At 40.7% G+C, this 62,023-nt stretch overlaps 1 protein-coding gene across 1 annotated transcript; it reads left to right on the forward strand.

Annotated features, from left to right (window-relative positions):
- Positions 1-24,084: 24,084 nt before the first annotated feature.
- On the forward strand, positions 24,085-49,142 carry RNF103 (ring finger protein 103). Its single transcript, XM_080686496.1, has 5 exons — positions 24,085-24,147; positions 24,811-25,232; positions 28,362-28,501; positions 40,335-40,450; positions 46,749-49,142. Exons 2-5 carry the CDS (start codon positions 25,007-25,009, stop codon positions 48,319-48,321), a joined length of 2,055 nt encoding a protein of 684 aa, XP_080542622.1. The 5' UTR covers positions 24,085-24,147; positions 24,811-25,006; the 3' UTR covers positions 48,322-49,142.
- The last annotated feature ends 12,881 nt before the right edge of the window (positions 49,143-62,023 follow it).

Below are 62,023 nucleotides of genomic sequence, written 5' to 3' on the forward strand. Positions count from 1 at the left end.
GTAGGCTTTTCCTTTCTTCTTCTATTTTTATACATTGCTTTGCATTTCAAGCTCCCACCTCTGGAGAAATCCACCTGCTGGTCCTGATTACCCTGAGTTGACTACCCTAATCCCAATTTAGATGTAGAAAGCAATTCTATTTGCATTGTATTTGACTACTCTCAGATAAAAAGAACATACATGAGTTTATTACAATCTTCTTTTATGGAGCTTGTCTTAAAGTAACAGTATGTGCACTGACGGGGGAGTCAGTACAACTTCTTTGAAGAGCAATTTGGAAAATGTGTAAAACATCTTTTACATGTTCACATCCTTTGACAAGGCAATTTCTCTTTTAGAGAATTTCTCTTAAGGAAATTATCAGTGATGATAATATGTAGAGTCGTGTGGTAGAATCAAAGATGGGCAACGAAGTCTTGTTTGGAATCTCAAACTTAGGGGGTTGATTACATTGATGATTATATATCTACTAGAGGCCCAGTGCATGAAATTCATGCAGGGGGGTGGGGTGTCCCTCAGCCCAGCCTGCACCTTCTCCAATCCAGGACTGCTGGCTCCCAACTGCTTGCCTGCCTGCCTTCCTGATTGCCCCTAACTGCTTCTGCCTGCCAGCCTGATCACCCCCTAACCACTCCCCTGCCAGCCTGATTGATGCCTAACTGCTCCCCTGCCAGCCTGCATCCCTCCCAACTGCCTTTCCCTGCAGGCCTGGTCGCCCCCAACTTCCCTCCTCTGCTGGCTTGGTCACCCCTAACTGCCCTCCCCTGCTGGCCTGATCACTCCCAACTGCCCTCCCTTGCAGGCCTGGTCCCTCCCAACTGCCCTCCCCTGCTGGCCTGATCGCCCACAACTGCCCTCCCTTGCAGGCCTGGTCCCTCCCAACTGCCCTCCCCTGCTGGACATCTTGTGGTGGCCATCTTGTGTCCACATGGGAGCAGCCATCTTTGACCACATGGGGGCAGCCATCTTGTGTGTTGGAGTGATGGTCAATCTGCATATTACTCTTTTATTAGATGGGATAGAGGCCTGGTGCACAGGTGGGGGCTGGCTGGTTTGCCCTGAAGGGTGTCCCAGATTAGGGTGGGGGTTCCCTTGTGGCATGGGGCAGCCTGGGCGAGGGGCCTGTGGTGGTTTGCAGGCCAGCCACGCCCCCTGGTGACCCAAGCGGAGGCCCTGGGATCTGGGGTTTATTTATCTTCTACAATTGAAACTTTGTAGCCTGGAGTGGAGCCAAGCCTTCTGCTTGCTCTGTGGGGGCAGCCATTTCTATTGGGATTTATGTATCTTCTATAATTGAAATTTTGTAGCCCTAAGCGGAGGCCTGGGCCGGCCAGGGTGTGTGGAAAGCTTGGCTTTCTCCATTGCCGGTGGCAACCCTAGCCTCCTGCTCTTTCCAGCTCCGTGGCGTGGCTGCCGCCATTTTTTTGGATTTATGTATCTTCTATCATTGAAACTTTGTAGCCTTGAGTGGAGGCCTAGGCCGGCAAGGGCAGGCGGAAAGCTTGGCTTCCTCCATTGCCGGAGAAACCCAAGCCTCCCTCCTGCTCTCTGTGGCCGTAGCCATCTTGGTTGGGTTTATTTGCATATTCGCTACTGATTGGCTTGTGGAAAAGGCTTGTGGGCGTGGCTTGTGGGTGGAGTGGAGTGATGGTTAATTTGCATATTATTCTTTTATTAGATAGGATACGAAGATTAATGATGTTGCAGAAATGCATCAACTAAAAATTTTTTTAAATATATTTTATTGATTTTTTACAGAGAGGAAGGAAGAGGGATAGAGAGCTAGAAACATCGATGAGAGAGAAACATCGATCAGCTGCCTCCTGCACACCTCCTACTGGGGATGTGCCCGCAACCAAGCCACGTGCCCTTGACCGGAATCGAACCCGGGACCCCCCAGTCCGCAGGCTGACGCTCCATCCACTGAGCCAAACCGGCCTTGGCAACTAAAAATTTTTTTTAAAAAATCAAAATACATCGCCAAGTGAAGAAAGCAATTTATTAAAAAATGTATATTGTGCTATTATCATACTTTTGTTTCTTTTAAAAATGTATAGAAGGAGTTCTGGAAAAGTTTCCACTAAGGTATTTATAGCTAGGTGAGATTATGAGGCTATAATTATGATATTCTTGTCTTGCTTGCTCATGTTTTTCTATTTTTCTCTAAAGAAAAATTACTAGTATGCAATCAAATGACAACAGTACACAAAATTTTGATTGCTAGAAGAATTAATGGCCCTGCCTAGTCTAATAAACCGTCACCAGCTTCTCTCAGGCCAGGTAAGTAAGAATGTTTCACTGTGGGTCCCTTGGGCAAAAGGACATATCACTTCAAAAACAGGTCTTCTCACTTTACACTGTGACCATCTCTGCTCAGACAACTGCAGAACAATCAGGAATTACAGGTTTCACTGCTTGACACTCTGATGCAGACAATTTGGCCCTCATTTCAACAGATTTATCTATTTGTTAAAGGAATGAAGCCTGTAAACCTCACTCATTGTCTGCAAAACTCAATAGTATTTTATTAAAATTTGATGTTTCCTTAAAAAAAAGGAGCTATGTTCATTTCTCTATAGAGATATGGCAAAATATGAGAGTTTTTATGTATTCTGGATTCAAGACTTCTATCAGATATATGATGTGAAAATATTTTCACATATTTTTGAATTATCATTCCCTACTCTCAAATAATTATCATCAGCAATCACATTATTGAATACATACAATATGCTAGGCATTACACTACGTATATTATATCTATTCTTGAATTTGAACTTTCCAACCCACTTTGAACTTTGAGGCAGATATAATATAATATAATATAATATAATATAATATAATATGATATGATATAATATAATATAATATAATATAATATAATATAATATAATATGTAATATGTAGTGTGTAATGTGTAATATGTAATATATATTTGAGGCAGGTTTTATTATTAGTCTCGGTGGTGAACAAGCATAAGTGACCAACTTAGTGCTTCACGTCCTCATTTCCTAAACAAATCCCTGGAAAATGGGGATAATGACAGTACACAACTCATAGGATGGCTGTGAGTTTTAGATAAGTGAATACATGACTATCACAAATAAAGCTGCTATACACGGTCATGTACAAGTCTTTGTATGGATATACGCTTTCTTTTCTCTTGGGAAAATAGCTAAGAGTGAAATGGCTGAGTCATACGATTGATAGATATTTAACTTTAAAAAAATCTGCCGAAGGGTTTTTCTAAAGTGGGCATAACATTTTACATTTTCATTAACAGTGTGAGAATTCTAATTTTTCTACATCATGCTAACACTTGGAATGGTAAGTTTTACATTTTAGCCATTCTAGTAAGTATATACTGGCACCTCATTGTGGTTTTAACTTTTACTCGTGGCCAATTATGTTGAGCACCTTTTCATATGTTTATTTTTTGAAATATACCTTCTTTAATTAATTCTTGATTTAAATCTTTTGCCAACTTTTGCATGGGTTGTTGGTTTGCTTATGATTGAGTTTTGAGAGTTTTTATGTATTCTGGATTCAAGACTTCTATCAGATATATGATGTGAAAATATTTCCTCTCAGTCTGTGGCTACACTTTTCAATCTTTTTATATTGTCCTTGGAAGAACAGATGTGCTTAATTTTGATTAAGTCTAATTTATTCATTTGTGTGGGGTTTTTTTAAAAAATAAATCTTTATTCAGATTATTACAATTGTTTCTCCTTTTTCCCCCCATAGCTCCCCTCACCCGGTTCCCACCCCACCTTCTGCCCTTACCTCCCTCCCCACTGTCCTCATCCATAGGTGTATGATTTTTGTCCAGTCTCTTCCTGAACCCCCCATACCCTTTCCCCCTGAGAATTATCAGTCTACTCCCTTTCTATGCCCTTGATTCTATTATATTCACCAGATTATTCTGTTCCTCAGGTTCTTAATTCACTTGATTTTTAGGTTCACTTGTTGATAGATATGTATTTGTTGTTCATAATTTTTATCTTTACTTTTTTCTTCTTCCTCTTCTTTAAGAATACCTTTCAGCATTTCATATAATACTGGTTTGGTGGTGATGAACTCTTTTAGCTTTTTCTTATCTGTGAAGCTCTTTATCTGCCCTTCCGTTCTGAATGATAGCTTTGCTGGGTAGAGTAATCTTGGTTGTAGGTTCTTGCTATTCATCACTTTGAAAATTTCTTGCCACTCCCGTCTGGCCTGCATAGTTTCTGTTGAGAAATCAGCTGACAATCCTATGGGTGCTCCCTTGTAGGTAATTAACTGTTTTTCTCTTGCTGCTTTTAATATTCTCTCTTTGTCTTTTGCTCTTGGCATTTTAATTATGATGTGTCTTGGTGTGGTCCTTTTTGGATTCCTTTTGTTTGGGGTTCTGTGTGCTTCCTGGACTTGTAAGTCTATTTCTTTCACCAGGTGGGGGAAGTTTTCGGTCATTATTTCTTCAAATAGTTTTTCAGTATCTTGCTCTCTCTCTTCTTCTGGCACCCCCATAATTCTGATGTTGGTACGCTTGAAGTTGTCCCAGAGTCTTCTTACACTATCTTCAACTTTTTGGATTTTTTTTTTTGCTTTTTGCTTTTTCGGTTGAGTGTTTTTTGCTTCTTTGTTTTTCAATTCTTTGACTTGATTCTTGTGTTCCTCTAGTCTGTCATTGGGTCTCTGTATAATATTTTTTATTTCAGTCAGTGTATGTTTAATTTCTAGTTGGTCCTTTTTCATATCTTCGAGGGTCTCGTTATATTTATCGGCCTTTTCTAGGATATTCTTGAAAAGCCTTATAACCGTGGTTTTGAATTCTATATCCAGTTGTTTGTTTTCCTCCATTTCTTTCGTTTGTGATCTGTTTCTTTGCCTCCACATTTTTGCTGCTTCCCTGAGTTGGTAGGGTAGCTTTGTGTGCTAGGTGTCCTATATGGCCCAGTGGGTCGGCCTCCCCAGTTAACCTGAGGTGGACACTCTTGGTGCACCCCTTTGTGGACTGTGTGTACAGCCTTGTTGTAGTTAAGTCTTGATTGTTGTTGGTATCACTGGGAGGAATTGACCTCCAGGCCAGTTGGCTGTAAGGATCAGCTGCGTCTATGCTGGGATATTTTCGGTGCTGGAGACAGCCTTATAGGATTAGACTTGCCAAATTGCAAAAGCCTCTGTGCTCAGCTTGGATGGGGTGGAGTCTCAGGGCGGAGCAGACAGTCTTGGCTTCCCATCAGCCTTGCCCTTGCGCGCACTCGTAGACCTCTGCCTTTCCCGGCTCCCGAGTCTCCGCCCGAGAGTCCAGACTACCCCCACAAGAGCGTGGGTCCCCAGGGGCTCGCCTGGAACTGGGGTTCAGTGCAGTCAGAACTGGGGCTCAGTGCAGTCAGGAGCCTCTGACTCCCTTCCACTAGGGAAAGCCTGTGGCAACTTCCGCAGCCTTTGTGCACACTGGCATGCATGCTTCTTCAGACCTCTGCCTTCCCCGGCTCCCGAGTCTCCGCCCGAGAGTCCAGACTCTCCCCGTAAGAGCGTGGGTCCCCAGAGGCTCGCCCGGAACTGGGGTTCAGTGCAGTCAGAACTGGGGTTCAGTGCGGTCGGGGGCTTCCTTCCCCCTTCCGCCAGAGAAAGTCAGCCAGGCTCTCAGCCGCCCTTCCTCTCTGCGTGCACAAAGACCCTTTGCAGTACCTCCAATTCTCTGTGAGCTTTTCTCTTTCCTTCTAGTTGTAGAATTTTCACTCAGCCAGCTTTCCTGTGGTTCTGGATGGTGTCCGTTCTGTCTTTTAGTTGTAGTTTTGAAATTGTTGTGTGAGGCAGCAGTTTAGGTGCTTACCTATGCCGCCATCTTGGTTTCTCCCTGTGTGGATTTTTTTTTAGCAGATTGTACTTTTGGTACATATCTAAGAAATCTTTAACTCAATTCACCAAGATTAATTTCTATCTTTTATTTTAAGAAGATTATAGTTTTAGATCTAAGAACTATTTTGAGAACATTTTATATATGGCATAAGTATGGGTTGAAATATAGTTTAGTGGTGGATTTTTACATATGGATATCCAGTGGTTTCAGCACCATGCAATGACAAAACTGTTCTTTTTCCATTAAATTACCTTGTATCTTTGAAAAAAATCAGTTGCCCATATATGTATGGGTTTATTGCTGGACTCTCTATTTTATTTCACTGATATATTTTTCTGATTTTGTGCCAATACAACGTTGTCTTCATTACTGAAGTTTTATAAAAATTTTAGAATTAGTGTTAATGCTCCAGCTTTGTTCTGCTTTTCAATGTTTTCACTTTTTTTAGGTCCTTTGCATTTCCATGAATTTTAGAAACAGCTTGTCAATTTCTACCATAGTAATTCCTGATGTGATTTTGGTTAAAATTGCATTAAACCTATAGATCAATTTTGGGAGAAATGACATCTTAATAGTATTAAGTCATCGGACCCATGAACATAGTATATCTCTCTCTTATTAATTTCTTTAATTTCTCTTAGATACATTTTATATCTTTTGTCAGATTTATCACTATTCAATTTTTTAATGCTATTATAAACGGTAATTTTTATTTCAACTTCCAATTGTTTGTTGCTAGTATGTAGGAAAACTGATGTTTGTCAGTTGATCTTGTATTTTACAGCCTAGCTGAACGTGCTTACTCTAAACCGACAACAGAATTGGGAGATTCCATTGGATGTCCTACATAGACTATCACATCATCTCAAATAAAGACAGTTTCACTTCTTCCTTTCCAATCTGGATGTCCTTTATTGCTTTTTCTTTTGTAATCCTCGCCTGAGGATATGTTTTTATTGATATTTTATTTTTTAGAGAAAGAGAGGAAGGGGGAGAGAGAGAGAGAGCAATATTGATGTGAGAGAAACATTGATCAGTTTCCTCCCATATGTGTTGGGGCCAGGGATCAAACCTGAAGGCTAGGTATGTGCCCTGACCAGGAATCAAACCTGCAACCTTTTGGTGTATGGGACAACGCTCCAACCACTGAGCAATACCAGCCAAGGCCATAGCAGGTATTGATGAGGATGGGAAGAACTGAAACCCTTGTGGACTTCTGGTGACAATGTCAATATTACAACCACTTTGGAAAACAATTTGGCAGTTTCTTAAGTTGAATATACAAGGAACATAGTATGATTCCCCTCAGTCCACTCCTAAGAATTTACTCAAAAGAAAAATAATTATTGACCATATAAAGACTTGTATACAAATGTTTACAGAAGTTTTATTTTTAGTAGAACCCAAGCTAGAAACAGCTCAACTGTCCATCAACAGGTGAATGGATAAACAAACTGGCATATTCATCAAATGAAATACCACTCAACAGTAAAAACTGAATGAACTATTGCTACATATAACAACATGGATGAATCTTAAAATTATCATGCTAAGTGAAACTAGCCAGCCAAAAAAGAATACATACTGTATGACTAAAGTGTAGAGAATTCAAAACTAATCTATAGTGATAGAAAGGAGATTGGTGGTTGCTTGGAAATAGGGGAAAGGGAGGTGGGAGAGGGAGGAATTACAAAAGTACAAGGGAAAACTTTTGGAGGTGACAGATATGTTCACTATCTTGATTGTAGTGATGATTTAATGGGTGTATACTCATATAAAATTGTACACTTTAAACACGTGCAGTTTATTATAAACTATATGTAAACTTTAGTAAAATGTATATGCATATAAACCTTGTGTATAAAATTATGCCTCTTTATTGAGGTGTCAATAGCATACAATAAACTACATATAAACCTTTTGTTTTAAAACTTGGTCCCAGAAGTGAAAATGTTCCTTCATGTCATGTTTCATTGGCCAGTGAAAGTCATTAAATGTTCACATCTCTTTGCAAGGGGCTAGAGAAGTGCATTCTTACCACATGCCTGCTAGTGTTGAATATCTGTGTTTGTGTACAGTCCCAATGACTCAGCAGTAAGCATGCTGTTGTTTTTTTTATAAATAGAACACTTGTCCTAGTTGTTATGTAATAGAATTCACATTTACTTGCAGAACCAACAAACAATAGTAGACTTAGCAGCCCTCACTCAAAAGTCCTGCAAAGGTTCAGTTGTTTTGCTTGTAATAGTGAGGAATGTGAGTTAAATCAAATAGTCCAAGTAAGCCAGGCCTCTCCCTACTAATTCTGAAATTAGTGCTTCTTATAATCTAAGAAAATAAACAGAACTAGGAGAAAATAGGAACAACCATTTGATCTAGTTCTGTCTCCTACATAATTAGATTTAATGTAAATCATAGAAGACAGATGGAGGGTCAGAGACTTTATAATGGCAAATTGTTTCCTAAGTTTATTCTCTTTATGGTCAAGAAATTGTTTCTCATGTCCAACTAAATTTTTTTTAATTTAAACTAATTTATTTTTGTTCTGTTCTTATCAGTCACTTTGTGAAAAATGTTTTTTTAATCCTCATCCAAGGATATGTTTTTACTGATTTGAGAGAGAGAGCAACATAGATGTGAGAGAGAAACATTGATATGTTGCCTCCAGTACATGCTCTGATGGGGGATCATACCCTCAACTTAGGTATGTTCCATCACCGGGTTTGGAACCTGCAACCTTTTGGTGTACTGGATGACGCTCCAACCAACCATGCCACTAGGCCAGGGCTCTTGTCAATCACTTTGATGAATTGGTCACAAATATTATAGCAAAAGCTCTGTGGCATAGGAAAAGGTTAACATCCTTATTGTACAAAAAAACTCTTGCACAACAGTAAGGAAAAAAGATAAACATTTTACTTCTTTTTCTAGCAACATGGCAAATTGTATTACTACAGACTCTAATTCACCCCTTCTTTCTGAAAAACACATAGAAATGCTGCATCTGCTCTATTATTTTCTGTACTTTTTTATATGTACTTTAAAACATTTCTAATATTTTGCCCTGGCCAGGTAGATCAGTTGGTTAGAGCGTGATCCCAATACACCAAGGTTTTGGGTTCAATCCCCAGTAAGGGCATGTACTAGAGTCAACCAATCAATGCATAAATAAGCAGAACAACAAATCTCTCTCTCTTTCTCTGTCCTTCCCCCTCTCTAAAATCAATAAATAAAATTTTTAAAAATAAAAATATCAATGAGATGCCATTTCATCTGTAAAATTAGCAAACATATGTTAAAAATAAAAATGCCTCAGTATTATCAAGGGTATCAAACCTATATTTACAGTAGGATATCAATTGGTACAAACTTTCTCATTGTGTGAGAATAATGGGACTGTGCATATTTTAATTGTTTTTTGCAAATATGTATTTTTTAAGTTTTCTATAATAAACTAGTACTATTATTGTAACAAAATATACACTTTTAACTGAAGGCAATATTGCTATTAAAGTTCTCTCTTACCCTTCTCCATGCTAATAAATTTTTTCTTCTTTCTTGACAAGGCCTTATTTTCACTCTGAAATCGTATTTTTTCAGAATTCTTTCATTTTCTTCATGTTCTCAATTCAGTCAAGTTTATGTTCTGAATTAGTCTACCATAACAGGTTTGAAATTTTGAAAAATGCTTTTCTGGTCTCTCTTTTCAATTGTAAAGTTATGGGAGAAACCAAGATGGCGGCATAGGTAAGCACCTAAACTGCTGCCTCACACAACAATTTCAAAACTACAACTAAAAGACAGAACGGACACCATCCAGAACCACAGGAAAGCTGGCTGAGTGAAAATTCTACAACTAGAAGGAAAGAGAAAAGCTCACAGAGAATTGGAGGTACGGCAAAGGGTCTTTGTGCGCGCAGAGAGGAAGGGCGGCTGAGAGCCTGGCTGACTTTCTCTGGCGGAAGGGGGAAGGAAGCCCCCGACCGCACTGAACCCCAGTTCTGACTGCACTGAACCCCAGTCCCGGGCGAAACCCCGTGGACCCAGGCTCATACAGGGGGAATCTGGACTATCAGGTAGAGAGAAAGGCACCTGGAGACTCAGAGACCCGGGGGAGACCCAGGGGAGCCCCGGCGGTCAGGGGTCTGGAGGCGCACGTACCTGTGTGCACAAAGGCTGCAGAGGTTGCCAGAGGCTTTCCCTAGCAGAAGGGAGTCGGAAGCTCCTGACTGCACTGAGCCCCAGTTCTGACTGCACTGAACCCCAGTTCCAGGCGAGCCCCTGGGGACCCACGCTCTTGTGGGGGTAGTCTGGACTCTCGGGCGGAGACTCGGGAGCTGGGGAAGGCAGAGGTCTACGAGTGCGCGCAAGGGCAAGGCTGATGGGAAGCCAAGACTGTCTGCTCCGCCCTGAGACTCCACCCCATCCAAGCTGAGCACAGAGGCTATTGCAATTTGGCAAGTCTAATCCTATACGGCTGTCTCCAGCACCGAAAATATCCCAGTGTAGACTCAACTGAAAAAGCAAAAAGAAAAAAAAATCCAAAAAGTTGAAGATAGTGTAAGAAGCCTCTGAGACAACTTCAAGCGTACCAACATCAGAATTATGGGGGTGCCAGAAGAAGAGAGAGAGCAAGATACTGAAAAACTATTCGAAGAAATAATGGCCGAAAACTTCCCCTACCTGGTGAAAGAAATAGACTTACAAGTCCAGGAAGCTCACAAAACCCCAAACAAGAGGAATCCAAAAAGGACCACACCAAGACACATCATAATTAAAATGCCAAGAGCAAAAGACAAAGAGAGAATCTTAAAAGCAGCAAGAGAAAAAGTTAATTACCTACAAGGGAGCACCCATACGATTGTCAGCTGATTTCTCAACAGAAACTATGCAGGCCAGACGGGAGTGGCAAGAAATTTTCAAAGTGATGAATAGCAAGAACCTACAACCAAGATTACTCTACCCAGCAAAGCTATCATTCAGAACGGAAGGGCAGATAAAGAGCTTCACAGATAAGAAAAAGCTAAAAGAGTTCATCACCACCAAACCAGTATTATATGAAATGCTGAAAGGTATTCTTAAAGAAGAGGAAGAAGAAAAAAGTAAAGATAAAAATTATGAACAACAAATACATATCTATCAACAAGTGAACCTAAAAATCAAGTGAATTAAGAACCTGAGGAACAGAATAATCTGGTGAATATAATAGAATCAGGGGCATTGAAAGGGAGTGGACTGATAATTCTCAGGGGGAAAGGGGTATGGGGGGTTCAGGAAGAGACTGGACAAAAATCACACACCTATGGATGAGGACAGTGGGGGGGAGGTAAGAGCAGAAGGTGGGGTGGGAACCGGGTGGAGGGGAGCTATGGGGGGAAAAAGGAGAAACAATTGTAATAATCTGAATAAAGATTTATTTTAAAAAAAATAATAAATTGTAAAGTTATATTTGCAAAGCATTTTGCCAAAAGCATCCATTAGCTAGATTGACATGTAAAAATAGGTTCTTACTAACTGTATTCTTTTGTCCAAAATTACTTATTATGTTCCCTTTAAGTACTCTGGTACTGTCCCTCTGTGTCCTAGCAGAGAAGCATGGGTATCATGTATGTGGGTAAATACTATATATGTGTATGTCCATTTGTATAAACCATATGCCAGTCATTAGACTTGGTGCCCTATAAGCTTTACTTCATTAAGTCCTCACAACAATCTTTTTTGTTTTAAATATATTTTTATTAATTTCAGAGAGGAAGGGAAAAGGAGAGAAAGCTAGAAACATCAATGATGAGCGAGAATCATGGATCGGCTGCTTCCTGAATGCCCCCGACTGGGGATTGAGCCTGCAACCCAGGCATGTGCCCTGGACCGGAATCAAACCCAGGACCCTTCAGTCTGCAGGCTGACGCTCTACTGAGCCCCACCAGCCAGGGCTTACAAAAATCTTATGAGATCATTGCATTATTTCTATTTCATGGATAACGTTTAGAGACGGGAAGTAAAATGCCAGAGAATAGTTGGTAAGAGCAGGAGCCAAGCCTTGCAGATGGCATCCAGGCAGGGAAGAAGGTAGAGAAATGAAACTGTGTATGAGGCCAGATGAAAAATGCCAGAAATGTGATAAAAAGCAAAGACATTTTGGACCCTCACTGATTTCAATGATTTTACCCCACATGGCAGGCTTCAAAGCGTGCGAACAGAGCAGTGGCATGGCACCCCACATTCAGACAGACCCTGCACTTGGTGTTTAATGCTATGCAGTTGCCACCTTGAAATTCTAAGTATTTTTCTTTAAATCTCTGTTTTGTAAATGAAGTCTGATGAACACTGGAAGCATGTGCCTTGGAGTCTTCAGCAGCCATGTGGTTTGCCTGCTGTCAGCTCCCCACCTTTTGGCAGCCGGCGCTCCATCACCTGGCACCTGGGGCCTTGCCAGGCCTCACCCCTCTCCATGTCTGCCCTCCCCACTGTGACCACTGCCACTTTCCACCCGGTGACAACCAGGTTGTATTCTGCTGTGAGGCTCATGTTCTGAGGCCCGTGTTCTGCTGTGACACTCTGCCCCCAGTGGGGCCCTGGGCTGAGGCCCAGGAAGGTTGGGGTGTGTCACACACACTCCGGGAATGCTTTTCAGCAAGGTGTGGGTGACAGCAGTCATCTCTGCCAGGGCACTATGACTGTTTGGGGGAGTAAAGGCGGGGAAACTAGCCAGGAAAAGGCCTCTTGCCCACCCTCCAGCCCAGGTACTGAGTACGTTCAGGCGCTGAGACTGCTGCAGGGTCCGCAGCTGGAGGGAGGGGGTCCAGCTGCCCCACAGGACCTTCACTTACCCTGCCAGTATCCCCTCCCCAAGGGAGTTACATTAAACAGCAAATTCAAAAACACCAAGGCAGATCAAGAGAGCAACTAGGAAAGAGAGGGAAAGCTTCATATAGTACCTTTTTTTAAAAAAAAATATATTTTATTGATATTTTACAGAGAGAGGAAGGGAGAGGGATAGAGAGCTAGAAACATCGATGAGAGAGAAACATCGATCAGCTGCCTCCTGCACACCTCCCACTGGGGATGTGCCCGCAACCAAGGTACATGCCCTTGACCAGAATCGAACCCGGGACCCTTCAGTCCGCAGGCCAATGCTCTATCCACTGAGCCAAACCGGTTTCGGCTTCATATAGTACCTTTAACAGTACATTGTTTTCCTGCTTTTTAAACAAGCGGAGTGTATCTTCATTTTGTACTGGGCAGGAAAATTATACAGCCAGCCCTGCTGTTCTATGGTCAGACCATGTGTCACCATAGCTGCCCATGACAGGGGAGGGGACAGTTTAGTCTAAGAGGAAAGGTGACTTATTTGATCACTCCACCTTTATTTACCTTTGTCTTCAAAGTGTTTATACTCAGTCCTACTGCTTGCTGTTCCTGGTGTTGGAAGGCCAAGGCGCTGGTCAGAAGAGAAGGGCTGTTTATTAGATGGACAGCAACGTTCAAAGCAGAGCTGCCCCAGGGTGCGCCCCTTTTAGCTCGACTGAAAGCCACTTTCTGCAGGGATCGCTCTGGCAAAAAGAGGTTCCCCCTTTTAAAGATGCCTGCTTGCATGCCAAACAGGTCTCTGAACACTGCTTCCTGGACATTGCTTATTCCTGCAGATAAGGGCCTTCATGCACTGGAAAAGCAACTTGGTTCCGATGCTGAGGTGGCAGTCAACAGGGACATCTCCACATAGAAAGAACAGGGCAGACAGTTCTCACAGTCACAGTAAGGCATGTCCCTAGAGAAGGCACTCTTGGCTAAATCTGGTTTTCTTACACAAACAATGTAGTTAGGGAGCTGCATGCCTAAGGGTTTCATCTGAACTCTTCTCTTTTAATGGCCATAAATGCCATATTCAAATCAGCTGTAAACCGTGTAATTGTATACTGTCCAATAGGAAGTCCTCAAAATGTAAATCACTTAGTCTGGTAATAAGGAAATAGATCTTATACATTTTCAGTTAATTTTGTTTAATTGTTAAGGAGATTTCTCAGGGAAGGGGCTTGTGCATGGATGGGAAGTGTGGCGAAGAATGAGCCAAAAAAAGTGTAGAGGAGCTATGGGCAGAGAAGGGAGAAGCTAGGGGGACAGTAGGCTTCAGGGATGGTATGGATGCCCTCCCTGGCATCACCTCATAACAGTGTGTATCTGGCAAAGAGCTTCCAGAAGAAATTGCTGAAGGCTGAGCTTCTCTAAGTCAAGGGCTACCCTGTCGCGTTTTTATTATTAGTTACTAATGAAATGAACATTTAGATCCTTGAAATGAGAAATATATTTCTATGCTGGAGACGGACTTAAAATCACTCCAGTCTGTGCTGGAGACAGACTTAAAATTACCCTTTCACCTGCCTAAAATATATGCTTAGCTGGTGTATAACCAGATATCCTATCTCAGTGGTCGGCAAACTCATTAGTCAACAGAGCCAAATATCAACAGTAAGATTGAAATTTCTTTTGAGAGCCAAATTTTTTAAACTTAAACTTCTTCTAATGCCACTTCTTCAAAATAGACTTGCCCAGGCCGTGGTATTTTGTGGAAGAGCCACACTCAAGGGGCCAAAGAGCCGCATGTGGCCTGCGAGCCACGGTTTGCCGACCACTGTGCTATCTAATAAAGAGGGAATATGCTAATTGACCATCACTCCATCACAAAAGATGGCTGCACCCACAGCTGAGGCCAAGTTCCCATCAGGAGCCTTAACGAGCAATCAGCAGGGACCTGAGGCTATGCCCTCCCCGACCAGGCCAGGGGACCTCAGGCCACACCCCCCGCCCCAGCACCGGGCCAGGGGACCTGAGGCTGCACCCCCCTGCCTGGCTGGGCTTGACAGAGGACCTCAGGCAGTGTCCCCCACCTGATGGGGCTTGATGGAGCACCTCAAGCCACGCCCCCCGTTCTGGTGCCGGGCCAGGGGACCTGAGGCTACGCCCCCTGCCCTGCAAGGCTTGACAAGGGTGGGACTGGCTGGTTCTGGATCTAGCCCAATTGGGGGGAGCGGGGCGGCCAGGTCTGGGTCTCACGCGATTTTGAGGTGCATGTCAAGGCGGGGACTTGACTCTAGGTCCCATGGTGAGCCCCAGACTCTGACAGGAGGAAGGTTTTCATATACATTTTACTAATTTTCTTTCATCTCTGACACTTCTATTATAGAGAAAAGGCAAATAGCAATATTAAATTATTTCCTCTAATTAATCCCCTTTTAATGTGCACGAATTTCCTGCACCAAATCACTAGTAAGATGATAAACACCCAACTTATCTACATAGGACTTAGATTTCCAGTCATTTTTTAAAACCCTTCTAGCCATTTTAACCATCTTTTACCAAAATGTGTTCTTGATAATGGGTAAGAGAGAAAAGTAAAGAAAATGGTGTTATTTCCTTGCCCTACCAGAAGGCAAAGTAGCAAATATTGGGATTCCTTTTCCTATGGTCCCTGTCTATCATACTGAGGTTTCCTCAGGTCCCACCCTTCCTCCTTTAGCTCTGTGGAAATGATTACATCTTAGAGCAGAGAGCTCTATAATCAAAAGATGGAGGTGGAAAATCAGAATCCCAGGGACCCCAGGGCCTGTAATAGTGCAGTTCTTAGGATTAATCTCTGGGTCCACCTCCTGGCCACCAACTCTGGAGAGGGTTGATGGCTGTTTATAAGGGCCAGGCCCGAAAGGGTACATACACATCATGGTGACTCGCCTCCCACTGTCCACAACTCAGCCACAGAACCTAACTGCAAGAAGGGCTAAAGCTGTGGTCTGTGGCACTACCTCTGCCACACTAAACAGATACTGCCACAAAACCTAGGAAAAGTTCAGACATTGGAAGCACAACACTTTGGAAGCCCGGGGTGTTGGAAGTTTGGGTCTGAAAACTGGAAGATTTACTAAAAGTTTCATAAAGTACAGTTTAGATCCTATGCAGTCAGGCATTTGTCCCTCTCCCACCCCAGAAGAAGGTGGGCGGTTTATCCTTTGAAGTGAACACACAGGCTCTGGACTTGGAAATAGCAGCATAGGTATGTGAAGATGAGAACCCTACCGAAAACCATGGTAGTAAGTTCAAGTCTAATGGCTAAGAGTTGATATTCCCAGCCTCTTTCTCCCACTCAGTCCCAGGATAGTGACAGCCATACTTTACCTGTCCAGTCCCAGGATAGTGACAGCCATACTTTACCTCTTCAATGAAAGCAAAGGGCCTAGGAGAAAGGACTTACAGATTCTTCCAGTGAAATGGCTGGGCCCTGACCATTCACCCTACAGTGAGCCCCATTCACTCGCAGAGAATCTCCCAATGAGCTTTTCAGCACCTCACATTTATAAACCTGTGAACAAGGAGAAAGCCGAGAATTAGCAAGTAATTAAAGAGAGCCTCTAAAATGAAAGACAGAGTACAAAATACACAAATAGAAAATTAATCCAGATCTAAGAGGCAATATAAAGAGCAAAAGAAACCTTAGGGATAAAAGCATTATTAATTAGTACCTTCAGAGAGAGATGAGAATGTATTGTACACATAAAAGGAAAAACAAGGTTGCCATAGAAAAAGCACGTCCCTGTGACAAGCAAGAGCTTTTGAAAATTAAAACAAAGCTAGGATAGACAGAACTAAGAATTCAGTAGAAGGGGGTGAAAGATAAAGTTGAAAAAGTCTCCCAGAAAGTAGAACAAAAGGCAATGAGAGGAAAACTGGAGAAATAAGAGAATAAAATTCTAGGATCAGTTTAGGAGTTTTAACACCTCACTGATGGAAGTTCCAGAAAAATCAAAGAATTTCCCAGAACTGAAGGTCATGCGTTGTCATTTTGAAAAGGCCCACTGGGCACTCAAAACAGTGAAGGAAAGCAGACTTGCACTAATGCACATCTCTGTACAAGTTCAGAACACCAAGGATGAAAAGAAGAGTTGAAGAGCTTACAGAGAGCACAAGCAAGTCACAACAGACACCAGAAGATAATGGCAACACCAAAAAAACCCCCAAAAATCTAATTAAAAAGTGGGCAAAGGACCTGAATACTTCTCCAAGAGGACATACAGATGGCCAATAGACACATGCAAAAGTGCTCAATGTCACTAATCATCAGAGAAATTGAAATAAAAACCACAATGAGATACACCTCACACCTGTCAGAATTGCTATGATCAGTAAATCAGCCCTAGCCAATTTGGCTCACTGGATAGAGCATCGGCCTGCAGACTGAAGGGTCCCAGGTTCGATTCCGGTCAAGGGCACATGCCTGGGTTGCGGGCTCAATCCCCAGTACGGGGTGTACAGGAGGCAGCCGATCAATGATTCTCTCTTATCATTGATGTTTCTATCTCTTTCTTCCTCTCCCTTCCTATCTGAAATCAATAAAAATATATTTTAAAAATAAAATAAAAAATTAATAAATCAACAAACAACAAGCATTGGTGAGGATGTGGAGAAAAGGGAACACTCGTGTACTGTTGGTGGGAATGCAGATTGGTATAGCCACTGTAGAAGTAATATGAAGTTTCCTCAAAAAATTAAAAATGAATGCCCTAGCCAGTGTGTCCCACTGAGCACTGGCCAACACATCAAAGTGTCAAGGGTTCGATTCCCAGTCAAGGGCATGTTTTGGGTTTCAGGTTCACTACCTGCCAATCAATGTGTTTCACATAGATGTTTCTCTCTCTCTATCCCTCCCTCCCTTCCTTCCACTCTCTCTGAAAAGCTATAGAAAAAATATCCTCAGGTGAGGATTAACAAAAAAAATAAAATAAAAAATGGAACTGCCTTATGACCCAGAGATTTCACTTCTGGGAATATATCCAAAGAAATCCAAAACACTGACTCAAAAGAATATATGCACCTCTATATTCATTGCAGCATTATTTAGTTTATAACTAGAGGCCCAATGCACGAAATTCGTGCACAGGAGCGGGGCGTGTCCCTCAGCCCAGCCTGCACCCTCTCTGATCTGGGACCCCTCGAGGGATGTCCGACTGCCCGTTTAGGCCCGATCTCACAATCCAGGACTGCTGGCTCCCAACTGCTCGCGTGCTTGCCTTCCTGATTGCCCCTAACCGCTTCTGCCTGCCAGCCTGATTGATGCCTAACTGCTCCCCTGCCAGCCTGTTTGCCCCTAACTGCCCTCCCTGCAGGCCTGGTCACCCCTAACTGCCCTCCCCTACAGGCCTGGTACCCCCCAACTGCTCTCCCCTGCAGGCCTGGGTCCCCCCGCCAACTGCCCTTCCCTGCAGACCCAGTCACCCCCAACTTCCATCCTCTGCTGGCCGGGTCACCCCTAACTGCCCTCCTCTGCAGGCTTGATCACCCCCAACTGCCCTCCCTTGCAGGCCTGGTCCCTCCAAACTGCCCTCCCCTGCTGGACATCTTGTGGTGGCCATATTGTGTCCACATGGGGGCAGCCATCTTTGACCACATGGGGGCAGCCATCTTTGTGTTGGAGTGATGGTCAATCTGCATATTACTCTTTTATTAGATAGGATAGAGGCCTGGTGCATGAGTGGGGGCCAGCTGGTTTGCCCTGAAAGGTGTCCCAGATCAGGGTAGGGGTTCCCTTGGGGTGTGGGGCGGCCTGGGCGAGGGGCCTCTGGTGGTTTGCAGGCCAGCCACGCCCCCCAGCAACCTGAGCAGAGGCCCTGGGATCTGGGATTTATTTATCTTCTACAATTGAAACTTTGTAGCCTGGAGTGGAGCCAAGCCTTCTGCTCGCTCCATGGTGGCAGCCATTTCTGTTGGGATTTATGTACCTTCTATAATTGAAACTTTGTAGCCTTAAGAGGAGGCCAAAGTAGGCCAGGGCTGCAGAAGCTTGGCTTCCTCCATCGTTGCAGGCAACCCTAGCCTCCTGCTCTCTCCAGCTCCGTGGCTGCCGCCATTTCTGTTGGGCTTTATTTATCTTCTATAATTGAAACTTTGTAGCATTGAGTGGAGGCCTAGGCCGGCAAGGGCAGGCGGAAAGCTTGGCTTCCTCCATTGCCAGGGAAACCCAAGCCTCCCTCCTGCTCTCTGTGGCCGTAGCCATCTTGGTTGGGTTTATTTGCATATTCCCTCCTGATTGGCTGGTGGGTGTGGCTTGTGGGCGTGGCTTGTGGGTGTAGCAGAGTGAGGGTTAATTTGTATATTACTATTTTATTAGATAGGATAGCCAAGATTTGGAAGCAGCTCAAGTGTCCATCAGTAGATGAACGGAAAAAAAAGCTGTGGTACATTTACACAATGGAATACTACTAAACTGTAAAAAAGATGGAAATCTTATCCTTTGCAACACCATAGTTAGACCTGCAGAGCATTATTCTAGGTGAAATAAGCCAGACAGAGAAAGACAAGTACCAGATGATTTCACTTATACATGAAATCTAATGAACAAACTAAACTAACAAAGTAGAAACAGACTCATAGGTAGAGAACAGACTGACAGTTATCAGAAGGGAGGGGGGCTGCTGGGCTGGGAGAAAAAGGTGAAGGGATTAAGCAAAACATACACAAACACACACACACACACACACACACACACACACACACACACACACACAACTCACAGACACAAATAGCAGTATGGCAATATGGTGATTACCAGAGGGGATGGGGGGATGGGGAAGGTAGAAGAAGTTATAGGGGGATAAATACTGATGGAAGGAAATTTGACTTGGGGTGGTGAATGCATAATACAATATACAGATGTTGTGTTATAGCATTGTACACTTGAAACCTATATAATTTTATCACCCCAATAAATTCAATAAAGAAGTTTTTTGTTTTTTGTTTTTAAAAAGAAGATAATGGATTGATGCCTTCAAAATTCTGAGAGGAAATTATTTCCAATTTAGAATTCTATATGTGGCCAAACTACCATTCAAATATGAAAGGTAACTACAAGTAACTCAAACGATTCAAGAAAAAATATGCATATACAATATAGAGAAAAGACATGATAAAACAAATGCAGCAAAATGTTAAAAACTGGTGAATTGCTGAAGGGTATTAAGGAGGTTTTGGTAATATTCTTGCATTTTTAAGTTTGAAAAAAGAAAATAAGGGTAGAATAAAGGAATTTTTAGATATGTAAGTTCTCTAAAGTTTATCTCTTGTTTACTCTCTTACTAAACCACTGTATAATGGGATGTGTTCCATGCAAACAAGGAAGTGAGAGAGCAAAGTACAACCATGGGATCAAGTCCAACATAGAGGAGAAGGGATGGTAGTTATACAGTTGGTTTGGAGAGGAACCAGTCTAGCCCGGAGCAGGAAGACCAAGGACAGAGGTTTATTTCCAATAAAGTTCAGAATTCATAGATTAGCCATTGGAGTAGTTTCACAGTTCAGACAGAGATGAATAAGTGGACAGGACCCTAGAAAATAGGATAAAGCAAAATTTGAGTTAATTATTAACTCCAGGGAGATTGAACAATTGCATAAGAAAGGAAATATAAATGATGTAGTTCAGCCATGAACAAGATTTATATGGTCATATTAATATAAAAATGAATAAATAATATAATCGAATTGGGAATGAGAGGAAGAAAATGGTATATGAATGGGTGGTATAAAAGAGATCATTCCTCATATTCCACAGCAAGAATCAATAATTGATGCATAAAATAGAAAAGCAGTAGAAATTTATTATTGGAAATACAGGGGTAAACGTGAGAAAAATGCTTAAAGAATTGTCTCTGAGGAATAGGAAGCAGAGTAGGTAGGGATAAGAAGAGGATCTATATTGTTTTGTAAGAAGGGTTTGTCTGGGACAGTCCCAGTTTATCCTTGTTAGTCTGGCATAATTTTATTATTGCTCCTTTTATTCTCAAAATTGTCCCAATTTGGACGAAGACTTGAAGTGTTAATATGCTTTTAAAACTATGTATCTGTAAAAATTTGATTAAAAAAATAAAATAAAAAGAGAGGGCTCTTTGGACCCTAAATAAAATAACTCCGTTTTGTTCAGCTCAGCCAAAGACTTTAATTTTCTTTTACTCTAAAAGTAATTCTTCATTTAAAATTAAATACAAGCAATATGCCTGTTTCAAAGCACTTTTTACATTCACTACCTCATTTAATCCTTACAACAGCTTCATGGGATAAACATCCTATCCCATTTTATAGATGATAAAAATGTGATTTAGAGAGGTCTTGTGATTTCATAACAAGATGACACAGTTTGTAGGTAATAGTCTACACTGGACCAGGCCCATTAATGACAGTTCTCATGCTCTTGCCACAAAACCAAATGACAAGGCATTTAAGCCATCCCACAAACAAACAGAATCTGAGATGAAAAATCAAGAACCCAGATTAATAGCCTAGCTGTTAGGAAACAGATTATGAAAAACAATGAAAAATTCAAACATCCTTTTGTCATCTTGGTCTTTGTTTTTTAGTTGTTGGGTTTTTTTTAAGATATTGAGGTTCTATTTTATTTATTTATTATTTTTAATATATTTTTTTATTGATTTCAGAGAGGAAGGGAGAAGGAGAGAGAGATAGAAATATCAGTGATGAGAGAGAATCATTGATGGGCTGCCTCCTGCACACCCACTACTGAGGATGTGCCCTTGACCAGAATTGAACCTGGGACCCTTCAGTCTGTAGGCCGATGCTCTAGCCACTGAGCCAAACCAGCTAGGCTTGTCATCCTGGTCTTTGAACAAAAATTCTAATTAGGCTTCTCAATTAGGCATAGTTAGGAAACTGAAATCACCCTTATGAGAAGATAGCCAACCTCTTTCTTGGAATCCCAAAGCATGAATCTCTACGGCTAAACCTCCTGACCAGGGAAGCAGTTGTAGGGTTGTCTTATTTTTAAAAAGATATCTTAAAATTATAAAAATAATGCATAATTACGTAAGAAAAATAGTAAAATACTATTAGTGATAAAGCACAAAAGAAAAAATGAAATCATCTAAATCCCATCACCTAAAGATGACTATGGCCGAAACCGGTTTGGCTCAGTGGATAGAGCGTCAGCCTGTGGACTCAAGGGTCCCGGGTTCGATTCCAGTCAAGGGCATGTACATTGGTTGTGGGCACATCCCTGGTGGGAGGTGTGCAGGAGGCAGCTGATCGATGTTTCTCTCTCATCGATGTTTCTAGCTCTCTATCCCTCTCCCTTCCTCTCTGTAAAATATCAATAAAATATATTTAAAAAAATAATAAAGATGACTATGATTAACATTTTAGTGTACATATCTTTTTCTTGTACAAATGCAAAAATAGAATCATATCATGCAAACTTCTCAGTAACCTGCTTTTCCCCTTCAAACACTGCATTTTGGACATGGTTTCATGTCCATAATCATATGTATATATATTTCTTTTTAGTAGCTGCCTAATAGTTCACCATTTGTATTAATGTATTTGACTAATCCTCCGTTGCTAGATACTTGGGTTGTTTTTGTTTTCTTTCTTTTTTTTCTATGATTAACTTTACAGCAACAAAACTCTGCACACATATCTCTGTGTCCATGTTCAATTATTTCCTCAGGATAACTTCCTTGAAGTGAAATTACTGTGCCAAAGAGCAAGAATTTCAGGGGCCCTTCTAATTCACATTGTAAACTGCCCTTCTGAACGGTTTTATGTACATTTCCATCAATAGAGGATCTAAATGTCCATATCCCTATAGCCCACAACCCTGAGGGTTCTTTCATCAGTGCTGTTATTTCCTAAATGTTAAACCTTGAGGGGACAAGGCAAGAGTGTGTGGGGGGTGGGAAGCAGCTGAACCAAGCAAAAAGTGTCAAGAGTTCTTTAATCCCTTTTTCCTCTAGTATTTTTCAAATTTGAAACTTTGGCTTGACTGGTTCCATTTTCAACTCACACCACAACTTTCCCGTCTGCCCCTCTTTTATATTATTTGCGTTTTGGTCTGTCTTTCCATGCTAGTGAGTACATTCCTTTGATATGAAGGGCTGCACCCTAGATGTCAAGGTTTGGACAGCAACATTGCCCAGTAACAGGGTCACTGTGACATGCTCAAGGATTCTGAAATTTCAGAACCAAGCTTGTTAGAATGAACTGTTTAATGCAGGCTCCCACACTGATCTGCCAGCCATGGAAACAAAGCCACATTGAAGCTAATTAAGACATAGGAGCAGAGGCCAAGGCTGGTCTTACATTCCTCACCTCCTCCTCTGATTCCTTCTCCCTGCCCCAGAGGGGGTCCCCTTCCAATTCCTCCTTCACTAGCTGTGCACTGAAATGCTGAGTTTGCTTTATTTTAAAGGGGTACCATTTAAAGGCTACATTCTCCCAGTTCATAATTTGTTTCCCGTTCCTCATTCGCTCCAAGAGTGAGGATCACACCCCTATTTTTCCTAAAACTTTCACCCCTGCTGAGAGACGTATGATAGCTTTGCACAACGTTTGGCTACTGTTTCTCTTATAATTCTTGGGATTTTTTCCTTCATGAACAAGGGGGCTGTTAGAAGTCAGCCGTGCTTAATTTATGTATGCAAGCAACCCCCTTCTCCCTCAGAACTGGCACAGAAAATGTCATAAAGAGTATACTCCACTGGGGTTAAATAAATACAGAACCGGGTGCTGCATGCTCACCCACACTGCTCATTTTATATAAGTTGCTCCCACACTCAGTGAGAGTAATGAAAAGAAATACAGGTACATTTTGCACTGGGACACATTAACATTCAACAACCTTTGTCCTGGGAACTGAGCGCTTCAATGCCTGGTTTTGAAGGCCCCTCAGACTGAAGGCGGGCAGGGGAGAGAATGTAACAGGCAGGAGGCCAGTGGACCTGGTTCTAACTGCCCTTTGGCAAAACCTTTTCTAACACGCGGTGCACAAACTACATCCTCACCTAGAGATGGAAAATCATTGTTTTCTGGGTTTCACCCTCTACCACCTCAAACCAACTATGCCAAGATTTTCCCAATTCACCAGGATCTAGCATAAACATGCTCTTCTATTTTTACCGATTTTAAGAGGACAATTAAGTGACCCATTTTTACAAAACATACACAAAGCGACACAGTCCAAAGTCCAAATCTCAGACGAAATCAATTACTAAACATCTGCAGGGCAAAAGGAAAGAGTGCAGAGAACACACTGGAGAGGCACCTTTGGGAGCTGTTCCGAGCGCAGTCTGGGCTGCGGCTTCGCGTGTTCCGCGCCCACCGCTAGGCCGCCGCGTTGCCCCGCCCGCCCGCGGGCGCTCCCTCCGGGCCCCGCCCAGGCCCCGCCCCTCTGCTGACGTTGTTGTTACGTCACGACTGGGGCTGCGGCCGCAGCGGGTCCTCGGCTCCGGAGGCGTCGGTCGCGGCCTCGTGAGGTGACCCGGGCGTCAGGGACGGCGGGCTGGACTCACGGCGCCCATCCGAGCGGGACGGGCACAGCGTGGCTAGGAGGCAACTCAATAGCTGCCCGGGGAGCCATCTCGGGCCTATTTTTTCTTTTTTATCTCCAGGACCTTCCCTCCGCGCGCCCCGTTTCCCTCTGCAGAGACCGCGACGCCCCCTCCCGGGCCGGGCCGCCGTGCTCGCCCGCCTGAAAGGCGCCGCCCGCCGGCCGGAGGGAACCGGGAGCCGCCGCCGCCGTGCCCGCCGCGCTTCTCGCGGAGCCTGGTCGGCCGGTGGGGCCAGGGCCCTGGGCACCGGGCGCAGCGCTGCGGCGGCCGCTCCTGCTCGCGCTGGGCGCTGGGCCCCGGGCCTGGCCGGACCGAGGGCCGCGTCCTCCTGACCCGCCGCGGGATCCCGACCGGCCCCTCCTGCCCCGCCTGCAGCTTGCACCCGGCTTCCTTTGTGGGTCGGAATTATTATTTTTGTTTTTTGCTTCCCCCTTCCTCTTAAGGTTGTGGTGCGGGAAGGCCGACCCGTCACCTCCGGCAGTGCCCCCTGCCAGCGCGGGATCTCCCCGCGCTCCTCTCCTTTCCGTGTTTAATTGATGGGGCTTTTAAAGTTCTTTCCTTTTATTTTTCTCGCCTCTTGACTGGAAGGCCCCTCATCGTCTGGCCCTCACCCTGCAGATACCCAGATCCACCTGCCTCGGGGCCGGGGATGTTCCGACAGTGACGGCGGCGAGCCGGACCCGCGCGCAGAGAGTGCCCTGGCCCAGGGGGCGAGAACACGCCCTTCCCTACCCTCCCCTTCCTCGCGCTCTGAGCTCTGAAGCGGGAGAAGACGCCGGGGAAGATGTGGCTGAAGCTTTTCTTCTTGCTCCTCTATTTCCTGGTCCTGTTCGTCCTGGCCAGGTTTTTTGAGGCCATTGTGTGGTATGAAACTGGCATCTTTGCCACCCAGCTGGTGGATCCGGTGGCTCTGAGCTTCAAGAAGCTGAAGACCATTCTGGAGTGCCGGGGTCTGGGTTACTCGGGGCTCCCCGAGAAGAAGGATGTCCGGGAGCTGGTGGAAAAGTCAGGCAAGTATCGGGCTCTCCCCTGAGGTGTCCTCCACCCGGGGCTGGGTGGGGTGGGATGGGGGGGTTGGGGGGCGACCTGTACTTCCTCGCACCTGATGGTACCCCAGAATGAGGCCTTACCTGGAAGCGTTAAGCCGATTCCTCCGAGAGCTGCCCAGTTTTTCTTTGTCCAGGTTTTCTACAAAAAAGATGTGAATCCTATATTGAGAAGGGGTCTGGAATTATTTATAGGGGATAGGTGTATCTTTTAAAGGTTATTTTAAAATAACAGTTTAAAGTGCAGCTTGTTAGTATTGTTTACCAAATTCAGCGATTTTTCTCAAACTTGGGGAATGTTACAAACTGGAAAGCATTATTATTTGCCAGTTGAAATTCATAAGGCTATAAGAAAAACGACCAAACGTTGTCTGTGCATAGCAATATTTGTCACGATTAACAATAGCAAGTTGCCTAGAGGGGAAACTATCCTTGGAATACTTAATATCAAAGATGCATTTAGGCCTAAGATTTAAATGTAAAATGAGTTTAAACATAGAGAAAGTGTACACTGTACAGTATTAGCTTTTCATACTTTTAGGTGTGGTGAAAATGGAGTGAATATTTTTTGTGAATACCTACCTTGTTTTATCTTTCTGTCAGGGCTTTTTTAAAATCCTTGTATTTTGGATGTGAACTTTTCTATGTCACAGGCACTGCTGCATCAACCTAAATGGGCTGATAAATAGAACTGACAGCGCTAAGAGAATAGCATCTTAAAAATGCATTTTCAGCCGAAACCGGTTTGGCTCAGTGGATGGAGCGTCGGCCTGCGGACTGAAAGGTCCCGGGTTCGATTCCGGTCAGGGGCACGTACCTTGGTTGCGGGCACATCCCCAGTAGGAGGTGTGCAGGAGGCAGCTGATCGATGTTTCTCTCTCATCGATGTTTCTGACTCTCTATCCCTCTCCTTTCCTCTCTGTAAAAAATCAATAAAATATATTTTAAAAAAATGCATTTTCAGTAACTATTGGTTTTGGGGTAGGATTTGGTGAGAAATATGGTTACTTTTTTTTCACCCCTGGACAAAGGATATCCTTGTTTAGATATATTCTTCCTGAAAGGGGGGAGGGATGTACTATCATTTGGGAAAGGCATTCTGGGTTGTGGTAGATAGCAGTTGAAACTGGTGGTTATCTTTCTTTGTTGTTTCAAGTATAGCTGTCAGTTGTGTCTTTTACAAGAAAATTTTTTTCTTTATTTAGTATCCTATAGCCATATATTATGATAGACGAGAATATTAATTCCAGAGGTTTTAGCACTCACATATTTGCAAGTTAAGGGTTATCAAACTCATATTACTATTGTGTAGAGGAGGGAACCATCTATGTAAAAGTGATACATTTTTCTTCAGAGGAAACAAAATTGTGTATTATTCTTGCCTCTTGTTTACTATCTGGTTTATGGTGACTTTTATTTCTGGGTGGGGGGAATGGAGTAAAGTAGAAGATTTTTTTTAAAAAATATATTTTATTGATTTTTTTACAGAGAGGAAGGGAGAGGGACAGAGAGCTAGAAACATCGATGAGAGAGAAACATCCATCAGCCTCCTCTTGCACACCCCCTACTGGGGATGTGCCGGCAACCAGGGTACATGCCCTTGACTGGAATCGAACCTGGGACCCTTGAGTCCACAGGCTGACGCTCTATCCACTGAGCCAAATCGGTTAGGGCTAAAGTAGAAGATTTTTAATAAGTAAACACTTTAGGTTTATAAATGAGAAGTGTCTTAACTGCCAAAGCCAAATCCTTTTTCATGGCAAAATAGTTTAATAACACTTTTTTTTTCTTTTGATTTTTATTTAGTGTTGCCTTTCTTGGGCCTAAAAATATTTGTCACTTTGAGTATATAGGAGTTTATATATCACTTGAAGAATACACACAGCCCACAAAAATAATGACTCAGATCACACATTTTATAGCACAGAAGTCTTGGGATTGCAGTTTAACTTTATTCGTTGTGAGTCGTTTTGTTGCTATCGTGATAAAGTGCTTGTTTTCTCAGGTTTAAAATTTAAGGCAAAAGTTAAAATGATTTGACATTAGTGTTTTCCTTTACTTTTTATTTGATGATGTAAGCTCTAAATTTATACTGTTAATTTGTATGTGAATATGCAGTTTGTTCTTATAGGTAATCTTTTGTATCTAACTTCCAAGTCATATAAGATCTGTTGCTATTTTAAGCATGCAGTAATGGCAAATTCTGTAAACTCATTTCTAAATCTTGTAAGTCAGAAGTATATAAAACATCCTGTTCAAAAATTGTTTGGCCCTGGCCAGTACTCAGTGGTTAGAGCACCAGCCAGAGCACCAAGGGTCAAGGGTTTGACTCCTGGTGAAGGGCAGTACCTGGGTTGTAGGTTCCATACCCAGCCCTGTCAGGGCTGGTGCTGGAGGCAAGCAATTGATGTGTCTCTCCCGCATGGATGTTCTCTCTCTCCCTCCCTCCCTCTCCCCCTCCCCCTCTTCCTTCCCCCCTTCCACTCTCAAAAAAATCAATGGAAAAAAATATCCTTGGTTTAGGATTAACAAAACAAAAAAAATTGTTTGGCTCTGGCTGGTGTGGCTCAATTGTTTGGGCGCATCATTCCATGCACCAAAAGGTGGTGGGTTTGATTCCCAGTTCAATACCCAGGTTGTGGGTTTGATCCCCACCCAGTCTGAGTGCATACGGGAGGCAACCAGTTGATGTTTCTCGCTCGCATTAGTGTTTCTTTCTCCCTTCCTCTCTCTCTAACATCATTAAAAACATATTTTATAAATAATTATTTGAAGTCTGGATATGTTATACACAAAACTAAATGATATTGTGGTGGCTTTTAGGCTCGTATACATTCAATAACTTATCTGATGACCCCTCTTAGAATATAAGCCTCATGGATTTTTGTCTGTTTTTTTCATATTTGCCTAATACATAATAGGTTCTTATTACATATTTATTGAATGTGTGGATTTTAAATGGGTATATTCAGATTCTGAACAGTGAAATGAAAGTATAATATGATTTTTAACATTGTAAAATGGAATTAATCATTGAAGATGAGAACGAGGAATTTTTGAAATCTTATTAGTGTTATTTTTTTCTGTCTTCAGGTGACTTGATGGAAGGTGAGCTCTATTCTGCACTCAAGGAAGAAGAAGCATCTGAATCTGTTTCCAGTACCAATTTCAGCGGTGAAATGCACTTCTATGAGCTTGTAGAAGACACGAAAGATGGCATCTGGCTGGTTCAGGTATCAGAAACAGTGATAGAAGTGAATTTATTTTTACCAAAATAGTAACACTTCTGTGTGCTTATGTCAGGTTTCTTAGACATAACTCAGTTCTCATAACTCATAGGGAGGCTCCAGTGTCCTCTTAAAGTGTTGGGAAAGAGAGTTGACCGCTTTGTTTAGAAACAGCAGAAGCAAATCCATTTTAGTTGTTGGATCTTCATACATACTGGTATATTCCTTTTATTTAGTGGTTTATACCATATCTCTTAATTTTTGTGAACTCTAATTTTTAATTAAGTGACCCAAATGATTTCAGTATCTAAAGGAAGAAACCTAAAGCTAAAAAAAAAAAAAAAAAAAGTAAAGGTATCTTTCTATAGGGAAATAGCCAACTGTTGTGACTATAGAAGAGCTCTTGTAGGAAATGGTGGGGTTGGGAGTCAGGGGGTACTCATTATTTTGCTTATGAAATTGATGAGACTATAATTTAAAACCCTACCTCTTATGAAAACTGTGAGATATAATTAGCATATTGGAATTTTAGAGCTATGAAGGACTTTAAAAATGTCTTTTATGCTTCCCAAAGTGTAGTTTATATACCACTCACACTAAATGAGTGGGCACACATTATCATTTATGCATTTTAATGTAAGTAAGAAAAAATCAATGTATCGAACATATAATTTCATAAATATCACTTAGGGCAAGGCTTAAGGTTATTTAAATTGTTAAAAATGTAAGTTCCTTAAAGTATCATATTAAGTAAATTACCATCATGAGTTCAGCTAAAATTATGATTATTGAACCAGGATTAAGTCCCAGGTCCCCTAATTTCTTGTGTAGTGCTCTTGTCATTTCACACTGGGATTGGCAAAGTTTGATTCAGGGTATAAAAATCAAAATAGCCATTGCTTTATATGTTTTTCAATATGACTTTCTTTCAATATGGGAACATGACTACAAAATGGTAGAAAAAGCTGAATTCAGAGACCTTAGTTGTACATCTGATTCTGTCACTGATTTGCATTATGATTGCGGATAGGTAGACTTCTGTTGCACATGGTCTCAAATAAATACATATATATCTAAAGAGGATACAATAATACTGTAGTTCACTGGGCTAAAGGGTTAAGGTTTGGGAACTCTTCAGGTGATTACATTGGATATTCTTTTTTTTAATAATTTTTTGTAACTGATTTCAGAGAAGAATGGAGAGGGAGAGAGATAGAATCAATGATGAGAGGGAACCACTGATCGGCTGCCTCCTGCACACCCCCTACTGGGGTTCGAGCCCGCAACCCTTGACTGGAATCGAACTTTGGACCCTTCAGTCTGCAGGCCAACGCTCTATCCATTGAGCCAAACCGGCTAGGGCTACATTGGATATTCTTGACCTTTCCTTTACTTCCAATCTTTCTATTGTGTTTGACCTATTATCCTCCGGATAATCTAATTCAGTAATTTTAAAAAATGAGTTTCTTGCCCTGGCCAGTGTTTCTCAGGGGTTTGCAGCCGTGGGCAAACTACGGCCCGCGGGCCGGATCCGGCTGTTCTATCCGGTTCTCTTGCTCTCCCCTCCGCTCCTTTACTTTGAATTTATATTAGTTCACACAAACACTCCATCCATGCTTTTGTTCTGGCCCTCCGGTCCAGTTTAAGAACCCATTGTGGCCCTCGAGTCAAAAAGTTTGCCCACCCCTGGGTTAGAGTGTCAGCCATTCACCTACAGGTCTCTGGTTAGATTCCCGATTAAGGGCACATACCTGGGTTGCAGGTTTGATTCCTGGTTCGGGTGCGTGAGGGAGGCAACCAAAGTGTCTCTCTCACATTGATGTTTCTTCCTCTCCCTCTCCCCTCTCCCCTCACCCCCTCCCCTGTCTTTCCCTCTCTCTTAAAAAACAATTCAATAGAAAAAATATCCTCAGGTGAGTATTAACAAAAAAAATTATTTTCCAATTCAGTTGACATACATACAATATTAGTTTCAGGTGTACAACATAGTGATTAGACATTTATATACTTTACAAACTGATCACCTTGGTAAGTCTGCTACCCATCTGACATCATACATGGTTATTACAATGCTAAAGGCCTGGTGCACGAAATTCGTGCACGGGAAGGGGTAGTCCCCTCAGCCCAGCCTGCACCCTCTCCAATCCGGGACCCCTCGAGGGATGTCCGACTGCCGGTTTAGGCCCGATCCTGGGCCTCTCACAATCTGGGACTGCTGGCTCCTAACTGCTCACCTGCCTGCCTGCCTGATCGCTCCTAACTGCCCCCCCTGCCAGCCTGGTTGACTCCAACTGCCCCCCCACCCCCGCAAGCCTGGTCGCCCCCAACTGCCCCCCTCTGCTGGCCTGGTTGCCCCTCACTGCCCCCCCTGCCAGCCGGGTTGCCCCCAACAGCTCCCCTGCTGGCCTGGTCACCCCCAACTGCTCCCCTGCTGGCCCCCTACTGCCCCCCCTGCCAGCCTGGTCACCCCCAACTGCTCCCCTGCTGGCCCCCTACTGCCCCCCCTGCCAGCCTGGTCGCCCCTCACTGCCCCCCCCTGCCGGCCTGGTCGCCCCCAACTGCCCCCCTCTGCCAGCCTGGTCGCCCCTCACTGCCCCCCCGCTGGCCTGGTTGCACCCAACTGCCCCCCCTGCCGGCCTGGTCGCCCCCAACTGCCCCCCCAGCTGGCCTGGTCGCCCCCAACTGCCCCCCTCTGCCAGCCTGGTCGCCCCTCACTGCCCCCCCGCTGGCCTGGTTGCACCCAACTGCCCCCCCTGCCAGCCTGGTCGCCCCCAACTGCCCCCCCAGCTGGCCTGGTTGCACCCAACTGCCCCCCCTGCCGGCCTGGTCGCCCCCAACTGCCCCCCTCTGCCAGCCTGGTCGCCCCTCACTGCCCCCCCCCCCCCGCTGGCCTGGTCGCCCCCAACTACCCCCTGCTGGCCTGGTGGCCCCCAACTGCCCCCCCTGCCGACCTTGTCACCCCACATAGCCTGCTGTTCAGTCGTTTAGTCGTCCCTCACTAACCCCCCTGCCGGCCTGGTCGCCCCACGCAGCCTGCTGTTCAGTCGTTTGGTCATCCCTCACTAACCCCCCTTCTGCCTTGTCACCCCACGCAGCCTGCTGTTCGGTCGTTGGTCCAGTTGTTTCAGTTGTGATGGCCCCTGGCTTTTTATATATTAGGATTATTGACTATATTTCCTATGCTATATTTTACATATCTATAACTATTTTTATAACTGGCAACTTGTACATCTTAATGCTTTTCATCTTTTCCCCCCATACCACCTGGCGACCATCAGTTTCTTTCACTGTATCTATGAGTTTTTTCCATTTTATTTTGTTTTTTAGATTCCACATATAAGTTAAATCACATAGTATTTGTCTTTCTCTTTCTGAGTTATTTACTTAGCATAATACCCTCCAGGTCCATCCATGTTGTTGCAAATGGTAATTTTTCATTCTGTTTTATGGCTAAGTAATATTCCATTGTATATATGTTCCACATCTTTATCCAGTCATCTATCAGTGGGCACTTAGGTTGCTTCAGTCTTGGCTATTGTAAATAATGCTGCGTAAACATAGGGATGCCTATATCTTTTCCATTTAGGGTTTTGGATTTCTTTGGATAAATACCCAGAAATGAAATTGCTGGGTCATATGACAGTTGAATATTTAATTTTTTGAGGAATCTCTATACTCTTTTTCATAGTGGCTGCACCAATTTGCAATTCCACCAACAGTGCAAATGGTTCCCTTTTCTCTACAGTCTAGCCAACATTTCTTGTTCGTTGATTTATTGAAGGTAGCCATTCTGACGGGTGTGAGGTGAGATCTTATTATGAATTTGCATTTCCCTGATAATTAGTGACACTGAGTATTTTTTTCATATGTCTGTTGGCCATTTGTATGTCCTTTTTGAAAAATGTCTAGTCAAGTCGTCTGCCTATTTTTTAAATGGATTGTGTTTTTTTTATGTTAAGTTGTATGAGTTCTTCATATATTTTGGATATTAACCCCTTATCAGATGTATCATTGGTGAATATCTTCTCCCATTCAGTAGGTTGTCCTTTGCCTTTTTATTCTGTTGATGGTTTTCTTCACTGGCAAAAAATTTTTAGTTTGATATAGCCCCATTTGTTTATTTTTTCTTTTTCTTGCTCAAGGAGATATATCCAAAAAAGATATTACTAAGAGTGATGTCAAAGAATTTACTGCTTAAGTTTTTTTCTCAGAGTTTTATAGTTTCAGATCTTACATTTAACTCTCTAATACATTTTGAGTTTATTGTTGTATATGGTATAAGAAAGTGGTCTAGTTTCAGGCAGCTCAAATTCCACTTCGGAGAGGTAGGCACTAAATAAATAAATATTTAATATAACATCTGTTAGTGGTAAGTGCTAAAAAGAAAAATAAGCTAGGTAAATTAGGGTAAGGTGACAGAGAGTGGCAAGGAATTCTCTGATAAGGTGACACTTGAATGAAGACCAAATAATGGTAGTGAATGTTAGCATTATAAATTCTAATCACTAAATTATTTTTGTCTGAAAATAGTTTTTAAACCTCATAGGTATTAATAGTTGAGAAATGACTCTAAGAAAAATGGAATGTATTTATATGGTTTTCTGTGTGTTAATGGTGCAGTAGGGCACACACACTTAATTTTTCCAGTGACCTTCAAGATTTGCACTGTCTGGTTTGTACTCCTTGGGACTAGTGGCTTACATCTGTCAAATGGCTGGCTTGGGTTGAAAGAACAGTCTATGGCAGTACAACTGAGAAGACTGAGATTAAAAGATGGATGGATGATAGATAGATAGATAGATAGATAGATAGATAGATAAAAATAGCCCTGGCTAGCATGGCTAAGTAGTTAGAGCATCTGCCTGTTCATTGGAGTGTCAGAGGTTCGATTCCTAGTCAAGGGCACATACCTGGGTTGCAAGTTCAATCCCAGCCCCGGGGCATGTTTGGGAGGCAACCAATTCATGTGTCTCTCTCTCATGATGTTTCTCTCTCTCTCTCTCTGTATCCGCCCCCTCCCCCCTCCTTTCCACTTTCTAAAAATGAATGAAAAAATATCCTTACTCCTGAGGTGAGGATTTTAAAAATTAATTAATTAATTAATTAAAAATTTTAAGTATCTCCTAGAAACAGAAGAAATATTCTCTCGGTTACTTGTCATTCTTTCAGCTCAGATCATATTTATCTAATCTCGTAAAAGATAACTTTCAAGAATTAGTTTTTAACAAATTGAATATCTTTTCTAATTATCGGTATTTTGTTTTTTATTTATTTTTTAAATATATTTTTATTGATTTGAGAGAGGAAGTGAGAGGGAGCGAGAGATAGAAACATCAGTGATGAGAGAGAATTATTGATCAGCTGCCTCCTGCATACACTCCCCCCCGCCCAATGGGGATCGAGCCTACATCCCAGGCATTTGCCCTGACAGGAATCAAATTGTGATCTCCTGCTTCATAGGTCGAAGCTCAACCACTGAGCCATGCCGGTCACACAAATTGTCGGTATTTTAGAAGAAGCTGACTTAACTTCAGTTTGTTCTGTCATTTTGTTTTGTTTTTAAATCCATGAGGATGCATAAATCTCGGCCAATTCAATCCTCTTCAAATTGCCTTTATTTTAGGTATCCTGTGTAAAAAATAGTTAAACACATCCCGGTTCTCTCTTTTTTAACTCCCAGTTTTCTAATATTATTCCCTCATACAGATAAATTATAATTTCCTTTTGTATTTATTGAGAAAAAATGTAGTTAGGTGGCATATAACTGATAATTAGCACTTTAAACTTTATATACTATTTTACTGAAAGGATGTCTGCATTTACTTATTTAGGGAAAATGTGACTTTAATAAATGGGTATATGACTTAGCTGTTCCATCACTTGGTCATTTCATTATTTTTCTGGAATCGATTGATTGACAATCTAGATTGATTATCTTTTTAGGTAACATTCCATGTGGAATGACACTACAAAAGGAAAAGGACTTTCTATAATATATTTAATTCATCTTATATTCCTTACTAGAGGCCCAGTGCATGAAATTTGTACATGGGTAGGGTCCTTAGGCCTGGCCTGCAATCAGGGCCGATCTTCACCGCTGCCAGTAGCCGGCCCCACCCCCCACTGCCCGTGTCTGCCACCACCCACCCCCAGTTCCCTGTTCCCCATCGGGCAATCAGAGTCTGCCAGCCAGGGGGAGGGACCGAGAGGTTGACCGTTCCCACCTGCTCACCGACCCCACCGCCAGTCACGCTCTGTGTGTGAGGTGACCAGTGTGGCGATCAGGGCTCCACTTGCTTGCCCCCACCGTGGACTGGGGGCAGCTCCTGTGTTGAGTGTCTGCTCCCTTGTGGTCAGTGCACATCATAGCGACTGGTCATTCTGCCATCCGGTCAATTTGCATATTATGCTCATATATATGTATATATATATGATTTCTATCTTCTCTATAACTCATGAGTTTATTTTTTGAATAATATATGTTAATGATCTTTATATTTTTCTCCTTAATTGAAGATGTATTCATGCTCATGGATTATCCTTATGTTAAAATAGAGTATTAGGATACTTCTTTTCATGTCAAACTTTTCTGTCTATCTTACATTTTCTATAATATGAGGTGGAAAGAACAGCTCTTTTTCCTAACAGTTCTTTTTAACATTCTGTTAGTTTCTGCTTTGTTTTTAACCTAGGCTTATATCCTTCATTAGCTATTTTTCAGTTTTGTGGATTCCTTGGTTCTGCTGCCACCCAATAGTCTTAGTATCACGAAACAGAAGACAATTACTTTCTTTCAGGAGACTATTAGACAGATAGAACATTGGATAGGCTTCTGAAATGGAAAACTTTGCATACTTTATGGGTTTTATGGATTTAGCCTTATCTTAAGATTTCTGTTTCTCTGTTTTGACTTTTGTTCAAAGAAGGACTGTGATATTTGTTCTCTACTGGCTTTGTCACATCATAAGGAAATTTAACATCACTAAACTTGATATAGCAGTGAAAAGCAACATGTTATTTGAAGTAAGCTTTAGGTCAATACTGACTGAAGTATTATGCTGGTATATTTCCTGCTTGGCTGAAAAGAGTTAATAGCTGTTTTAAAATTTGTTCACCTTTGCTCCTAGACAATAGTTTTGTCCAGGAAGATCCTAACCTATTTATTCCTTTCTTGACATTATTCCAAAGATGAAATATATAGCCAGCCACTTTATTCTTTATTTTGTATTGGTCAAAAACTTTTGTGTTTTCTCATAGAGAAAACCAAAGAAATAATTAAATGCCTCTGAGTTTTGTTTTTGTCAATCACTCATACTCATTTTTTAATGACTTTATACAATTTTTGTGTATATATTTAGGTTGGTCTATAATTTTGAAAGTGGAAACTCCCTGTTAAAATGATTTTCTGAGAGATGCAAAAAATATAATAGCACAACACTCGTGTTCTGTGCAGTTGTTATTTAATTTAGCCTAGATGTTGTTGTATGGGGATTAACAATATTGAAAGGCATATGTCAAATGTTCTGATTAGTAATAAAGCCCACCTCTAAAATACATGTGTAGGCAAAAGTCTGCGGCTTTTTCTTATATCAATGTAGCACCTGTAGTACGTGTGGAGGAGGATAGGCAATAACCTGAAGCCCAGTTTTTCCTTGTAAGTTTAACTGGACTGCATAAGGTTGACATCAGAAAACAAGGGCACTTGGCATCACATACTGTCCAACCCAGTTCCATCCAGTGATGTGTGCTGGAGCCAACTCATACTGTGTCATGAAGGGCGATTGTTAACATCTCTTCCCAACTCTGTATTTAGAGATGTCATGTTGCTAAGTCGGCCATCTGGGAGTATTTACACTAAGGAAATCAGCAAATCAGAGCTTCCTTTTTCTTCTGAAGAACTGGTTATTAAACATTTACCAGCAAACTACTGGTTCCATCCATTCGTCTAACCATCTAACAAATATATAAACCTTGTGATAAGCACTGAGAACACAAATGTGAATAACATATAGTCTGTGCCATAAAACTGCTTAGTTTGGTTTACTAAAATGTGTGGGGCAGTAAAAATCTTAGTATATAATTGATTATCTTTTCCAGCTGAGTTAGATGGTCCATTGTGGTGCTAGCTACAGGGGTGGGCAAACTTTTTGACTCGAGGGCCACAATGGGTTCTTAAACTGGACCGGAGGGCCGGAACAAAAGCATGGATGGAATGTTTGTGTGAACTAATATAAATTCAAAGTAAAGGAGCGGAGGGGAGAGCAAGAGAACCGGATAGAACGGCCGGATCCAGCCGTAGTTTGCCCAAGGCTGTCAGCTAGCATCTTAAAGGATCCTAAAGAAGTCTATTACACAATGAAGGAACCTAGGAAAATTGCAGTAGTCTTTTTCTGGAAAAAGTGTATTTTTAAATACACTGGATTGGAAGTCTTTATGCCAGACTGGAGTTAAAGACATTGATGTTCAATTACATAGCAAGGAACTATTTATGCTAGTGTTTGTCCAGAAAACATACCAGATGACAAGTTGTTGGGGAAGGCACTTTCATTATAACAGTAATAAACTTGGAAACTTTAGAGAACCTATATAATCAGAGAAAGAAGAATGAGTTATTAAAACATTAAAAGCTGATGTTGTTGGGTTCAACATAAATATTTAATCAATACCAAGTGAGTTAGGCTAGCTGCACTAGACTAGCTTCAGGAAATACAATGGTGAGTGTCGGGATGCCAGTTAGAGAGACTTGGGAAGGGGGTGAAAAGATGGCTTCACTTCTAGCCTGTTGCCAAGCTGTCCCAGATGTAGAATTCAGGCTGTACTTTTACCTAGTTTTTTCTGGTCTCTGAAAATATTCCTTACAGAGACTGCAACATCCTTTCTGAACTGCCAAGAAATATGATCCCTCCCCCTTAATAAGACCAGCAGTATAAGTGCCTTTCAGAATTATTGTGCATACTTTTTGTTATAAGCAATCGTTGGGAACTCTTACTGGTGTGACACAGAAGTAATAGGCTTAAAGTGTTTTGTTGTGCCATGTGACTCAGCCAGATGAGTTATTTTGTGAAAATATTAAGATTTTTAGTGGCTGTTTAATTCAGCCTCCACCAAATTTCATTTATGCTAAGCCTCTAATTGAATAATATAACTGTTTAGGACATTGGACAAAATAATTTCTAACTGCATAAACAACTATAGAGTCAAATAAAATGCTTTCATGCAATGCCCACGGGATTTTTCATTTTTGTGTGGCTCTCTCAGTCAGGGATCATTAAACTCTTCAAAAGCATGTGTTGGAACAGCTTACTGAATAAATAAGGCCCTGGGGTTAAACACTGTCATGTACTTGCCACAAGGTTGTTCCCACCTCTCTTCACACACTTCTATGTCTGTACTGTAACCTGAGTGCCTGGGAACAATCCCCTGTCATTCCTACTTCCTTTCCTAGCCCCGGAGCTCTTATAAGTCTGAAAGATACCTGTGCAGTGATCAGGATCTTCATTGGAAGATGCCCCTAGACTTAGGGCCAAACCTTATATTGATTCAAGTAACCTCTTGATTAATCTCTTAATGCATTGTCATTTTAAAGACAGACCTGAAAATGTTTATTTGCAGGGTTGATTAGAAAATGGGAGTGAAAGGGAGTTCTTTTAAAAAGAAGGCAGAACAGGGATTATGCTGATCTCTTGACACTGAGTAATCTGAAAAAATAAGTTTATGATTTCTTTGATTACTTGGTGGGAAAAAGAACTACATTGATTCTTGAATGGTAGGGAAAAAAAGAAAAGAAATGCTTGTCTTGCTTGATCTCCCTTATTCTTCAAGTAAAATTTATACAGCACCTTTGGACTGTGGAAAAATTTGAAAGCTAGGCACTTACTTATAACCGATGTGAACCTCCTCAGAAAGAGCCTTCATCTACTAAGATCATGTCTTCAAATTGCCCTTTTTCTGGTTACCTCAACCATCTCAGCATTTGAATAATAACTCATGCCTTCCTAAATAAGACCATTTATTGTCACTAAAAAGTACTATGTATGTGTACTTATTAAGCATCAAAGTTATGTTACAAAATGTTACATATGTATGTATATCTCTGTAGGCATAAGGATGATAATATCAGTGATATATGGCAGGGTTTATTGGACTGTTGGCACTTATAGTGTCATTTGTCACTACCATGTGCTCTCTACTTGAAATTTGTTAGACTTCCAGCAGAGGGGCCACAGATGAGGTAGCTGTACTGTCTCCCGCCTCTTCCTGGGAGTTGACTATTGGCACTCATTTCACACACTCCCCTGGGATTTCACTTCCTGGAGGCTTTGTGAACATGAAAATAACCCTTCCTTCCAGAAAGATTAGAGTCCCTCCGAGTATTGTGTTGTAATTTTGAATTAAATAGTTCTTGTAATACAGCATTCATGAAAAAACAATAACGCTTGGGATATATACACCCTGGGCTTAAATCAAACAGATGTTTTCATGAAGATGTTTTTGGCTTTCCTTTCAGTTCCTATTTAGTTATTTTTGTTTGTGTTTGTGTTTTTGTTTCTTGTTGTTTTTTTAATCCTCATCTGAGGATATGTTTTTATTTTTAGAGAGAACGAGAAAAACATTGATTAGTTGCCTCCTCTATGCTCCCCAACTAGGGTTCAAATCCACAACCTAGATATGAGCCCTGATCAGGAATCAAACCCCTAACCTTTTTTTTTTTTTTTTTTGGTGTACAGGATAATGCTCCAACCAACTGAACCATCCTGCCCAGGGCTGTGTTTTTATTTTAAATATATATATATATATACACACATACTTTTTTAAAAAAATATATTTTATTGATATTTTACAGAGAGGAAGGGAGAGGGATAGAGAGTTAGAAACATCGATCAGCTGCCTCCTGCACACCTCCTACTGGGGATGTGCCCGCAACCAAGGTACGTGCCCTTGACCGGAATCGAACCTGGGACCTTTCAGTCCGCAGGCTGATGCTCTATCCACTGAGCCAAACCGGTTTCGGCTATATATACTTTTTAATTTTTGTTTTTTACTGGTATCTTTATTGAAATTTTGCCTTCATTCAAAGCAGGAAGATTAGGGAATAAAGGAAAAAGGTGTTAACTACTAGAAAGACAGAGAAAGGAGTCATTACATAATTTGAAGGTTCATTTACTTAGGTTAATTTAGTGTTTTTGTTTTTCTTTTTAAAATAATATTTCCTTCTCCCAATGCTAATTGTGTTTGAAAGCAACTTGCATATTTGAAGTAGAAGTTTAAAAATGTAGAATTCATTATGGTAATTCTTTTTATATGTTAGAACCTTTCGTGATTTTTATGAAAGGACATAGAAGTAGTAGTATTGATTTTGGTCAAAGTATAGTTTAATATAAAACATGTGTTTGACTCTTGACTCCATAATTATACTTTTAAAAAAGTAAAATTTGAACTCATAGAGCATGTGATCATTTTGAAGTAAGCTTTATTTGTATTATTGTTTAAAATTTTCCGAGCAGAGAAATTACTCCAAGGGCCATTTTCTTAAACCTGTGTAACTTAATTCTAGAGAACAGGCCACATGGTGAGAAAGGGATGTGGCTAGCCTTTTAATATGGCTTTGACTCCCCTTCTGTGTAACTACCACAGAACGTGGGAGTTGAATGTACTGTATTCAATATTTGAAGTCTTTTCCAGTTGGACAGTGGCTCCTTTTATAAGAATTGCAGTTGTGATATGATGGTACAGCAAAGAAGAACTGTGAACAGAATTTTTTTTAAGTGAAGTTATATTATAAATGGTTTGACTCTATTTTAAGTTATTAACGATTCTGTTTTTCTTTTGGGGGAAATAGGTCATAGCAAACGACAGAAGTCCCTTAGTGGGTAAAATCCACTGGGAGAAAATGGTGAAAAAGGTGTCAAGATTTGGAATACGGACAGGCACTTTCAACTGTTCTAGTGACCCCAGGTAAGTTGGTTAGGCAGTTCTTAGAATCTGAGTTCTGACCAGAATTTTTAAAAATAAAGACAGTGCTATTAGAAGCCTCTTTAAAATGAAAGCTAGTTCTCTCATTTAGTACACTGTTAGTTACACAGATGCTTGATTAATAGTTTTTGATAAACTGTCAGTTATTTACTTTCTCTCTTTTTGCTTCTTCTGTGTTCTTTCTAGTGAGGGAAACTCTTAATTGTATGTCTTCAGTCCTTTTTGTTTCACTTTCTTTCCCAGAGAGACTTCACATTTATAGCTTTTGGTGACATCTTTGTACTGACCTAAATCTTCTTCCATAATTCTAATCTCTGGTTTTCATTTTGACACTCATTTTCATCTGCTCTACCATTATCCCTAATACATTCTGTTCCCTAAACCTAGTATCCAAATTCAGATTCATCCACTTTTTCTTTAATAAACCATGTGCCCTTTCTACCTTTCCTTTTCTATCTTTTATGGTTTGTTTTTTCCATTTTGTCAGACAAGAATCTTTGCAGGCATTTTTGTTTTTCTCTTTGTCATCATCTCCAGTATTTAGTCTGTCAAATTGATGTTTTATTTTTTCATTATTTGTTGTTTATAATGCATTTTATTTTCATTACTAGTGCCGTCAGGTTATAACTTAAATTCATCTATTTATTTAATTATTCAATAAATTTTCATTTTCAAAAAAATTTTTTTTTATTTGAGAGAAAGAAAGAAAGATCGATTGGTTGCCTTCAGTACACGCATTGACCAGGAATCAAAGCGGCAACCTTTCAGGGCACAGGACAACGCCCAACCAACTGAACCACACCAGCCAGGGCACAAAGATGAAGATTTTGATGCACAGCTACTTGTATCAGTTTCAATATTGTCATGTTCACTTTTTCTTTTCTTTGGAAAGTCTTCCACCTAGAGTAAAAACTGTGCTTGCTCTGGAAGTTGTGCTTAGTCAGGGTTAGTTGTTTCTTCTTTTGAGGATTATGGAGATATAGAAGAACTGGCCAGGGAATAGAGTTATTCAGCAAGTGTTTTAATCATATTCTGAATAATTGAGTCATCATTTTGATCTCAGATTTTTAAAAACAACAAAACTCTCTACTCCAGCGTCTGTGTTCATTCTTCCTTCCTTTCTTTCTTTCTAATATTTGTTCTTTTTTTTTTTTAATCTTAACTCGCAGATATTTTTCCATTGATTTTTAGAGAGAGGGAAAGACAGAGAAATATTGATGTGAGAGAAACACATTGGTTGGTTGCCTCCCGCTCGTGCACACAGGGCCCAGCTGGGGAGGAGCCTGCAACCGAGATACATGCCCTTGACCAGAATTGAACCCGGGACCCTTCAGTCCGCAGGCCGATACTCTATCCACTGAGCCAACAGGCTAGGGCTGTGTTGCAAGCATATCAAACTCGCAGCCGGCTGTAGTGTGTAGTTTCTTCTCTGGGTGGCCTCAGGACAGCCTCCTCTAGTGTGCCAGTCCCATTGTACAGCAGTACTTTCTTGACCTTTTTTGCCCCCATGAGACTGTTCAGGACCCCCACTTCTGGGCAGTTCTGACTCCTTCCATGGCAGAAGTTTTAATTTTTGTACTTGAGTATCCAGCTTGCCTGGCCATAGTTCCCCTCATTCCCCCAACAAGGGATCTAGCTCAGATAGTTGTACCTTTCAGGTCTATATTCTCTTTTTTTGAGAAATAGAAAGTGAAATGAGTATATATCTTGTGGGGGATGAGGGTGGGGTTAGAGAGATCAGGGGTATTGAACAAATGAGAGGACACTGGAATTGCAGGAAGCTAAGTGGTAAACAGGGCGGTGTACAGTGAGAATATCAGGGATGTAGGCCCATGGAATAAGCAGTGAAGGAGAGATTGGAGGAAGGCCAAGATGACCAATAACTTCATCTGAAAAAATAGCATTATATAAACACAATACCAAAAAAATTTATTTTAATTTAATAAATCTTTATTGTTCAGATTATTACAATTGTTCCTCTTTTTTCCCCCATAGCTCCCCTCCACCTGGTTCCCACCCCACCCTCTGCCCTTACCCCCCCGCCACTGTCCTCATCCTAGGTGTACGATTTTTGTCCAGTCTCTTCCTGAACCCCCCACAACCATTTCCCCCTGAGAATTGTCGGTCCACTCCCTTTCTATGCCCCTGGTTCTATTATATTCACCAGTTTATTCTGTTCATCAGTTTTTTTATTCACTTGATTTTTAGATTCACTTGTTGATAGATATGTATTTGTTGTTCATAATTTTTATCTTTACCTTTTTCTTCTTCTTTACTCTTCTTAAAGAATATCTTTCAGCATTTCATATACTGGTTTGGTGGTGATGAACTCTTTTAGCTTTTTCTTATCTGTGAAGCTCTTTATCTGACCTTCAATTCTGAATGATAGCTTTGCTGGGTAGAGTAATCTTGGTTGTAGGTTCTTGCTATTCATCACTTTGAAAATTTCTTGCCACTCCCGTCTGGCCTGCATAGTTTCTGTTGAGAAATCAGCTGACAGTTGTATGGGTGCTCCCTTGTAGGTAACTAACTGTTTTTCTCTTGCTGCTTTTAAGATTCTCTCTTTGTCTTTTGCTCTTGGCATTTTAATTATGATGTGTCTTGGTGTGGTCCTCTTTGGATTCCTTTTGTTTGGGGTTTTGTGCGCTTCCTGGACTTGTAAGACTATTTCTTTCACCAGGTGAGGAAAGTTTTCGGTCATTATTTCTTCAAATAGGTTTTCAGTATCTTGCTCTCTCTCTTCTTCTGGCACCCCCATAATTCTGATATTGGTACGCTTGAAGTTGTCCCAGAGGCTCCTTACACTATCTTCAAATTTTTGGATTATTTTTTCTTTTTGCTTTTTCAGTTGAGTGTGTTTTGCTTCTTTGTATTTCAAATCTTGGACTTGATTCTTGCATTTCTCTAGTCTGCTGTTAGATCTCTGTATAATATTTTTTATTTCAGTCAGTGTATGCTTAATTTCTAGTTGGTCCTTTTTCATATTCTCGAGGGTCTTGCTAAATTTATCAGCCTTTTCTAGGAAATTCTTGAAAAACCTTATAACCGTGGTTTTGAACTCTATATCCAGTCGTTTGCTTTCCTCCATTTCTTTCATTTGTGATCTGTTTCTTTGTCTCTACATTTTGGCTGCTTCCCTGAGTTGACAGAGTGCCTTTGTGAGCTAGGTGTCCTATAGGGCCCAGTGGGTCGGCCTCCCCAGTTACCTGAGGTGGACACTCTTGGTGCACCCCTTTGTGGGCTGTGTGCAGAGTCTTGTTGTAGTTAAGCCTTGATTGTTCTCGGTATCACTGGGAGGAATTGACCTCCAGGCCAATTGGCTCTGAGGATCAGCTGTGTCTACGCTGGGAGAACTTATGTGCTGGAGACACCCTTATGGGAGAAGACTTGCAAAAGCCTCTGTGCTCAGCTTGAATGGGGCAGAGTCTCAGGGCGGAGCAGACAGCATTGGTTTCCCATCAGTCCTGCCCTAATAGGCCCCTGTGTCTCAGTGTCCTGTGGTAATCACTGCAAGCACCTCTGAGAGAAAGCCACCCTCGAGTTCCGCCCGCTGCCAGGCAGTCCAGTTTCTCCCCGAATGAGTCTGGGTCCCTAGTGTCTCGCCCAGAACTGGAGTTCAGTGCAGTCGGGAGCTTGTGTCTCCCTCCCGCTTGAGAAAGCCAACCGCGCACTCAGTTGCCCATCCTCTCCGTGCATGCGTCTCAGTGCCTCTGCCTCCTGCAGCTCCTCTGAGTCTCAGTGTGCTTTTCTCTTTCCTTCTAGTTGTAGAATTTCCACTCAGCCAGTCTTCCTGTGGTTCTGGATGATGTCCGTTTTGTCTTTTAGTTGTAGTTTTGAAATTGTTGTGTGAGGCAGGAGTTTAGGTGTTTACCTATGCCACCATCTTGGTTTCTCTCCCAAAATTTTTTTTTAATATAGCATGTCACATCAGAAACTCAAATACCAAAACTCATAAGCCTTTCTATCATTTTTAGTTTTCAAATTCTCTAAGAGATCCCAAAAATTTTACTTCAAAAACTAGAGGATATTTTCATGATGTTGTTACTGAATTTATTCAGACCTTTAAAAAGCTTTTTTTTAAATTGCAATAAAAGTTTTTATACAGATAAATGGTAATATAACATTCTTTTAAAATAATATTTACATTCGCCTTTATTTCTAGCAGTAAAGTTTAAATTAATATGCTATACTTTATTTGTGTATTAGATTTGTTTAGAATGGTTTTTAAATATATATTAGTAGCCTGGTGTTTTATAAGTATATTTATTAAAAATAATATGTACATTAGGCTTTACTTCTATTTAGCAATATAGTTTAAATTAATGATATACTTGATTTGTGTGTTTTATTTCTTTAGAACAGTGTTTAGATGAATAAGTATTAGAGTTTTTTTCAAGTCTGGAAACATGATTTAATTTGAAAGATCATGATAACATGCAGAATTATTTTTTCCTGGGTACTCTTAAATTCCATCTGTAATGATGAACCTTAAAACTATCATTTAGCTCTGAACTGAAAAGAAAGCACATAGTACATTTGTTTTCTTGCATGAAAAAATACACTAAAACTGTCTGTCTTACGAACTAAGGTTTTCTATCAGAAAGGCTGTCATTCCATTTATAACACAAATCAGAAGCCAAATATTCTCTGAAGTGGTTTCAAAGATAAAAAGAATGACCAAGAGAAGAAATGTGTCATCATAACTACCATATGCAATTAAAAAGTAAAGCTATTTAAAGATATTTAAGATGTAAATAAGGCAGTTATCTATATATGCATTTAACTTGTTGATTTGGGGGGTAAAAATATAATTAATATCAATGAATTATCATTTTGCATTAAAAAATATCTTAAGGGATAGAACATTTTATTTTTTAGGATATATAATTCTAAAACATTTCAGTTAAAGCAATATTGATTTTAATGGAATCTTATCTTGTTAAGGAAGTGAATCAACTCAACAAGAAGCTGAGTTATGGTCTATGATTCTGAGTCACCCAGATCATTTCCCAGAGTCATCACTGACCTTGTCTTTATGACAGAACATGCTGTCTTTACTTTATTACCATCCATTACAAATCTGTAACAAACAAAATGTATGAACTGACAATTGTTTGTACTAAAAAAAAAATGTATCCACATGGTAAACCGCCCGCCCCCCCCAACTTTATTGAAGTAAATTTATATAACATAAAATTCCACAGGGTAGGTTTTTGAAAAAGAAAAAAAAACTTTTTTTTTTTTTAAGAAAACTTTCATTTATTATCTCACCACTGTAATACAACAGCCATTTTTATTTTTTAGTATTCCCTTTCATTTGTAATCTAGTTTTTTTAGAGGAGAGGGATGTCACAATTATTATAGTAAGAATCAGTACATTTCCAAAGGGATTGGAGTCATGACCCTATGGGTAAATCTAAACAATTTAATTTTAGGTAATTTTTTTATACTTACTCTGTTATAAAATGGGGTCATAGTTGGACTGAACCTCTTCTTAAACAGAAAACTTACTGTCTTTGTGTTAAACACTCCTCTTCATGGTCTTCTTTAAAGAAATAAAAGACTACAAAACAATATGGGACTTGCTCTTTTCTAGATGAGCTTGTGCACATTACTTTTAACTGCCTGTGTGCATCAGGCATTGTGGTGGGTGTTAATAAATGGGTACAGCATGGCTCCTATCCTCAGAGAGCTTGCATTCAAGTCAAGGACTCGTGCTGTAGGATAATTGATTTCCTTCTCTCTTCTTTGCTCATCTGAGTCTTCAAGACCTACTTTATTTCCCAAACCTTTCACAAAATCTTCACCAGTTCAAACTTCCAATGATATTCCCTTTTCTGAACTTTTTCTTAACATATTTAGTAATGGAATATATATACAGTTTTATACTTGTTTTGTTTCCTTAATATGATTTTAAATTCCTGGTGAGCAGGAATTATTTTTCTATTATCTTTTGGATCTTATTGACACTAATGCAATTAGTAGGTTCATAATAGATGCTGAAGTATTTGCTGATTCCTTACTTTTCAAGCTACACTTTCTTAAAAAGAGAGATAAAACCAAACAAAAAAACTACAAAAAGAGAGCTTACTTTTCAAACTCTTGTACAAACTGTGAGATATTGATACTACTTTTGATTTTGTAGAGGTTATTTGGTTTGGGGGAGAGGGCATCTTTCAAGTTCTAAAGAACTTTGTCAGGAGAAGACAGATTGTTTGCACAATACTGAGGAAGCTTATCGAGCAGCCCAGCTGTTTACTTACAGTTTACTCTCTTACAGATACTGCAAGAGAAGAGGCTGGGTGCGATCCACACTCATTATGTCTGTTCCACAAACAAGTACTTCTAAAGGGAAAGTCATGCTTAAAGAATACAGTGGACGCAAGATTGAAGTAGAACACATTTTTAAGTGGATAACTACTCATGCAGCTTCTCGGATCAAAACCATTTATAATGCTGAACATTTAAAAGAAGAATGGAATAAAAGTGATCAATATTGGGTAAAAATATACCTGTTTGCAAACCTTGACCAACCCCCAGCTTTCTTCTCTGCACTAAGTATAAAGTTTACTGGAAGAGTTGAGTTTATTTTTGTTAATGTGGAAAATTGGAACAACAGGAGTTATATGACAGATATTGGTATATATAACATGCCATCATACATACTTAGAACTCCTGAAGGAATTTACAGATATGGAAATCACACAGGTGAATTTATATCCCTTCAGGCCATGGATTCATTTTTGCGCTCATTACAACCTGAAGTAAACGATTTGTTTGTTTTGAGCTTGGTTCTAGTTAACCTTATGGCTTGGATGGACTTATTTATCACACAAGGAGCTACCATAAAGAGATTTGTGGTTCTCATAAGCACTTTAGGAACATATAATTCTCTATTAATTATTTCCTGGCTACCAGTGTTGGGCTTTTTACAGCTCCCTTACTTAGATAGCTTTTATGAATATAGCTTAAAATTGTTGAGATATTCTAATACAACCACACTGGCTTCATGGGTAAGGGCGGACTGGATGTTTTATTCTTCACACCCAGCCCTGTTTCTCAGTACATACCTTGGACATGGTTTACTAATTGATTACTTTGAGAAGAAGAGACGACGCAACAACAATGATGACATCAATGCCAATAACTTAGAGTGGTTATCAAGTCTATGGGACTGGTACACCAGCTACCTCTTCCACCCAATTGCTTCTTTTCAGAACTTCCCTGTGGAATCTGATTGGGATGAAGACCCTGACTTATACTTGGAGCGATTAGCTTTCCCTGACCTTTGGCTTCACCCTTTGATACCAACTGATTATATAAAAAACTTGCCAATGTGGCAATTTAAGTGTCTGGGAATCCTGTCTGAAGAGGAACTGTCGGAGAGTTCTCACGATATTGAAAATGACTCAGATGTCGAGAGCACAGACACTTTTAACAGTGAGAAGGAAGTATTTGAAGATAAACAAAGCATAATTCACAATTCTCTAGGAAGAGTAAGTCACTGTGGTGCTGAGGCTTGTTCATGTGCCAATAATTATTGTCAGACCAGCCTACATGAAAGGAAAGGGAGGTCATATGGATCATATAACACTAATGAAGATATGGAACCTGATTGGTTAACTTGGCCTGCTGATATGCTGCACTGTACTGAATGTGTTGTTTGTCTAGAGAATTTTGAAAATGGATGTTTGCTAATGGGATTGCCTTGTGGTCATGTATTCCATCAGAATTGCATTGCGATGTGGTTGGCTGGGGGCCGACACTGTTGCCCTGTTTGCCGGTGGCCTTCTTATAAAAAAAAGCAGCCATATGCACAACATCAGCCCCTGTCAAATGATGTCGCATCTTAACCATGTGCAATTTGTCCTTTATAAGCTTTGAGTATCTTCAGCTTGCCTTTTTAATGTTAGTTACAATGTTTTTGTGGTTTGAAGTTTAGTTTAATGTTAGTGCAGTGACAGGAAATACACATTATACTAATGTTGATGACAATTATTTGGTTGCCTGTGTGTCAATTGAATGCATACTTAATTGTAAAGATTTTTATTTACAACATTGGCAATTGAGAAGTTAATGTTTTTTTGTAAGCACAAAAGAAGTATGATAGAAATTTATCCTAGCAAGACTTTATAAAGTAGGATCAAAATCTAATGAAATTGAGGCAGTTTCTTATCCTAAATGTTTCCTCCCTTTTTACAATATCTGTCCAGCATCTCTTGGTTAAATAATGTATGCTCTGAGACATGAAATTAAAACAGATCTATGAAATAAATTATTTTAAAACCAAAAGATTATAGCTTTTCCAATGTTAAATTGTTTTTTATAAGGTGTCTGAATTTTATAGGCATTTTATTGATTTGTTAGTTTCACAGATAAGGCAAATATGATTCTTGACTCGTGAGGAAAATAAAGGCAGAAATGTGCTAACACTGGCCAGAGGTGATGTTAGTCAATCTTTTAGGTTGATTAGCTTTAATGGGAAGGAATTTTATGGTGGGCTTTTTAAATAAGTTTTAAATCATTTATTAGTATTTACCAAATCTAAATAAAATCAACTATAGTAATTAGCCTCACATAGATTACTTTATATCTTTTTCCTGCTTTTACTTTGAAAAATTTCAAAACTACAAAGACATTGGGAAACACAGTGAAATAAACATTCATTTCTCTAATTCACCAAGCATTTATATCCTATTACATTTGCTTTCTGTCCTCTCTGTATATATTTATCTTTTTTCTTTCTTTGGTTGTTTTTCCTGATCCCTTTGAAAATAAATTTCAGTCTTCATGGTGCTTTATAGCTAAATATATCACTACCTTTCTCCCAAGAGCAAAGGCATTTTTTTTTAACATAACCAGCATACCATTATCATACCTAACAAATTTAACATCTAATATCTAATACATAATCTATATTCCTGAATTGCTCCCAAAATATTTTTTTTAATATATTTTATTGATTTTTTACAGAGAGGAAGGAAGAGTGATAGTCAGAAACATCGACGAGAGAGAAACATCGATCAGCTGCCTCTTGCACACCTCCTACTGGGGATGTGCCCGCAACCAAGTTACATGCCCTTGACCGGAATCGAACCTGGGACCTTTCAGTCCACAGGCTGACACTCTATCCACTGAGCCAAACCGGTTTTGGCCCAAAATATTTTTTATATCTTTTTTTAAAATATATTTTATTTTTTTTTTACAGAGAGGAAAGGGGAGGGAGAGAGACACCAATCAGCTGCCTCCTTCACACCCCCCACTGGGGATGTGCCCGCAACCAAGGCACATGCCCCCGACCGGAATCGAACCTGGGTCCCTTCAGTCCGCAGGCCGATACTCCATCCATTGAGCCAAACTAGTTAGGGCTTTTTTATATCTTTATGTGTTTTTGTTTTGTTGTGAACTGGGCAAGGTTTACACATTGAGTTTAGTATCCTTCCATTTCATTCTTTCCTCTAGAGCAGTTCCTCTTCCTCTTTTAAAAGTTGTTTTTAATTTTTTTTTTATTCTTAGCTAATACATTTTTGAAGAGTACAGACTAGTTAACTTACAGAATGTTCTGCATTCTGGGTTTGTTTTAGTGTTTCTTCATGATTAGATGTAAATTAAAGATTTTGCCTAGATTACATGTACTTCCCATTTGCTTGACATCAGGAGGCACATGATGTCAGTTTGTCTCACTTTATCTTAAGAATCTGTGAGGCCATGTGAATATCCTGTTTGTCAATAACCTTTAGCTAGCTGGTTTGGCTCAGTGGATAGAGCGTCGGCCTATAGACTGAAGGGTCCCAGGTTCGGTTCCGGTCAGAGGCACATGCCCGGGTTGCAGGCTTGATCCCCAATGAGGGTCATGCAGGAGGCAGCTGATCAATGATTCTCTCTCATCATTGATGTTTCTCGCTGTCCCTCTCCCTTTCTAAAATCAATAAAAACATATTTAAAAATAATAACCTTTAATCCAGTGTTTTAATATCCATTGATGATTATTAACCTGGATCAGTTATTAAACAGGAGTTTAGCTGGCATTTTTGTGTGTGTGAAGAAGAGCTTTCCATTTTCCACTTTTCTTTCACATTTGAATGTTACTGTGGACTCACAGATTCTTTTTATATTCAATGTGTCAAAATTCATTATTCTTGTGCTCAAATCATCCCAAATTTGGCGAGAGTCCCTCTAAGCCAACTCTTATATATCCTATTGGCATTTCCTTGCTTTTTGATGCAAGATGTTTCAGGCTCATTTTGCAGTTTCCCTAGTCCAGCCCTGTAATCAAGCCATTTCTTCAAAAGGCCCAAGTTTCATGATGAACTTTTTTTTTTTTTAATATATTTTATTGATTTGTTACAGAGAGGAAGTGAGAGGGATAGAGAGTTAGAAACATCGATGGGAGAGAAACATCGATCAGCTGCCTCTTGCACACCTCCTACTGGGGATGTGCCCACAACCAAGGCACATGCCCTAGACCGGAATCGAACCTGGGACCCTTGAGTCCACAGGCCGACGCTCTATCCACTGAGCCAAACCGGTTAGGGCTCATGATGAACTTTTATTGACTGCCCCCCAAAACAGCAAGAAAAAATTAACATCCTGGATTGCTGCTGAAATGTTTCTTCATAGTGCACTGAGCCTCATTTTCAGACACTAATGGAAATAGTAAAGATTAACAGTTACTTTGTATTAATCTTTGGGAACTTCTTTAAATTTTAAAAAGGGCAAACACTGCGCTGGCGAGTGTGGCTCAGTTGGTTCAGCATCGTCCTGTGCACTGAAAGGTTGCCAGTTCCATCCTGGTCAGGGCATATGCCGGATTTTGGGCTCATTCCCCAGTGAGGGTCATGCAGGAGGCAGCCAGTCGATGTTTCTCTCTCACATCTGTTTTTTTCTCTCTCTCTCAAATCAATAAAAACATATTTAAAAGAAAAAAATGGGATACACTGCTCCTTGTGTTCTAATTTTACTTTTGAAAGAAAGTAATCGTGTTATTGTAAATGTTACTGTTTCCCAGAGTTCCACCATTGATCCACTTCTCTTTTCTCTCATGTATTCAAATGAATGTCCCAAATCTATGCGTCCAGGCAAAGGCCTTTCCCCAGATCTTCAGTTTTATTATTTTTTTAATCTTTTTTTTGTTTTGTTTTGTTAATTCTTACCTGAAGATATTTTTTCCATTGCTTTTCAGAGAGCATGGAAGGGAGGGAAGGAGAGAGAGAGGGAAACATTGATATGAAAGACACATCGACTGGTTGCTTCCTGCATGTGCCCCAACCAGGGATGGGGAGCGAACCTGCAACCCGATGCCTTTGGGAATCGAACCCATGATCCTTTGGTGTGCAGTCTCTAACCACAGAGAAACACTGGCCAGGGCAAAATCTCCAGTTCATATAGAGCTGTCTGCTAAACAGCTCATCCTGGATGTTTTTAAGTTCTTAGTAAGTGTAACAGCTTTTCATTCTCTCTCTGCATCCTCCATCCTCTCAAGGTCCTGATTTCAGTTAATGGTCATATACATACAAATATGAAATATACACACAAGTATAGACATTTTAAAAGGCAATTAAAAATTATCCTCCATCCCTGGGCACACCACATTTTGAAGACTACCAGACTAGAAGATAAACCAGTCTCCTTAACACTGGCTTTCAAGGCCCTGCATAATCTATTAATGGCCCACATCTTAAACTTACTGGGACATTTTGCTTGTCACTCTAGGGCATGCTCTAGCTGGGAGCTCATCTGGAAATGCAGCCCATCCTCCCCAACAGGGAGCTGCCTATTATAAAAGATTAACAACCTTGTTGCAGAAACCAGAGCCAGAAACCATAGCTGGCCCTTTGAAGACCCCCAGCCTTTGCATACCCACAGGCCATTACAAATCTCCAGCCTCATTACCTGTAAACTGCCCTTTTGGCATACCCTTTTTGCCTATTTCCCCATGTACCTGGTAATCTTTGTCCTTCTACCCAATATAAGCAGCTGGCTTGTGGTGGAGAGCAGAGCAGATTTTTGTGGATGACCTGCTGCTCTCCCATATTGCCCGCATTATTGGAATAACTGCTCATATAGGATTCAACCCTGTCTCTGCTTAATTGGCTCAAGTAGTGACAGGCAGCACGAACCCATTGATTGTCCATTTACAAGAACTCAAGACAACCAAGTTAGTTAAAGATGTGACTAGGACACAGCTTTCAAGTTTGAATGTCTTCAGGGCCCAGGGAAACAGTTTGAGTAAGGAGCGGTGGGAGCAACAATGTGTATGCTCCGCCTAAAGATATTCAAATATTTTTTAGAAGATCCTATCAGCAAATCAAAGCTGGTGGGAGCCTCTTTGTAGTCTCCGGATAACATTCTATCTTGCTCAGGGCTCTTTCTACCATATGTTTGCTTAGAATTGTGTTTGTGGAAAAGACAGCTGTAGGGAAATACCTGCTGTAAAAATTATGTTGCCTTTTATGTTGGTGCTAAATTGCATACTTGTTATTGTCAAGTCTTTTTAGTTTATGTGCATGATGGGATAATAGGCCCTTTGGAGCTTGAATATTCTTACTTACAGCCTTTTAAAATATACTCTTAGTATTGACATAGAGGATACCTAACTGAATTTATAGCATACACAACTTAATTAACAAAAGTAAGCTTAAAAATAGAAAGGCACCCAAAAAGATGTAAAAGTTCAGGTACTTTTCTTTTTTTATTTGTTGTTTGTTTTTTTAAGCTTTATTGAAATATAGCATCATGTAAGTTGAAGGTGCACAATGTGTTGATACATTTATATATTGCAATATGATTAGCACTGTAGCATTAGCTAACTCCTCCATCACATCACATAACTACCATTTCTTTTTCTGTGCCAAAAACATTTAAGATCTACTCTATTAGCAACTTTCAAGTATATAATACAATACAGTTAAACTACAATCACAATGCTGTGCATTACATCCCTCAAATTTATTCCCCTTCTAACTGGAAGTTTGTATACTTTGACCATTTCCCCATTTTTGCCTTTTGATTCCACATAGAAGTGATATCATACAGTTTTGTCTTGCTGTCTGACTTATTTTACTTAGCATAATGCCCTCAAGGTCCATGCATGTTGTCACAAATGGCAAGATTTCCTTCTTTCTCACGGTTGAATAATAGTCTGTTGTATATATACTAGAATAGATACTATGTCTTCTTTCCCCATCCATTAATTGATGACATCTAATATTTTTATACGCATCTACTGAATGAATGAAGAGCCATGCAGATGCTTACTCAGAGAAAATGTATTATTACTTTACATAGAATTTGGATGGCTTCGTGACCTAGCTTCCTAGTCTGTAGAATAGAAGCTCCATGTAAAGAGACTATGGAATAGGGGTGGATCCTGCTAAAGGCAGGCCAGGCAAAGAAGGTATTGTTACAATAGTTTGATAGTAAGGGGTAAAAGTATTAAGGAGGGGGGGCGGAAAAGACCAAAACAAAAAACCGTAGTGTGTGGCCAGGGAATGCAATAGCAAATAATTTCCTGAGAGGATATCACTGACTTGCCAAGAATAACTCTGTGTCATCACACACAAAAACACTTTACCAGCACTATCTGCAAAAGAAGTCAGAAAATTCATTTTATGATATTCAAAATTGTTAACTTTAAAACATTTTAACAAAGTGAAAAGTTTCTGTTTCTTGGAAAACCCATTTAGAGGCACAGAAACCTTGTTCCTTGTCTCCCTTATAAAAGGTTAATGCCTAACAGTCTTTGTTTTGCCATAAACCATGCCATCGGTTGTATATTAGAAAAATAACTTACATACACAGTGTCACACAGTCAGTGTCACAACTGTTAGTAAAATCCCTTGCTCTTTTCATTTGGTAATGTACTTTGAGACCATTGTCTATTTGTTGATAAGGCAGAATCTGCTGACATGTTTTCACAGGGGTAACTTATTTGGAGCTTTTTTAAGTCCTGTTGCAAAGACAAAGCAGGGTTTCAGACACAGCAAAAGTGAAATTCTGATATTTTCAGGGCTGCTTCTGTTTTTATTGTTTAAATGTTCTCCATTTCATTTTACTTAATTCCTGAGCCACGTTGCTAAAACAACAGGTTTCTGGAACAAAATACCTCAAGCTGATTCTTGGCTTTCTTGCCAGAGGCTGGTATGGGAGACACCTCTTAAAATGTGAAACACAGCAGTATCTTGGGCTTTTAAAACAGCAGAGTTCAAATGATTTGTTAGTATAGAACGTGGGGGACTGTGACCAATTTTGATGTATATTGCTTTACTTTGCTTTAAAACACCTCATTTTGTTTGATGAGAGAGAAAAAAGAATGTAATTCTTACAGTTTTCCTGATTAAAATAATAGAATCTAAGTGTTGGAAGCAAAGGCCATGTTCTCCAATCTTCTATCTTAATTTAGATTGTTGATGTTCCTGTAATGACTCAATTGGCACACTCATCACCTAACAAAAAGCATGCTACATTTGCAAAAGTCTATAAACAGTCTGCCTGCCAGGGCCGACAGAAAAGCATGCAGTTAACTGGCAATGTAGCAACAGCAGGTGCTGAAAGCCGAGATTTGGACACTCCCTGTCACCACCTTTGGGAAAGAGAAAGAATCAGGAGTTTACCTGTTGAAAAAGCTTAATTTGAAATATAAATAAATATTTACATTTACTCATCACACTGATACATATTTAACCAGGAGTTTTATTCAGAGAGAAACCTGTGAACTGTAAGGTATTACATTTACATCCTCATGAGTTCAGCTCCAAACTCATTCTATTATCCTGTATATCTATCTCCAAAGCAGGGAACAGAAGACATGAGAGCAGTTTTCTTCTGCCTCAGCCAAGCATATTCTCTGCTGTCACCGAATGAAGGCAGACTTCATGGCTATGGAAAGGATGAGAGGTAATATGACCAAAATAAAAGAGAGTTTATAGCATAATGTGCACCAGACAGGGTTATACAGAAATCGGAGAAACAACCCTTTATGTTTTCAAAGGGCTAAAAACGACTGCAATAATTCATTCAGTTATATTCCTTTAACGCTAAGGCGAAATTAACTGACTCATTTAGGGGAAATATATGTGTTTTATTTAGAATCTGGTAATCAGAGACCTAGAGTTTGTTTAAACAGCTTGGAGTTTTTAGCCAAGGAGAATGTGGTGTTAACTACGTTGCTTATTTATCTGAGAATGATTCCATAGTCGGAATGTTTCCTGAAATATCATTATTCCTATAGGGCAAACCAAAGGTGGGAAGTGGGAAAAGATTTCAATGCCTCATAACAGGTACTAATCAATTAAAAACAGTGCAAGAAAAAGATGGAGCAAATAAATAGTACCTTCAGCCCTAACCGGTTTGGCTCAGTGGATAGAGCATTGGCTTGCGGACTCAGGGGTCCCGGGTTCGATCCTGATCAAGAGCATGTACCTTGGTTGTGGGCACATACCTAGTAGGGAGTGTGCAGGAGGCAGCCGATCAATGTCTCTCTCTCATTGATGTTTCTGGCTCTCTATCCCTCTCCCTTCCTCTCTGTAAAAAATTATTAAAATATATTAAAAAAATAGTACCTTCACCATCTAGTCTTTTAATCACTTTCAGCCATTTAGGGAAAATACATTCTTTTTTTCCCTTTAGTTGAAGTTTTTACAAGGGCAACATATATCCATAAAACTATATAAATCTTAAATGTGCATATTATTAATTTATCACAAAGTCAACACATCACCCAAATAAGGAAACAGAATTGCCACATCCCAGAAATCTCCCATGATTCCTTTATAGTCACTATTTTCACCATCCTCTCCAAGTGTAACCTCTCTGATAACTTCTAAAATAATAGATTGGTTTTGCCTATTTTTAAATGATTCTCTTAGAATCATGTAACATGTAGTATTTTGTATATAGTTTTATTTAAAATTGTGTTTATGAGGTTCATTTCTATTGTGGATAGTAGTAGTCTGTTCATTTTCATTACTTTTACATTGTATGAGCATACCACAATTTTCCAGCTTTTGACAATTACAAATAATGATGCTATGAACATCCTATATAATAAAAGGCTAATACGCAAATTGTACCTATGGGCGGGAGTTCCATCAACCGGGAGTTAGACCTGCACTGACCACCAGGTGCAGAACATGGCAGGTGTCGGCGACGTGGCACTGGTAGCCGGCAGCAGTGGAGGCGCTGCAGGCCCCGATGGGCCCCGACAAGAGTGGGACCAAGGCAGGATGGTGGAGCAGGTGAGCAGGTGGCACCAGGCCAAGGTGGATGCAAAGGGAGGCCCCGGCCAGCGGCAGCGGCAGGCAGTCAGGGGAAGGGAGGCCCCAGCCAGCAGCCGCTAGGGACTCTACCTGTGCATGAATTTCGTGCACTGGACCCTCTAGTTCTTATATATGACTTTGGTTCACATGTATTCACATTTCTATTGAAGGTGGAATTTCTGGGTTATTGAGAATGCCTAAGTTCAGTTTTGGTAGATGTTGACAGTTTTCTAAAGTGGTTGTACCAATTTACACCCTCTTCAACAGTATTATGAGTCCTACTTGTTCCATAGTCTTACTAAGATTGATGCTATGATTTGTTTTTTTAATGTTAACAATTCTGGTGGATGCATAGATATCTCTTTGTAGTTTTAATTTGCATTTCTCCAATGACTAATGAGGCTGAAACTTTTATCATATGTTTGTTGGCCATTTGAATTATTACCGTTTTTGTTTTAAGTTCTTGTTCAAATATTTTTTTTCCATTTTTCTACTGGGTTGCTGTCTGTCCTTTTCTTATTGAATTTTAGGAGTTCTTTATATATTCTAGATAATATGTCCTTTGTCCAATATATGTATTGCAAATATTTTCTCCCAGTCTGTGGCTTTTCTTTTTGGGGTAAAGGATTTTTTAAAAATTATTTTTTCCTTGGGAAATTTCAATCATATACAAAAGTAGAGACATTAATATAATGAATTCCCATGTACCCAACTTCAATAATTATCAACTCATGGCCAATCATGTTTCAGTTATGGCCCCACTAAAAATCACCCTTTTTCATCACCCTTATCTGTCATTTTGTTTCCACTGGCAATCCTTTAGGCCTTTATTCCTTTATTCAACACTCCTTTGTTTATTCTTTATATATTTACTAGAGGCCCGATGCACAGATTCGTGCACCATTGGGGTCCCTCTTCCTGGCCTGTGGACATCCTCCAAGGGGTCCTGGATTGTGAGAGGGTGCAGACCAGGTCGAGGGACCCCACCGCTGCACAATCAGGGCTGGGGAGGAACCGCAGGAGGGCTCCAGGGTGTGCCTGGCCCATCTACCCCGGTACTGATCGGCTGGACCCCAGCAGCAAGCTAACCTACCGGTCAGAGCATCTGCCCCCTGGTGGTCAGTGTATGTCATAGCAACTGGTCGAATGGTCAAACAGTCAGAGGGACAATTAGCATATTAGGCTTTTATATATAGATAGAGATTGTATTAAATCCAATTGTGTTAATAATGGAATTTACTGAATATATTTTTTGTACTTATCTGAGCTCTCTGCATGTGGTGATTCTGTTGACTACTTACTCCTTCTTGAAATACCTTTCCCATAGGCTTCTCTAGTATTGTTCTATCTGGTTTTCCCTGCTACTTCCATTATCCTTACTTCATAATTGCCTTTCTGAAATCCTCTTCATACCTTGCTTCTTCAGAGTTATTGTTCTACCAGAGTTCTGTTCCAGTGCTCAATTCATGTGGGTGATTAATCCTCACCAGAGAATATTTTTTTCCATTGATTTTTTTTTTTTATAGAGAGAATGGAAGGAAGGGGGATAGAGAGAGACACACATCCATTAGTTGCCTTCCACACAAGCCCTGACCGAGGACTAGGGATCAAACCTGTGAACCTTCTGTCCAAAGGCCAGCACTCTAACCACTGAGCCAAATTGGCTAGGGCCATGTGAGTGATTTTATCAGTACTCTTGTCCATGCTGATGGCTTCTGAGTCCACATCTTCAGACCAGAACACACTATTCAATACCAGATCCCTATATAAAGCTATCTGCTAGACATTTCACCTGGATGACCCAAAAGCATCCATGGCAGACTTGCTGACTGTCACCCTCCCAAACCCACCACCAATTTATTCTTCCATTAATAATACAATTTTAGCTGAACAAATACCCAGCTATCATCTATATTTCTCAGCCCACATTGTAGTGAGATGTGAACAATGCAATTCTTGCCAATGCAATGTAAGCAAAAGTGATGCATGCCTCTTCCAGACCTTGACTTAAAACATGGGTTATGTGTATGTGTACTACTCTCTTTTCTCTACTTCCAACCTGCAAGATATGGTGATAACTGAAGCAACCTTGAAAGTTAGGTGTGACCAATACACAAAGCTACTTCACCAGCTTAGGTCCCTGCATGACCTCATGGAGCAGAACAGCCTGACTATAGAGATCACTATACTATTCTAAATAAATAAATAAACTTTTTTAAAATTTGAATTATTGCATTTGGGGGTCTCTCTGTTACAGCACGTTATTCTTTAACTATTATAGCATCTCAATCATATGATACCCAAACTTTACTAACCATCCATCCACCTAAATGTCCTTCATCAACAGTCCCAGCATGAGTAAAGATTCCTGCAGTTACCTCCTCATCTTTACTCTCTCAGCTCCTACATCCAGTTTTCCTAAGTGCAGTTCATATGACTTCCTAAAAATGATTCACAACTTCTACTTCTGGCCATGTTGGGGTAACTGGTACTAGACCCACTCTCTTGTCATAAATAACTGTAAAACTAAACAAATATATATGAGGACATTGTTTTCAGGCAGTGGACAACAGGCAGTACAAGGCTGATCCCTGAAAGAAGGGAAATCAACCTAGTAAGCCAATGTTTAGCAGCTCTCTGCATGCATAGGACAATTTTCTGATTGTGGTGCAGAGAGCTCAAGTCCAAGCAAAACAAAGTGATCTCCCCACTGAGGTTCAGCCATGATGATGCATGTACCTATAGTTTATTTTCTGTATTACTGTGTAGTATATCATTGTATGAATATTTCACAATGTATTTATTCATTTGGTTACTGATGGACATTTGTTTCTAGTTTTTGCTGTTATGAATAAGCTGCTTTGAATATTACTGTAGCCCGGCTGGCGTGACTCAGTGGTCAAGAGTCTATCTATGGCCAAAACCGGTTTGGCTCAGTGGATAGAGCGTCAGCCTGTGGACCGAGGGGTCCCGGGTTCGATTCCGGTCAAGGGCACGTAACTTGGTTGCGGGCACATCCCCAGTAGGAGGTGTGCAGGAGGCAGCTGATCGATGTTTCTCTCTCATCGATGTTTCTAACTCTCTATCCCTCTTCCTTCCTCTCTGTAAAAAATCAATAAAATATATTTAAAAAAAAAAAAAAGAGTCTATCTATGAACCAGGAGGTCACAGTTCGATTCCCAGTCAGAGCATATGCCCAGGGTTGCAGGCTCGATCCCCAGTGAGGGGCATGCAGGAAGCCAATCAATGATTCTCTCTCATCATTGATGTTTCTATTTCTCTCTCCCTCTCCCTTTCTCTCTCAATTAAATATATTTTTTAAAAAAGAGACTATCCAGTCTACCATAATATTGAATGTGTAAATTGCATGCTAATCGATTAGTTCTGATGGTGTTTGGAGACTTTAGTAAAGTATTGCTTAAATATTCTAATTGAATTTTTTAAAAAAATTCAGGCTTTGTCTCTGCTGTGCTCTGGGAAAATACAGGAAGGTGTGTAAATTCCCCCATGAGAAGGGTCTTAAGTGGTAGAAATAGGGCTCTAAATGGCAATGTGGGTGGCTGCGGTGATTTCTGTGATTTCTCAGGGAAGGATGTCCTCTAAGCTAGAGTTAGGCCTCAGGTATATACTTAACCCTCCCAAGTGGAAACTGTCTCTACTTCAGGGCCACTCATGGAAGATAGAGATTAGTTTATTTTCCAAGGATTCAGCTAACCAATCTCCCTCCTCTATCACCTTCTTTCTTCTCTAAAATGGGGGACCCATGTATATGTATGAGGGTTGTAACAGGTTGAATTTATACCCCTTCAGACGACATGTTGAAGTACATACCCAGTATCTCAGAAAGTGACCTTATCTGGATATAGGGTAATTGCAGAGGTAATTAGAGAAGATGAGGTCATACTGGATTTAGGGTGGTGTGCTTATTATGGTGTCCTTATTATGACTGGTGTGCTTATAAGAAGAAGAAGAGAGACATGGGGGAGAACATTGCTACTGACTGAATTGTGTCCTCCCAATATTCATATGTGAAAGCCCTAAACCCCAATGTGACGGTATTTGGAGATAAGGCCCTTGGGAGATAATTAGGTTTAGATGAGGTCATGAGAGTGGGACCCTCATGATGGGATTAGTGTCCTCATAAGAGGAAGAGATACCATGTGAGGACACAGTGAGATGGCCAAGCCAGGAAGAGAGCTCTCACTACAGCCTGACCATGCTGGCACTCTGATCTCAGATATCCAGCCTCCAAAATTGTGAGGAATTAAATTTCGATTGTTTAGCCACCCAGTCTATGGTATTTTGTTATTGCAGCCCAAGCTGAGTAATACAAATACCCTATGATGATAGAGGCAGAGAATGAAGTGATGCCTCTGCAAGCTGAGGAATGCCAATGATTGATGGCCACCACCAGAAGCGAGGCAAAGGCAGGGAAGGATTCTACCCAGAGTCTAAGAGGGAGCATAGCCCTGCTGACACCTTATTTTGGACTAATAGCCTCCAGAATTATAAGAGGATAAACTTACGTTTTTTAAAACACCTGGGTTGTCATACTTTATTACCACACTCCAGGAAACTAATATAAGTGTCATTGTAAGGTTGGTGGAGGAAGGTTGGAAATGGGTAGAAGATAACTGAAGGTCTTTATTTTTTTTTTTTGCCTTGTCTCAAGTCATAACTGTGGTTAGGAGCCTGTGGGATCTGCAGGTTAGTCAGAAGTGAAGATAAATCCACTCCAAAATTATAATATAAGTTATGGGAAGGAATTCAACTTTCCAAAGGTTACTTTATATCTAACATTTTAAGAATCTGTTATAAAAAATAAAATATATTGCCCAGCTCGTGTGGCTCAGTGGTTGAGCGTCAACCTAAGAACCAGGAGGTCACAGTTCTATTCCCCATCAGGGCACATGCCGGGATTGTGGGCTTGATCCCCAGTAGGAGGTGTGCAGGAGGCAGCCAATCAATGATTCTCTCTCATCATTGGTGTTTCTATTTCTCTCTCCCTCTCCCTTCCTCTCTGAAATCAATAAAAGTAAGTAAGTAAGTAAATAAATAAATAAGTAAAATAAGGAATTTTAGGAAGTAAATTTATATCTTGGTCTTATTAGGCCAAAATTCCTGCCAGGAATTGGGTGGTGATTTTCTTGCCCAAAGCATTTCATTTAATAATCTACCTGGTAAGTGGGGAATAGTTGTGAGCCAGGAAGCTCACTAAAATTGGAAATTTAACTGAAATAAGCAAGGATAACCTGGGGAATGGAGGGAACACAGTCCTATTTTTCATGTTAAAATCAGG

The sequence above is a fragment of the Plecotus auritus genome, assembly GCF_963455305.1.
Source record: "Plecotus auritus genome assembly, chromosome: 8".
In the NCBI taxonomy this organism is placed as follows: Eukaryota; Metazoa; Chordata; class Mammalia; order Chiroptera; family Vespertilionidae; genus Plecotus; species Plecotus auritus.

Excerpts from the sequence above, each read along its gene's own strand:
- RNF103 (XM_080686496.1), top strand. The coding sequence starts at position 25,007 with ATGTGGCTGAAGCTTTTCTTCTTGCTCCTCTATTTCCTGGTCCTGTTC. Across the intron at positions 25,233-28,361 it reads GGAGCTGGTGGAAAAGTCAG|GTGACTTGATGGAAGGTGAG; the intron begins GCAAGTATCGGG and ends TTCTGTCTTCAG. Across the intron at positions 28,502-40,334 it reads ATGGCATCTGGCTGGTTCAG|GTCATAGCAAACGACAGAAG; the intron begins GTATCAGAAACA and ends TGGGGGAAATAG.